General features: G+C 36.7%; 2 protein-coding genes and 1 long non-coding RNA gene across 4 annotated transcripts; 1 reads left to right on the top strand and 2 right to left on the bottom strand.

Annotated features, from left to right (window-relative positions):
- Positions 1 to 8738: 8738 nt before the first annotated feature.
- LOC147478310 (uncharacterized) lies at positions 8739 to 11780 on the bottom strand. The gene is made up of 3 exons (XM_086584152.1): positions 11406 to 11780; positions 11124 to 11324; positions 8739 to 9248 (listed from the first exon to the last, which is right to left on the bottom strand). Exons 1-3 carry the CDS (start codon positions 11664 to 11666, stop codon positions 9180 to 9182), a joined length of 531 nt encoding a protein of 176 aa, XP_086440278.1. The 5' UTR covers positions 11667 to 11780; the 3' UTR covers positions 8739 to 9179.
- A 16052-nt stretch (positions 11781 to 27832) lies between these two features.
- On the top strand, positions 27833 to 30154 carry LOC147478309 (uncharacterized). Its single transcript, XR_015208448.1, has 3 exons — positions 27833 to 28097; positions 28173 to 28236; positions 29885 to 30154. It is a non-coding gene; the product is annotated as an uncharacterized LOC147478309 (long non-coding RNA).
- An 11620-nt stretch (positions 30155 to 41774) lies between these two features.
- LOC147478308 (uncharacterized) lies at positions 41775 to 46110 on the bottom strand. Of its 2 annotated transcripts, XM_086582217.1 has the most exons (4): positions 45898 to 46110; positions 45200 to 45691; positions 42314 to 44854; positions 41775 to 42202 (listed from the first exon to the last, which is right to left on the bottom strand). In XM_086582217.1, the coding sequence occupies exon 3, from the start codon at positions 44337 to 44339 to the stop codon at positions 42360 to 42362; it is 1980 nt and encodes a 659-aa protein (XP_086438343.1). In that variant the 5' UTR covers positions 44340 to 44854; positions 45200 to 45691; positions 45898 to 46110; the 3' UTR covers positions 41775 to 42202; positions 42314 to 42359. The 2 variants fall into 2 exon arrangements, with proteins under 2 accessions (XP_086438343.1, XP_086438342.1); XM_086582216.1 differs by lacking the exon at positions 45898 to 46110 and having other exon boundaries at positions 45200 to 45891.
- Positions 46111 to 60948: the final 14838 nt, after the last annotated feature.

The following is a 60948-nucleotide window of genomic DNA, read 5'->3' as shown; positions in this document are numbered from 1 at the left end:
TAGAATGCAATTTTATCATAATACGAGCAGATTTTGTGGCAGCTCTAAAAGACAGCATGATCTTAGTGATCAATACTGGAAGGGGCGCAAAGCTCTTTCTACTCCTTTAATCACATTTAAAATCAACTCAAGGATGCAGAAATTATACCTCTTCGTCTGCAAAATCCAGAGAACGTGTAGACATGTCAGGCCGATGTCGCTGACTTTGTCCTTCCTGAGGACATTCTTACCAATCCACTGAGCTACAGCCAGTTGGTTGGTTCTCAGAGTCGACTGTCGAGCGCAATGAGAATTCGGATTGTACTTACCCTCCACGACAGTGTCTTTCATCAATGCAGGAACTCCAGTATACTGGGATTCCTGTATGGGGGTTTCTAGGTGGCGTTCAGGTGTAATGCCTAAAATCTCAGCCAACAACTCTCTCGATACTTCTCTCCTCGTCCCAGCCACCTTAACAAAAACTCGATTCCCATCCAACTCTCTCTTTTTATAGAACTGTTCCACCAAATCAGAGTGATAAAAATCATCTATCGAGTACCACAAGTTATTCCAATCCCTCCTAATCATCTCGTCACCATAAAACGACGCGAAACGGTCGGCCGTAAACACTTGTTCTGGTAAAATCCTTCGTCTTTGAGCCATTGAGATTTTGGAACGATTTGGGGGTTTAAATAGAATGTGGGGATGGAGTTTGAGACTCCCTCACTAACAAAACAATGGTGGTGGTGCGGCAGTTCAAATTTCTTGGATTTTTTGTGGTTTTCGATGGTTTAAATTGTTTGAAATTGGTGTGGGAGAGGTTTGGAGAAGATTTAGGGTGGGCTTGTATTGTGGGTGTGGGTGTGGGTGTGGGTGTGGGTGTGGGTGTGGGTGTGGGTGTAGTTAGGTTTTTCTTTATTTTTTATTTTTTATTTTTTTGTTAGGTTTTTAAGCTTTGTTAATGGCGGAATGAAACAAACTCGCGACTGTTGGTTTGAAGATGGAGACGCACGTGCGTGGCACGAGCGAGCAAGATTGGGCCCAAGCCCAATTTGATTTTTCGAATTTTTTTGATTTTTTGCACAACTTCAAACTAAAATTGCCGCTTCGTTACCGGTCTGAATTTTGCGAATGAGATATGGAAATAATCATGAGAGAATTTCCAATCCAATGATCTATAAAACACTCTATTCTGACCGTGGGTGATATATAAGAAAATGGAAAATGCCTCAAAGTGCGTGCATGACGTAAATTATGCGAACGAATGAAATCTAAATTTATAGATAATGTCAATCCAAATCGAAATACGATTAAACGGCCTAAACAACACAAATGGAAAGTTGAACAATCCAGGATGGAAAAATGAACACCCCACCCCCAAACAAATTTTAGACAACAAAGTTTAGAAAATTTGTTTTTAAAAGTGGGTCTTTTAAAGTCAGATTCCCTAGACTTCCTAAATTACTATGTTTGTGATTTTAACAATTTTTTATTTTTTATGAATAAGATTTAATATAAGAAAGACAAGAAAGCAATAAATGCATAATTCACACCATGGAGGAACATGACTCAAAAACCGAGAAAACATGCAAGAGTGAAAAACGTGAATTATGTTAAACATGGACTTAGGATCCGGTACTTACAGCCACACACTCCATAGGGAGGGCCCGGTTACCTAAATGGTGCACTTACCAATATATGGAAATAAAAGGAAGTACACCAATGAAAAGGTCAGCCCTCATAGACAGGGTCCTGTAAAAGGACTTCCTCTACATCAGGGGGACAATAGCTCGTGAAAATGTTTCAACCGTTGGCCATTGACTTGAAAGGTACTATTGTCCTTGGGATTTACCAAGGTGATTGCCCCGTGAGGGGTGACTTCAGTAACCAGAAAAGAACCAAACCAACGGGTTTTTAATTTCCCTAGAAAAATATGTTGGCGAGAGTTGTAAAGCAAGACCTTTTGACCTACCGCAAACTTTTTGTGCAAGATATGAACACGTTTCATGTTAGCTTTATAATCCTTCGCGAGATCATAAGAATCGCTACGGATTTCTTCAAGCTCATTCAATTATAACTTGCGCTTGACACCCGCCTCATCAAAATTGAAGTTAAGGCTTTTTATAGCCCACATAGCACGGTGCTCCAATTTAACGGGCAAATGACAATGTTTCCCAAATACAAGTCTAAAGATAGACATACCTATAGGAGTTTTGAAAGCAGTCCTATATGCCCATAAGGCATCAGATAGACGCTTCGACGAGTCTTTCCTATCAGGATTTACAGTTGTTTCTAAGATCTTTTTGATTTCACTATTAGAAACTTCTACTTGTCCGCTAGTTTGTGGATGATACGGAGTTGCTACCTTATGTGTAACTCCATACTTTTTCACGAGAGATGCAACAACTCTGTTGCAAAAATATGTTCCACCATCACTAATGATGGCTTTGGGAATGCCAAATCGACAGAAAATATACTCTTTAACAAAAAACACAACTGTCTTATAGTCATTGCTACGGCAAGCCATGACCTCTATCCATTTAGACACGTAGTCCACGACAACTAGAATATATATAAAACTGTGGGAAACTGGAAAAGGACCCATGAAATCAATGCCCCATACGTCAAAAATTTCTACCACCATGATTGGATTTAATGGCATCATATTACGCTTCGTGATTCTCCCAAGTTGTTGGCAACGAACACACGTCTTGCATTGCACTTGGGCATCTTTAAAGAAAGTAGGCCAATAAAACCCACATTGAAGAATTTTAGCAACGATTTTCATACCACTAAAATGGCCACCATACTCTTTGTCATGGCAGAATGAGAGAACCTCATTATATTCCCATTGGGAAATACAACGACGAATAATTTGATCCGCACAATACTTAAAAAGGTAGGGCTCATCCCAGTAGTATAACTTAACTCTGGCCAAGAACTTCTTACGTTCATTTCTTGACCAATCATAAGGAATAACATCAGACGCTAAATAATTCACAATGTCAGCATACCATGGTGCAGAAAAAATAACATACAGATGCTCATCAAGAAAAGAGTCCGGTATGGACTCAGAATCACTATCATCGTCGTTTGTCAGTCTAGATAAGTGGTCAGCAACTACGTTTTCGACCCCTCTTTTGTCATTTATTTCTAATGTGAACTCTTGCAGGAGAAGAATTCATTGGATTAATCTTTGCTTAGCATCCTTTTTTGCGAGAAGGTACCTAAGGGCTGCATGGTCCGTGTAAACTAGAGTCTTAGAACCAACCAAATAAGGACGAAACTTATCTAAAGTATAAACGACAGCTAAGAATTATTTTTCAGTAGTTGTATAATTCCTTTGAGCATCATTTAAAGTTTTACTAGCATAATAAATAACGGTGGACTTATTATCTAGTTTCTGTCCCAAGACAGCACCAACTACATAATCACTAGCATCACACATGAGTTCGAAAGGTTTAGACCATTTGGGAGGTTGTATAATGGGTGCAGAAGTTAAGGCGGCTTTTAAAGTTTCAAAAGCCTGTTTACAGTTAAAATTAAAATCAAAGATGGCCTCCTTTAAAAGCAGATTAGTTAGAGGCCTAGCTATTTTTGAAAAATCTTTGATAAAACGCCTATAAAAACCTGCATGGCATAGAAAGGCTCTAATATCACGGACAGTCCGTGGTATAGGTAGAGTCACTATCTTATCTAGTTTGGCCTTATCTACTTCGATGCCATCACTAGATACAATGTGACCTAGTATTATGCCCTTTTTTACCATGAAATGACATTTTTCCCAATTTAAAACCAGACTCTTCTCTTCACACCGTGTCAAAACCTTAGATAGGTTAGACAGGCAATCAGTGAAAGAGTCTCCATAGATAGAAAAATCATCCATGAATACTTCCATGAAGCGTTCTACCATGTCACTAAATATATGAAGCATACACTGCTGGAAGGTACTAGGAGCATTACAAAGGCCAAAAGACATTCGTTTATAGGCGTATGTTCCAAAATGACATATGAAGGTAGTCTTTTCTTGGTCATCAATATCAATAATAATTTGGAAATAGCCAGAGTAGCCATCTAAAAAACAGTAAAAAACATGACCAGCTAGACGTTCTAGCATCTGATTTACAAAGGGTCAAGGAAAATGATCCTTTCGTGTCATGACATTTAAACGTCTGTAATCAATACAGATCCTCCATTTTATAGGGCCATGCGTTGCAACATATTCACCCTTGGCATTACGTACCATGGTAATCCCTGATTTTTTTGGAACTACATGAAAGGGACTTACCCATTTGCTATCAGAGATTGGGTATATGGTACCCGCATCGAGTAACCGTAAGACTTTTTTCCTGACCATCTCTTTCATGGCAGGGTTCAAGCGACGTTGAGGTTCGTGAGAAGTCTTTGCGTTATCCTCCAAATGGATACGATGAGTGCACACATTAGGGTCAATTCCCTTAATGTCGGCTAGGGACCAACCAATCGCAGAACGATGTTCCCTAATCACCCTAATCAAACGTGTCTCTTCCTCCTTAGATAACAGAAAAGATATAATTACCAGATGACTACCATCCAGATCAAGTTGAATATATTTTAACTCAGGAGGAAAATATTTAAGTACCGGGGTGGAAGGAATGTCGATAAATGCTTCTGGAGGGTCCTCATCTTGAGTAATGAATGCTTGCTTAGGCAGTAGGTCTTCAAACTCAGTAGATGGAGCAACAAAAGGGTCTATGATAGGTGTAGACTCAAAGATGGTGTTGATTTTCTCTAAGTAGGAGTCATCGACAAAATCTGAACTTCCAAAAGAAATGAATTTATGCATATAGTTTTCTGGAAACGTGTTATTAAAATAATCTTGAGCTAAGCTCTCGATCATGCTAACCTCCCCATCTATAGATGAATCCGGTAACTGTTTCATCATTTTAAAAACATTTACCTCAACAGAAAGATGGCTAAAAGACAAAGACATCGAACCATTGCGGCAATTTATAAGTACGTTGGCAGTTGCCAAGAATGGACGCCCTAAGATGATCGGAACAGAGTCATTAACAACTTTCGTATCGAGGATAACAAAATCAGCAGGATAGTAGAAATCCTGGACCTTAACTAGCACGTTTTCAACCACACCCTTAGGATACTTAATAGACCTACCGCTAATTGCAACGTCATTTGAGTAGGTTGCATCTCTTGTAAACCTATTTGTTTGTATAAATAATATGGGAGTAAGTTAACACTTGCCCCCAGATCTAATAAAGCAGTGGTCATGTGAGAATCTCCTAATGTGCATTGTACAGTAGGACGATCAGGGTCCTTGTACTTAACTATTCCATTATGTTCTGATAAAGTTGGAAACTGTTCAGTTAGAAAGGCGTCTTTAGGAATATTTGTCCTACGCCTAGTAGTGCATAACTTCTTAAGAAACTTTGCGTGGTGAGGTAATTTTTTAATTGCTTCGAGAAAGGGTAGGTTTATCGTTAGATTTTTGAAAACTTCCCTAATCTCATCAAAGTTTGTACTTCTGTTTAACATAGCTAATTTTTGGGAAAACGGTGGTTTCTCTCTATATTTAGCGTATGGATCAATTGGATGTCTAACCTTTTCTTTCTGTTCCTTAGGTTGTGGTTTAACTGGTACCTCTACAGTGGTAGGCTCTTCAGTTTCTATTTCGGTATCTAGTTCAATATCCGGTGTAGGGGCTACTTGTGGGGTAACTATAGGCATAGTTACATTGTTATCAACCACTCTGCCAGAACAGAGAGTGGTGATGGCATTTAGCTCACCTAGGTTTATATTTTCCGTACTAGTATTACTGTTCACCTCACAGGCTGTGTTTGTTGTTTTAGGATTAGTTATTGCTTGACCTAGAAACACACATTTGGGTTGTACTTTCTCTTGTGCTAACTGCTGTAAGAAAAGTTGGATGGCTTGTAAAATCTATTGTTGGGATTGCATAAATGTATCAAAATGATCTGGTTATGGAGTGGTATTTATTACAGGTTGTATGACAGGAACTATGTCACGTTGATTATTAATGGGTGGGTTGTGATTATTATTATTAACCGGAACGATACCTCTATTAGAATTAGAATTATTATTGTTATAATTATTATAATTTCCCTGACCTTGTCCTTGACCTTGTCCTTGTCGTGGTGGAGCTTGGTTATAATTGTCTGCTTGCCTAACGTTTTGATTATTAAACCCTGGAGGTGTTACTTGTTGATTATTTCTCCAACTGAAGTTGGGGTGTTGACTCCAAGGGGCGTTAGGAATATTATAACTATTAATTGAGCAAATGTTATCTTGTTGTGATGTTTGTTGTTCATAAGCTAGAGGACAATAGGAGTTGAGATGTTCAGGACTCAAACAGAAATTACATGGATTAGAGTTGACATTCATGACGGGGATAGGTTTTTGTTGAACAGAAATAGCTTATACCTTTTTAGTGAGAGATTCGATTAAATTTTTTAGTTCAGGATCGGGTTTCATCTCAAACATATCGGCAGCCTTAATTGTTGTAGAAGAACTAGTGGAACGGGAGATATCGTCACTACCCCCCCAGTTATTATTACGCTTAGTTTGATCTTCTAAAAATTTATAAGCCTCTGAGGCTCCTTTACTTAGAAAACTACCCCCATTCATTATGTCAAGGACTTCTTTATGGTGGTGTAGAAGTATTTTGAAAAAGGCACGAACTAACCTGTCTTTCGTGAGGTTATGGTGTGGACACTCTATAAGAAGATCGGTGAAACGATTCCAAGCCTCTGAAAATGATTCATGAGGATTCTGTTGAAAGAAATGAATCTTGGAAAGTATTTCATCTGTCTTCAGGGGTGGGTAAAAATGTTCCATAAATAGTTGAACAAGATTGGCCCACGAGTCCACAGAATTAGGCGCTTGGGCAGTTAACCAAGACACCGCCTTATCGGCTAAAGTGAAGGGAAATACCCTCAGTTTAATTTGTTCAGCACCAACCGTAGGATGATGGAATATTGTAAGGACTTGTTCAATCCTACGCATGTGTTGATAAGGTTTTTCATGGTCTAAACCATGAAAAATGGGTAACAAATTAAATATATTTGGGGGGATCCGAAAATCTCCCACTGGGTCTGCTAGAACGATGCAAGATTTTGGGCTATCGTTCAAGGCTTTGTAAAAGTCAGAGAGAGGAGACTCTCTTTCTTCAGCCATTATCTCTGGTGATATGTGTAGTATATTAGGTAGAGGTGTAGTGGGTGGTATACTAGAAAGGCGTGTTTGTTGACGTTGCCGGTTGATTACGTTAGGTATTTTTATTCGACCTGACCTTAATCTCATGCAAGGCTAAGACCAATCTTAACTAAACACGACAACATTCCAAACAATCATGATATGCTAGTATAAACCTCTAACTGAAGATGCGAGGAATGGAAGAAAAGAGTACCTGAATGCCTCCTTGCTTCGCTTATAAATAGCGTCTTATTTACACGTGGTCAGTGTGTATAACAAGTTAGAACATTGAAAAACTTGAAGAAATGGTAGTTTGAAACAAACCTGTGGAAATCGGGAAATTTCAGCTTAGGCGCGGGTTGCGCTCAGGTCAAATCCGAGGTACAGGCGTTTCAGCGCGTGGCGCGCTCATATTCCTCCTTGGGTGGGCACGGGGCGCGCTCTAGAGAAATTGGAGTTCCAGGAGTTTGGGCGTGGGTCGCGCTCCAATTTAGCCTGCCTAGGGCGCGGGTCGCGTCCGTGTAATTCCGCGAGGAAAATTTTCAGTGCTGAAATGGACAACTACAGTTAGAATCAAACAAGGGTGGGTGGATTTAATGGGACTTTAGAAATACTAATTATACTATGAAAATGATTCTAAAGGTACTAAGATGGCAGCGGCGCCATTTGATAAAAGTAAAATCGATAGTTTTACCTACGCATAAATGGTGAAACTTACACGCAAGTAAAACTAAAACTAAACAGGTGTGAAGGTTTTTATCAAAGATTTCTACTCTCGATACTATTGAAATAGAGTTGGAATAGAAGATTCGTTCCACTCCTAGTTCTTTAGCATTCGTGTTTTCTAGCTTATCAATCCTACTAAAGTCAATGAGAGTTTTACGATGGAATTATACTACGATGGCAATTCAAATACTAAAATACTAGCTATGATAATTCAACTACGGAAATACTAAATTGATACTATGATAAAAAATTAGGGGGGATTGATTCCACCTTAACTCAACTCAATCAACTAACTAACAAATGTTGTGATCCAAATCGAAATGCTTTCGCATAACAAATTGGTAATTCTAATCCCTAGTTGTTTATGGTGATCTCTACCAACTAACATCTAGCATGTGAAATAATCAAACCCATTCTCATGGTGAACTAATCGTTTTCTAGAATGGAATGGAAAATCACGACTATTTCTAAGCTAACAAAAATCAAGCTTCATCAAGGCTTCTTCAACCCCCTCTAATGGAGGTTTAGCCTTGATTCATTAAACTATCATTTCTATATGAATTTAAGCAAGACATGATAAAAAGATTCTAACTTTGCTTATTTAAATTCAAATGGAAGCTACTCATGCAAGATTTGATTGAAACCAATAATGACAAATAAGTAAATCTATTCAATTGAAATTAAGTAATTAATGGAAAATGAAACTAATTTATGAAGAACTAATTAACTTTATTGATCTAATGAATAGCAATGACAATTATTCAATACTGAATTTAAAACAAGAATGAAAACTAATTAATTAATGTAAAACTAGATCTAGATCTATCTCTAATGGCTACTTTCTACCTAAAAAACTAACTATCTTTTTTAGAGTTAAGTCTTGTCCTTTGTAAAGGAGGAGACCAGAACCACATTTTCGTGCATGGGCTGAGGAGCCATGTTCTGGGCCTGAAAATCGAGCCCAAAGCCCAATTTCTGCAGTCCACAGAGTCTTTTTCAGTTGGATTTGACTTCAACAGACTTTTCATCCACTTCTACTCCTCTGATTGGGTCAAGGCTTAGACCATTGGAAAGCTCTTTCCGAGCTGGTCGTTTTGACATAAGGTAGACCCAATTCCGAGGTCTAAGTCTAACAATACGGTCTTCGGAAGTTCTACTGACTTTTGTGCGCTGTTTCTGCTCGCGTTGACTTTGACTTTTCAACTTTGATCGGGCTTTAATAAGGCTTTTTCTCCTTGAATCTTGGCCTTTAATCATAGAACTTATTAGCAACCAACATTTGCTCCTTTATCTCGCCAAAGTGATACATTTATGCACATAATTGACTTCAATGCCTGAAATACATAAAAACACGTAATCAGCATTAACTCTTATTTATTACTCGCATAGTTGGTCTAAAAGTATTATTGTTTAAGGGTTAAAACTACAGTTTTGGGCTCTTATCATGACCCTGTTAAAATCTTAATCCAGAAAACTCTAGACTCAAGTATGACATTTGGCTACTTACTCTGGTAACGTTATTGAAAAGCTTGGAGTAGAGCAACCTAAGCAGAGGCCTCTCACTTCCTGGTTTTGCTTGTATTAGTGTGTAAATGTCTTGTTTAAGGTAGGATGAGCTCCTGCGAAGCTCCTTTTGTGTGTCACGCCATTGCTTTGATTCGATTAAATCTTTCACTTCTAAGAGTTCTCGTGCATGGTCTTTGATTGTACCCTCTGCTTCTTCGTGTGATCCGATCCGAACCGTCATTCTAAAATCGAATGCAGACGCTACATCCATGTTGAACATGGTTTCTCTTGCTAGCAAAATTGTGTTCACAATTGCTATTGTTGCTATTCTTCTAGTGATGTTATTGGAATGGGTAAGGTTCTTGGGAATATACTTCAATATTTTTGAGGGGTTGAGAAAGCAAGAGAAAGTTGGATGGCACGTTCTTGAGGGCTATTGTTGTTAGTGCCATCTTTTCCTAGGTGTGTGAAACGGCCAGCTGAATGGGATTGAGTGGTTTTAAACTCTCTTGGTTGTGATAATGTTCTAATAAATAGATTATCCGCAAAAAAAGGGGTTTTTTAGACTTGCCCCCAAACCTCGGACTCGCCAAAGGGTAGTTGGGACATTTTACAAGGAGATGGCGGTCAAACTGCATTGACTTAGACGGAGTCTGAGTTTTGGGGGGGCAAGTCTTATTCATCTTTGAAATGGGGAGGCAAGTTTAAAAAACCCTAATTTTTATTGAGAGCGTATTTAGGACTAGTGGGGCGGTGGCCCAACTTATTTGTAAGTAAAGGCCCGTAAAAGCCTTTGGTTGAACTTCCACCTAGCAACCTACCCATAACAATCAACACCTCAACAGTCAATACATAGTAAGAGCATAGGTGGAGGTATCACCTGCATATTTGCCTCCACCATTCGGAATTACGAGAAAACCTATCTCTAAATGGAGGCAAATATGGAGATATCACCTGTCTAACCGCATCCGTGGATGCAAATATGCTGATGCGGGGTGACAGTGGTAGTGTCGCGCGCCATTGCCAATGTCGCGTGGATTTTTTTTTTAATTTTTTCAATTTAGCACGATAGTGGGAATGTGATGTGGGTTGTTTTTTTTACATTTTTCAACTTGGGGCGACATTGGGAGTGTCGCGGGTGGGTGGTAGGTCCTACTCCAAATTTGCGGCGGTTATTTGCCTCCACCTAGAGTTGGTCAAAATTTGTGTATACTTCCTCAAATTTCAACCTCAAACATCCAGCTGATACTACAAATCAAAACGAAATAGTTTCCAGGCACCAGTGTGATAAACTTTGCACACAAGTTACTACAGTAAAGCTTCAGGAACACGTGTGGAGACATTATCAGAATGGTAGATTACTATGTTGTGACCTCAGAATTTACATAACTGGAGAACAAGTTAAAAATCTTACATCGGCAAAACTCAGCTGGGATTTCATAAAAGCCATAAACAGAACCTAACACCAAAGTGGCAGCTTCATAACGGAGGCAAATAAATGAAATAATGCTCTTCTTCACAACCTGATCGAAGTCTTTATAGAAATATTCCTCAGTGGGAATCTCAAATGATTTTTACTACAAACTAGGCTAGGGGCCTGAAATATCAAATAATGTCATAGTTTTCAAGGCATTATTGAGATGCAAAAGAAGAAGTTGCACAATTAGACTTTGAAAAATATAAAATTAGTCACAAACACTCACTTGATATTCTTCTGATTCCCTTTGTCTTAGAAAGATCTTCCATTGGTCAGGATTAATCTTATCAGGTTTGGCAGAAATTCTATCAGCTTCATTATCAAAAGAATCAATTAACGCATTTAATCTTGATTTTGAGGTGCGCCATAAGTAACCCAACTCCTTCATCACATACTTCCTTGATTTTTCTTCTATGATAAATTCTTTCTGCGAAAGGAAAGTCAAAAGGATCAAAATTGTTGTTCAAGAAAAGTTAGGAGGGAAAATGAACCCGTATTCATACTTCACCTTGACTGCTTCCCATAGCTCATCTTTTTTTTCCTTAGGAACCCTCCTCCAATCATTAATGGTTATGTAAACTTTCTCTCGTGCCAAAGAGCCCAATAAAGAGACCATTTTAACTGATTCTTCATTAATAGGTTGCCCTCTCTTATTGAAAGTAACCTCCAACCTATCAATGCTTTCAGTTGCACCAATTCTACAATCACTGCATTTAGCAGGTCCCCTCCTACGCTTCTTGTAAGAATCTTTGGTTGAGGAGCTCAGCATCTTTTTAGTTGAATGTGTATTTGGGAAGCTTTCATCATTAGTGGGATCATTGGATCTTCTTTCTGGTGAAGAATCTGTGTTGGGGAGGCTTTCATTGTAAGTGGTATCACTAGATTTATTAGAATACTAGAAATTAACCCATGGCTACGCCACTCGAGTCATAAAGTTATTTATTTTTTTATTAATTAAATTAAAAGCTGCAAAAGAAATACAAAAATCTAATAACTATTATTTACAAAATTAATATTGAGTGTTTATGGAGGGTGTATGCTACTTAGATTGTTTTGGATTAGGATGACCTTTGTTATATAAACATATGCATCAAATTCATTCATTTATCAAAAAATTTAAGAAGTCAGTACAATACAAAAATAACTCTACAGGTCCACTCTTGGCTGTCTAAGCAGCAAGTGTTTTTTAGCAAACATGTTACATGCTCTAAGGGTATGTCTAAAAGAAACGAAGTTCATTACAGAAAGATTTATAACAAAATATATTTGTAAGCACTGGTTTCCACCTCCATGGTGCATTGTCAGCTCCATCCCTACATGCGTCCATAACTTGCTTGGCATCCCCTTCATAAAAAGTACTGCTCCATTTTTTCTGGTGTGAAAATTCCCCTGCTGGCTTAGCATCTAGTAATTTTGCTTATGCAGACGTATTAGCCTTCTTTTTTCTTAAGCAAGCACCTTGAAAGCTTCCTTCATTGTCCCTTCCAACCACAGCTAGAGTATCATGATAACCATCACTTTTAAAAGCATCATAAAACTTAATCTTCACCACCAGTTCGTAAACTCAAGGATACAATGGAATCAAGACGTATTAAAAGATAAAAGATACAATTGTTTTTATCCTTTATAATAGCTTATTCCTCTTTAGTTTAGTTTAGAGAAAGTAGGACTCTTAAAATAAATTGATTTATGACAGTAGGATCATCCCAAAACTGCTTTCTCCCCGACCGTTGTTTATCCTTTATAATAGCTTATTCCTTTTTAGTTTGGTTTAGAGTAAGTATGACTCTTAAAATAAATTGATTTATGACCGTAGGATCATCCCAAAACTGTTTTCTCCCCGATCGCTCGATATAAACACATAAAAAGACCAAGCTGCTTCCCGACCGCTCGATATAAACACATAAAAAGACCAAGCTGTTTTATTATATAGATATATGTTAATCACTTCCATGTCCCTAAAACCCTTGCTTGGACGCCAACGTTGGCACTAATCTATCTACTTCTTCTGTGCGTGGAACTTTGGGCAAAACACTGTTGAAACTCGTAAATGCACCTGGCCTTTGAGGCTTTGAGGACAGAGGAATGCTTTGTTAATTGATGCATCCTCCATTTGCTTGGTTTTTTTTTTATGAGACCTATGTTTTTTTATGTTTCATTTTGTTTTGTTGTTGTTTTTTTCCCCCTCAGAAAGGAAAAAGGAAATAATGTGCTCAAAAAAATAGATGTTGAGAGTCAGGCTTCAATGCTTGCTTCAATGCTTCTAAAGCGTGAGAGCTTTATATAGCCTTGGATATATATCATATGAGATATATCATATGGCCCAGGTAAAAGCTTCTTCGGATATATATCATATGAGATATAATCAGGTAAAAGCTTCTTCGGATATATATCATATGAGATATAATCCTGTGGATATATATCCGAATGAAGATATGAGATATAATTTGAGATATAATTTAATATATATATATCTATATGAGGATTAATATAATTGTCATCAGTATTAACTGTTAGCAGTCCGATTAATATATATATATCTATGAGGATTAATATATCATTTAGCCGTCGGATGTACTGGATCAGATTAATCTGATAGTCAGTCCGATGTAGGCTTCACACAAAGAGCTTAAAGACCAAGCTGTTTTATTATATAGATGTCAGTATTATAATATGTCCAATATGGAAAGTCCCATGTTTCTATAAGTGTGGACATCCATATCTAGTAGTTTCTATTATCATGTTTTAGTTTAGTACAAGTATGTAACTCTGGGTAGAGAACAGACTCTCAACCTAAGGACTTTTTAACCCTAATCAATCTCTAGTCTTATTTGGTCTTCTTCTTGGTGTCTCTAATATATCAATATCACAACTCTCCTAGCATCACCACTAACACAGAATTCAACATGGTTATCAGAGCGAGATTCAGTGGTATGCTAGAAGAGAAACCCTCACTAAGAAAAGAAAAGAAAAAATCAAATTTCTTTAAGTTTTTTAGTATAGTATTCAAGTCAAGTTTCAAGAAGAAGAAGAATTTCTCACAAGAAGAAGTTCTTATATCTCAATTCAAGTTTCAATTTTTCTCTGGCGGGTTTACTGTTCACCGGTACTGTTTACATCAAGCATGTTTACCGTTACTATTCACCGGCACTGTTCATGGGTATTGTTCACCGGCACTGTTCACGATTACTATTCACCAACACTGTTCACGGTTACTATTCATCGACACTGTTAACGGTACTGCGCATCGTACTGTTCATCGTCATGTTAAAGTAAGTTTTCAAGATTCCGCTAGTGTTTAAAGTTTGTTTGAAGAATGATAAGAGAGAGATCCGAAGTTTCTCAGTATTAGTTTCTTAATATTGTTTCACTTCCGCAATCTACGTCTTTTGCAATCTCTCTGACTTAGTATTGATAAGAGGGGCACAACCTCTCTGTATCCCAGAGTCTTTGAAGTTAGTATTGGACAGGCGCGCACGCGCTCAGTCCGCACGCAAAAAGTTGTTTTAAGTATTGTTCCTATTGTATTCAGAGAAGAGGGCGCGAGGCGCGCTCCGGAATTGCCTGAGATGGGCGCGGGCGGTGCGCTCTTGCTTGACTCGACTTCTAGGCAGTTGGGTGCGGGGCGCACTCCAATATGCCTTGACGAAGGCGCGCCCGCGCTCAAGCTTCCACTCATTAGTTTTTGAGATTTTTGAAGTATCAAGCCTTTGGAAGGTAGTTTGCATTCTCATCCAGGATTGGAGGGGTAGTATTGTTTGTATGTCGTTATGGATGTTTGGGTTTCTAGCTTCCGCGCAGTTGGTATTGATACTGTCTTCTGTCTCAGTTTCTAGAACATGATCAAGTTGTTTGTTTGAAGTATTATAGGGGCACATGACTTCTATCTCACGAGGAATTATTCAAGCCATCTTCCACTGTTCCAGAAGTTCGCAATCATAAAAAGGCATGACCCACCCTCCACCTTCTATAGTGAGTATTGTTTGATGTATGTTCTATTATAATTTTTGAAGTATGAAGTATTATTTTTGAAGTATGAAGTATAGTTGGAGTATGAAGTATTGTTTTTTTTTTAAATGGGCATTGGTTGGTTGTATAAGTTGGTATTTAGTTTTCTCAGTTTCAAGTTCAAGTCGGAATAGACAAGCTTTTGTATTTTTCAACAGCCTTGTATATTCCAACTTGAGAGGGGGAATAAGGAGATATGAAGACATTCAGTAGTATGTGAGGGAAGGAGAATATGGAGACGTATGAGAAAGATTACTCATGTCTCCATATTCCAACAAGCCTTGACGAACTCTTCACGACAAGGCATATCCACTATTCAGGGCTTCATTTATGACATCTCCACTATTCGATCTTCAAGATTCGGGATAGTAGTCAAGCCTCAACTGCACGTATGTTTCAGGTAGCAGTCAAGCCTCAACTGCAAGTATGTTTCAACTAGCAGTCAAGCCTCAACTGCACGTATGTTTCAGGTAGCAGTCAAGCCTCAACTGCAAGTATGTTTCAGGTAGCAGTTAAGCCTCAACTACACGTGATATTTCGTGCTTGATCAAGCCTCAACTCAGACGTGATGTTTTTCAGAGTACCCATAATAGTATTTTGTTGACATTAACAATGATATTGATAGTAGCAGCCAAGAAGCACACATCAAATCAGTGTTATTGTTTTCAATTTATATTATGATAGCCATAACAGCGAATGAAGTGAGTAGTAGCCAAGCAGCGCGCCACTAAACCGGTGTTATGATTTCAGTTTGTGACTGAGGTACACTTTTAGTATTCAAGTTAGGTCATTGCCTACACCGACAGTTTCAGCTCCAGAACGTCTCAACAGTTGTTCGAGTTCTTCAACTAAAAACAGTTCTATACGAAAGGGGAGCAGTATTCTTATCTTTTGTTTTTTGTAATCCAAGTTGTAATTTGCATAGTTTGCGTAATTACAGCTTGAGGGGGAGTATTAGAATATGTCAGTATTATAATATGTCCAATATGAAAAGTCCCATGTTTCTATAAGTGTGGACATCCATATTTAGTAGTTTCTATTATCATGTTTTAGTTTAGTATAAGTATGTAACTCTGGGTAGAGAACAAACTCTCAACCTAAGGACTCTTTAACCCTAATCAATCTCTAGTCTTATTTGGTCTTCTTCTTGGTGTCTCTAATATATCAATATCACAACTCTCCTAGCATCACCACTAACATAGAATTCAACAAGATTCATTTTCTGGTGTGGAATAATATACAAGTGGGACACTTTCATCACAAACAGGTTCCAAACTTTGTCCTGCTGAATTATTATAAACTTCTTCTTCTTCATAGACTTCAAAATTCTCTCCAACAGCTTGTCGTCTTCTTCAGTCTATTATACCTGAGTGTAACATCTTGCATTAATTCAATATTTCATTAACAACAATGACAATGTTATTGATATATGTATACCTGGAATTTGATAGTCGCCCCGATGATCCAAAAACTGAGTCCCTGGGGATATCTCAGAATAATAGCAAAGATAAATAGCTTCTCTATCTTTCTTGGCTCTCTTTCCCCCTCTCTTTGAGCTCTGCATGAGCAGAAAGGAAATTGTAACGCCCGTATTTTTAAAATACGTAATTATTTATTAATTGATTAATTTAATTATTTATTTTCAAAACAAAAATTGGTTGGATTGGACTCGGGACATGTGGGCCTGGTTTCTAGGCCCGAGTCTGTGTTGGGCTTGGGTTGCGAACCCAAGTATATATTCGTATTGTTCTGGAGAATAGGGTTCTTAGAAAATAAAATATTAAAAATGGAGGCAGAGCTAGAAACTTGTTTGCTGGAAGGTGGAGCACGGCGATTCGGACTAGGAGGATTCGTGAAACTGTTGGAGAAGATGACCAGTAATCCGAATTGGGCTTGGGCCTTAGCTGTTTAGGTTGGGCCCGGGTGTGGGTTAAGTTATTTGGGCCAAAAACTAATTAGTTCCTTTGGGCCGGTTTAGATTCAGTTGTTGGGCCGAACCAAGTTTTGTTTTGGGCCCGGTTTTGTTTTATGTTGTGGACCAGTTTTGGTTTAGTTTGGGCCCAGTTTAGGTTAAGTTGTTTGGGCTAAAACTGATTGCTTTTCTTTGGACCAGTTTCAAGTTAGTTTTGGGGCCGTCCATATAACTTAAAATAGATCTAATTGGGTCTTTAAAAGTTCGGACTTTCTGCCCTAAGGTTTGGGGCTAGTTGGTCCGAACCATTACCTTAGTCACGAGCCCACGAGTCATGCACATCATTTTTTAGCCACCAACCATGGCTATGACCCTCGAACCCGCTTTTAACATGGAAACGACAGTTTGGCTTTGACAATGACGTGTTGACTTTGACCATGGCATGTTGACTTTGACTTTGACCATGATATGTTGACTTTGACTTTGACCATGACATGTTGACTTTGACCATGACATGTTGACTTTGACTTTGACCATGGCATGTTGACTTTTGACTTTGACAGTGGACCGTTGACTTTGACCTTTGACTGTTGACTTTGACTGTTGACCTTTGATTATGAAATGTTGACTTTTCCAGTTTTTCACACATTTGATTATATGGACAAATGTAGTAATAAAATATTGTCGTAAATTGTATAACTTGGTTGGTCATTATCTAATTTAGATTTGACGTGAGTAGTGTGTAAAGCATATATATATTGGGCTTTGATTGTAGACTGTGGACTGTCTTATTATGTTACGTTTTATGTTGTATATTATATGGACAAATGTAGTAATAAAATGCTGTGGAAGCTTGTATAAATTTGGCTGTCAGTATCTAGGAAAGATTTGACGTTGATGTTGTATATTTTTGACATGTGACGATATTGAGATGTTAAGAGACATTATATTCCTAATACGCTATAATAAAAATATATGCGATACGTTGAAGCATTGTGACATGATATAATATGTTGGGATATATATATTAATGCAATATCTTTGAGAATTTATATAAACGCTCTATTATTATATATGTGAGATGCTACTATGAGGTAGCATAGTACTGGTGAATATTTTCCCACGGGATTGTGGCTTAGTGCAATAATATATTGGCACGTGAAAGAATGAAAGTGGTTAGGAGATATAATTGAGATATTTCTAAATATTGTGGCTTAGTGCAATAAGGTAATTGACCTACACGTGATATAGTGGAATGATTATGAGTCATAAATGTATGACACTTGAATAAATTACGAATCGAAAAAATCCTAGAACCTAACTACCACAACTCATGTGATTTGCCCCGGCGCGGGCGCAGTGCATTTGATTGGCCCTTCCGGTTTCGCTGAATCTGAATGGCCTTCGGGCTTAAGTAATGTGATTGGCCCTTCCGGGCGCTTCAAGAAGTTGAATGGCCCTTCCGGCGCTTCAAGAAAGTTTGAATGGCCCTTTTCCGCGAAATTTAATAGTGGCTTGATTATTCCGTTCACAAAATAGAACAAGATGCGTAATATTTTATGCCGAATAGTGGCAGTACTTACATATATGGCTTCCGTGTGAGGGTTATCTGGTGTGCGGCATCTCACTCAGGGTAGTTACGCACGGAGTGGTTCATTATGTAAGGAGAGGCATGTGGATGTACATGTTCGGCGTTGGGTAGCGATTGTGGTAGCCAGGGAAACTAGGTAAGATATAGATACGACGTGATTTTAGGGACACGCAAAGAAAGCCTTAATTAATATAATTATGGTAATATGTGGGTTAATGATATACCTTTAAATATATGATTGCATATGGTTTTGCAGAAGGGTGGGTCAAACTAATTACTTGGGCAGAGACGACCCACTCTGTAATTGAGCATGAAATGCGGTACGTATATAATACGTTTGGTTGGTTATTTGTTTAGTTGAACCTAAGGCGCCTCGATGGAGGAACTACCTGCCTTATTTATTATGTGTATAGTTTGTTGTGTGGTTAGTGGGAAGTTAAGGCGCCTCAGTGGAGGAACTACCTGCCTTAATTATTGTACTTAAGGATGTTATATTAGTCGTTGAAAGTTAAGGCGCCTCGGTGGAGGAACTAACTGCCTTATGGATTGTGTATATATTTGTATAAGTATATGATGTATTTTTAGGGCTACTCACACCAGCAGTTTTATAATGTTGACCCGATTTGCATGTTTGCTTATCGGGTGTGTTCATTCAATGAACATAGTTGATAAGTTTTGACAGGTTTAGTGTTGAAGAAGGTTGGTTGTTGCTTGTGGTTTGCGTTAGCGTTGCATCTCAGGATATATTTTGTTTTCCCTGGAGGTGATATAGATTTTCAGTCTAGACAATGTTTTTGTATTTTCATTTGTAATTTTAAATAAAGAGTTATTGAAAAGAGATTTGTAACATAATCTTAATTGTGAATTTTTGTAATGAAGAGGACTTTTGTTTAAGTTAAAATTTTTATTGGTTTTAATTATCCGCATATTTAAACTGTTTATGGGTTTTTGGAAGTGGAGAGTGCGTCACACCTCGGAGATCGAAGAGTCGGGAACAAATATATGTTTTTCCGAATTCTGTCGAAATTCGGGGCGTGACAGAAACATTATGACCTACTACTACCATCAAATACCTACTTGAAGTCAGACAACTTCATTCCTACCTCTACCCTATCAGAATCAGCCATTCTGTGTGTCCTCAATATTCAAGCATGTAACTGTTCAGTAAAACACTATTCATCATTTCAACATTTATTTGTCACTTGGTCCAACAAAATGTCATGCTTTTTCATAACATAATTTCTTAGAAACTCTTTTGAAAGCTCTGAAACATATAACATATCAAAGGCGTAATCGAGAGAGAGAGATTACCACCCGGTGTTCGCGATAAAGGCGGAAGAAAGAGAGAAACGTTGTGGCGAATTAATTAAAAGAATGTCATCAATACATTTTAATAAGTAACATTATGATGTTTTGGTAACGTAAGGGAAAATGTACACGAATATATGATGTTTGTACATTATGACGTTTCGTTATCTTATTGAAACTAGTTAACTGGCACGTGTCTACGCTACGGGTGCGGTAAGCTGGTTTGGGCCGGGCAGCACAAAAAATAGAGTATTGTGATAAATCAGGAGAGAAATGTCTGAATTTCACTGTACAAATGGACGGTTTTACGCCTCCATCAACTATGTTATTACATAATACCATTTTGACCGTAATTGTAATAATTAAAACTATATAGGGGTATAATTGGAAAACGTCACTGTTTACCGAATCATTCTTTTTAAAATAGTAAGTATATAAATAAATATATACTAGCTTTCGAACCCGTCCTACGAACGGATGCCGTTATATTAAATTATTCTAAAAAATATTATCAACTATGCATAGCTATGAGATATGAAAATTATATTAATCACTTATTCAAATTTCTTGCACCACTCTCTATTAAAATTAAACACCAAACCTTGAAAAAACTCATTTTTTTTTTTTTTTTTTGTTAGGTTTAATAATAGAAGTTTGATTAAAGTTTTGTGAGAATGTCCAATGTGACAAAGATAATATTGGAGCTACTTGAATAGCAAGACATTTCTAATCATAATAAAAGAATTATGATAAACACTACTTTAAATGCAAAACTATATTTGTCGAGACATTTATTCCCCCTACATATAATACAAACATGTTTTAGGGTTATTAGTTCAATGCATTTGCATAAACTTTCTGATTTTCCATTAATTATTCTTTGAAGTTAGTTCAATGTAGTACGTTGCATCCAGTTTCTAATTTCTCTTTAATTATTCTTCGGGGTAAGTTCAATGCAGTTGCATCAAGTTTTCGATTTCCCGTTAATTATTATTTGAGGTTAGTTCAGTGCAATTGCATCCACTTTATAATTTCTCGTTAGTTATTCATTAAGGTTAATTCAGTACAATTGCATTCAGTTTTCGATGTTTCATTAATTAGTCTTTGAGATTAGTTCATTACATTTGCATCCAGGTTCCAATCTCCTATTAATTACTCTTTGAGGTTAGTTCAATACATCTACATCCAGTTTTTGATTTCCCGTTAATTATTTTTCTAGGTTAATTAGTTCAATAGTTTACAATTTCTAGTTATTTATGCTGTCACACCCCAAATTCCCAGACAATATTTAAAACAATGATATTCAATCATCTGGAAACCCAGGGTGAAACAAAACCCAATACCATGTTATCAAACACGATAAAAAAAAACCCCGAAATCAAAAGAAAACCAAAAGAACAACTTTTAATGTACGAATTCAAGAATTTCTAAACAACTCTATTACATCAATTTCAAATCAAGACTTTATACTTCATAAAACTTATACTAGTAAGACTCCAAGAGCGAATCCAAATCAAGCGTCTTCATCCACTGCATTCTACCATCTATGTTTCCAAGAACACACCCACGTTGCAAAAGAAAGAAAACATGGGTCAGCAAATTGAATTTGCTGGTATGAGTAGACTAACAACATAAAAACAATTTCATACTTTAATTATCCAAACAAACACTTTATATGTACCCATAACTTAACCATTCTCAGCTTGGAAAACAAGTAGTTCCGTCATTTCAACCGGCATAGTTTCTTCCCAAGCAAGACATACATTCTATTAACTCATTATAATAACTCATTTTAATAACTTAGTAATTTAATTAAATCTTACCGATATTCACTTCTGTATAAGGGTAGGACAGCGTCTCTGCATAAAAAGTAAATAAATCTTACCCTCCTGCAAAACAAAGTTAGATTTCCCAAATGTAATTATTTATAATAAATATTTATTTCACTCTCACTGCAACCATTATGGGTATATATAATTTGGCATAATATATCACCAATATTAACATTCATGTCACACCACCATATCCATTATATCATAATATATCATAAATATTAACTAACATTCATATCACACCACCATATCTATCATATCACAATATATCACCAATATTAACTAACATTCATATCACACCACCATATCCATCATATCCCATTAACCATATTCACATTCCTTCGTAAGAAATTATATGCGTCATATCATAATATATCACCAATCATGTCCAACAACTCGCTCATACTTAAAGCCAATATTTTTCTTAAAAACCACTCATCTACTTATGAGAACGAGGAAATATATCCCAACTAGGGAGTACATTCATCCCTTGTGAGTATTAACTCACACAAACCACGTATACATTTCTCATAAGAAATCATGTATACCATAATACATAAATATTCATATGCAATAACTCAGTCACACGTAAAATCAATATTTTACTTTGCTTATTATTTATCTCGTTGACTCATTTATTAAAAAACACAACCCAACCTTTAGTTCCTACTCCACGATTTGCACTTCACACATTTGCCAAATCACACATATCCGTGTGCCTCACTCACACCGAGTACCACTACAAGACATATGTTCCAAGCGGGGATATCGCCTCCAGGAAACATATTTTCATCTTGTAAACTCGTAACTTGTAAGTCACAGCCATCTCTAGGCTTTCCATACACATACACAAAGCTTCTTTTAGGCATAACAAAATATCAGGTCATTCATGGCACATTCAATGAATACCTTGGGTTATTCCTGCCATATTTAAGGAATACTCATCATAATACTAACAGGTCATTCATGGCACATTCAATGAATACCTTGGGTTATTCCTGCCACATTCAAGGAATACCCATCATAATACTAACAGGTCATTCATGGCACATTCAATGAATATTTTGGGTCATTCCCGCCACATTCAAGGAATACCCATTATAATACTAACAGGTCATTCATAGCACATTCAATAAATACCTTAGATCATTCCTACCACATTCAAGAAATTCAGACCTACATTCCGTCACATTTAAGGAATATAGCCCACCCGCAAGGCGAATGCCTTAGTTCCTCTCTAAGGCTGCTTTTCACATGACATCATTAGTCGTAAACATTTCTTTTCATCAAAGAAGCGTGAAAAGATCTAAAGATGTGGGCGACACATTAAATTTTCACTAGACACTTTTACACCAGATTTTAACACTCAAGAGTTATCATTTATTATAATATTTTTATTATAAAACAAACATCGTCTCAAACAATAATTCATTACTAAAGATTCCAAACACAATAACTAATCAACTCACCTCATTATTAATTATATAACTCTTAGATATCAAAAAGTTCAATCAGGAATAACGCATTAGTTAAATGTCTCGTGAATACATTTTAAACAACCACAATCACGTACACAATTAAGTACTAACATTGTTCACATATAGTTACCACAATAACTAATAACTAATAACTAATATAGTATAGTGTAGTGGCTGCACTTTTGCTCAAAGTTGCCTACGTATCCAAATCTTTCAAGATTGGAATCAAGCCTTCGTAGTTCTTATCAGCCACATAGTCAATGTTATAGTTTTTCTTATGTTCATCTAAATGACATGTAACTTAATTATTTAGAAACTAGGGAATATAAATATATATATATTTTTTCCATGTAGAACTCGAAGTCCCAACCTCAGCCCATCTAGAAGAAAACTTAGGTTAAACACGGTAAAACTTCTAATTTTCAACAAACTAGATTTCTGACGGACTATCTTCCGAAAACCACAACTCTTTCCACAAGTGCCCAAATGGTACAAGGCTTTTTGTATTGAAAAGAAGACTCTCAGAACTTACTCTTTCATGTTTTACGAAAATATGAACTCTCACTCTAACTATATGAAAACTGACTCGAACACAGTGTACCAAAACGAAATTCTGACGCACTGTTTTCTGTAAAACCAAACTTGACAAGTTTGATCACTTGGTCGCAGCCCTTACTATATCTTGTTTAAGACAGGTTTATCACTTGGTCGCTTTTAGTGTCATGTTTTAGGGTTATTCATGGAATTCGTGTGTTTGAACCTCATCTAGGCTTGAATATTCTTTTTGGCAGACTTGCACACCATTATGATAAATTAGTAAGTATACTAGGACAGGTCGTCAGACCTTTAATATTAGGTAGATAGTCAACTTTTGTCACATTATGATTCACTAGGCCTTCGCCTTTCAGAAACCTTATATATAGTTTACATTGAATCTAAGTAATTGTTTTGTTGTTATGCTTTGGTATTCACGAAAATATCTATTATGCTATTAATTTCAAGAAATCATGTCAATGTGCATAAATAATAGGACTCACCTTTCCCCTGAGTGTGACTGCAAGTCCAATTGGCTGACCTTCTCTAAGCTTAAATGTAGCAATAGACACCCTCGCCCATGTCTTCACTGGCCTTTGACCACAACTAATAGACAAATCTTTCGTTGCTGCATCTAAACCTTAATTTAGAATTCTGTGCAGCTTCTCCAATCCCACAGTTCACTACAATTTTCTCCACTTTAGGTAAGCAAACTCCTCCTTAAGCAAGGGGACAATTTTTTTTTCCAAGTAAGTAGTCTTGAGACGTTGAACCTTTTCTACTTCCCTTTTTCCACTAGAACGATATTTCCAGCTTTTACTGAGAAAAACCCCATTGGTTTTCTTGAACTTTTTCAAACAAAAAGAGAAGGTTCGGTTGTAACCAAACCCTCGTCTTTCTCTCCCACGTTTTTTATCTTATCATATTTTATCTTTATCTTTATCTTTTATTTTCTTTTTTCTTTATCTTTCTTTTTTTTTAAATATTATTATTACTTTTTTTAAACCCTAATAAATAGGGGAAAATATAAATAAAATAAACGGGGTGTTATATATGCTTTGAGGTCAATGCGATGCAGTTACATCCGGCTTCCGATTTCCAGTTAACTATTATTTGAGGTTATTTCAAAGCATTTGCATCCAATTTCTGATTTCCCATTAGTTAATATCTTATTTTAGTTTAATGCAGTTGCATCCAGTTTCTGATTTTCCGTTAATTATTCTTTGAGGTCAGTTCAATACAGTTGCATCCAATTTCCGATTTTATGTTAATTGTTCTTTGAGGTTAGTTCAATGCATTTGCATCAAATTTTCAATTTTCCGTTAATTATATTTTGAGGTTAGTTCAAGTTATATCAAATTTTTAATTTCCCGTTAATTATTCATTTAGGTTAGTTAAGTGCAGTTTCATCTATTTTTCAATGTTTTGTTAATTAGTCTTTGAGATTAATTTATTGCATTTGCATCCAGTTTCCGATTTCCCGTTAATAACTATTTAAGGTTAGTTCAATACATCCGCATCTAGTTTCTCATTATTTATGCTTTGAAGTAATTAGTTTGATGCAATTACATCCGGTTTCTGATTTCCCGTTAACTATTCTTTGAGGTTATTTCAATGCATTTGTATTTAGTTTCCGATTTCCACCAATTATTCTATGAGGTTAGTTCAATGCAGTTGCATTCGTTTTTTTTATTTTCTGTTAATTATTTTTTGAGTTTAGTTCAATGCAATTGCATCCAGTTTCCGGTTTCCCATTAATTATTATTTTATATTTGTTTGATGTATTTGCATACCATTTCCGATTTCCCATTAAATATTTTTCAAGGATTTGCATCTAATTTCTAATTTCCCGTTAGTTATTCTCTTACGTTAGTTTAATACAATTGCATCCAGTTTTCGATTTCTAATTAATTACTTTTTGAGTTTAGTTTATTGCATTTGTATAAAGTTTCTGATTTCCCGTTAATTACTCTTTGAGCTCAGTTATGTATTTGAATCCAGTTTCCGATTTCCTTTTAATTATCCAATGCGGCGTGTAATACCAACTTCTATTGATCCGTCTGTAGTGTCCTTACAAACATGACATAAAAAATAAATTGTGTTTGATTTACTATGTGGGATCATCGAAGATTATCTATTTCCCGATTTTCCGTTAATTATTCTTTAAATTATGCATGACTCACTATGTGGAATATTTAAAGATTATTTACGAACGAGTGTTGTTATATTAATTATTCTAAAAAATATTTGTAAATATGCAGACCTATTATATATTAATATTATATTGATCACTCATCCAAATTTCTTATAACGTGAAAACCTCACTCTCCATTAAAAAAAAAAAAAAAAAAAACTCACCTTTGATAAAACCCTTTAACTTCATTTTGTTGTTTAATAATAGAAGTTTGATTGAAGTTTTGTGAGATTGCCTAATAAAACGAAGTTCATATATATTGAAGCTACTTGACTACAAGGAGTTCCTAATCATATGGAAGTAGATAAGATAAACACCATTTTAAATGCAAAACTATACTTATCGAGACATTCCCACAACATATAACTCAACTATGTTTTAGGTTAGTTCAATGCATTTGCATCCAGTTTTTTATTTTCCGTTATTTATATTTTGAGATTAGTTCAATACAGTTGCATTCAATTTCCAATTCTCGTTATTTATTTTTTGAGGTTAGTTCAATGCAGTTGCATCTAGCTTCTGATTTCTCGTTAATTATTATTTGCGGTTAGTTCAATACATTTGCAGCCAATTTCCAATTTCCTGTTAATTGTTCTTTGAGGTCAGTTCAATGGATTTGCATCCAATTTCTGATTTTCTGTTAATTATTCAGTGAAATTAGTTTAATACATTTGCATCATCCAATTTCCGATTCCCGTTATTTATTTTTTGAGGTTAGTTCAATGCAGTTGCATCCAGTTTTCGATTTCTCGTTAATTATTATTTGCGGTTAGTTCAATATATTTGCATCCAATTTCCAATTTCATGTTAATTGTTCTTTGAGGTCAATTCGATCAATACATTTGCATCCAGTTTTTGATTTCCCATTAATTATTATGTGAAATTAGTTTAATGTATTTGCATCCAGTTTCCAATTTCTCGTTTATTATTTGATAAGGTTGCATTTGCATATAATTTTCGATTTCCTGTTAATTATTGTTTGAGGTCAGTTTAATGAATTTGCATCCAGTTTCTGATTTTCTATTAATTATTTCTTGATATTAGTGGTTCAATGCATTTGCATCCAGTTTATTTTTTGAGATTAGTTCAGTGTAGTTGCATCCAGTTTCCAATTTTCCGTTAATTATTCTTTAAGATTAATTTCACGCATTTGCATCATGTTTCCAATTTATAATTAATTTTTCTTTGAGGTTAGTTCAATGCAGTTGCATCTAGTTTCCGATTTTCTGTTAATTAAATCTTTTAGGGTTAGTTCAATGCATTTGTATCCAATTTCTGATTTCCCGACAATTATTTTTTTTTATGTTAGTTTGATGTATTTGCATCTAAGTTTTGATTTCCCATTAATTATTCTTTGAGGTTAGTTTAATGCAGTTGTATCCATATTCTAATTTTCTATTAATTACTTTTTAAGATTAGTTTACTACTTCCATTTGCATCCAGTTTCCGATTTCTCGACAATTATTTTTTGATGTTAGTTTGATGTATTTGCATCCAAGTTTTGATTTTCCGTTAATTATTTTTTGAGGTTAGTTTAATGCAGTTGTATTCATATTCTAATTTTCTATTAATTACTTTTTAAGATTAGTTTAATGTTTGCACTTGCATCTAGTTTCCGATTTTTCGTTAAATATTATTTGAGATTAGTTCGATGCATTTGCATCCAGTTTTTGGTTCCCTATTAATTGTTATTTGACACGTGTTAGCTTCATTCAGTATTATATATATATTAAAATATTTGTCATTATTGTTTTACCGTTATTTTATTTTATTTTTTATTTTCTATTATATATTTTGTGATGTTATTTTTTGTATAATTTAATTTTCCATATCTTATCTTATATCTTATATATAAAGCGGATACCAGATTTCCCAATTAGTTCCTGTATTCCCGGTTTTACACCAAAGTTTTTAATGGAAAGGGTACCGGAAAGTTAGACCGCCACTTTCTTTTTTCTTCTCGCTGAAAGGGTAAATCGGTAATGTAAAGCATTCCTGGGACTATAAAACTCAACATCAGAAACAGAGACACCATTTTTCCCAATTAAAAAAAAATAGTAAACCGTTCATTCTTCTTCTCCGTTCCTGAAACAATAACCCGACACACCGTTTCGCTAATGTTTTTCATGAATAAACGATAATTCACTTTCTTTTCGTCTCTCTTCGTCCATAACACTACCAGTGAAGAAACAAATACTCTATTCAAATTTTCAGATTTTAATTTGCAAGCAATCACAGAAAAAACATTTCTTTTTCGCGAAGAGGTTCTTTCCTCCCGTTTCTCTGTGTCTTCTTCACCACCTTCATCTTCTAAATGATTTTTTGTTGTTTGAGAAAAGCCTGGTAAGATTTAACTGCCTTAACATATAAGATTTCCTATTTTTGTTTTTTTGGGTCTAATGATTTTGTCAAACACAGGTTGGCAAAAGGAATAATGCTTCATTACAATGTCAATCGAATTGGGATTATGGGCTTCTTTAAGGTATGCTTAGAAGAACTCGCTTTGGCAGGTTTCGTTCCTTTATGCACTTTTGTTTGAGAGTACTCATGCTTTAGATTCCTGTGTTTCCACAGTTTACAACTTTGGTTTGGTACAATTTATTTCGCCTTTTTCCAAGGCTTATTTAAGTGCTTTTTACTTTTACAGTCTACACTTCGTTATATGTTGTCTTGCAATAGGGTGACTTTATAACTTAAACACGTTATAACTTAAACATTTCTTTGCTTATTGTTTTTTTCCTTTCATTCTTGACTCATCAGATGGTTACTAATAACTAATTAAGTTATTAAGTTATATAATAATGCATTCTTGCGTTGTTGATGGTACAAAGCCTAGATAAAGGAGGATGGAAAGAGTTATACTGATGTTGTATAACGTACTATATTATATTACTATTCCACCGCAGCTTTCACAAGGTCTACTAACTTAGGAAAATATGCCCTTTTACAGGTGTTTAGTAATTGTTAGGAATGTATTTATCATATTTGTTATTGTGGGGAATGTATTTATCATATTTGTACATATTACTGTACATAGGGTATAAATGAGTTATTCAATGAATCAAATATTTGTTTATCCTAACACTAGAAAATGCCCAGTTCTTTTCATCCCACAAGCGCTTTTAATAGATCTCATGAGTAGAACCATGTTTATATCCATGTGTTCCTGCAAGAGTTGTTTACATGTTTGTAGTAGTCAAGTTCCGTTTAGAGTTTAGGTGACTAACTTCATTTAACATATTGACTTTGAATGCCTCCAAACTAATGTTATGGCTGTGAATGGTCTGCGTTTGGGGTATGTATATATTCCAGAATAGAAACTCCATCTTTTTTGAGTCCCCTGTGATCTTATGCCATCAAAGAAACTTATTGAAAGGTCCAGGACCTGCTTATGACACGCATGTTACATTGGGCTTTTAATGCCTGACATAAATCTTATAAAAACCTATTGAATGAGAGAAAACTGGCTAATGATTTTTGAGAAAATCAATGGCAGAATCGCTGCCTTGCAGCAACCATTAGGATTCGTTCTTGCTTTAATCCTTTTCTGTTCCGCACAATAGCTCCTGAATCCTGATAGTGTCCCTTGCTACTCAAGTAAAGTCGTGAAGTGTGAGGAGCTACCTATTTTGTACTTACTATTTACTACTTAGAGATGTTTTTCAAATTACTTTAGCCTGGTGTTAGTTGGGCAATTTGTATGAAGGCTTGATACACTTTCCTTTGTTGTCAATTGTCATTTGATGTAGTATTTTGTTCGTTTTATCTCCAAAAAACTCACATGGTCTTTTCCACTGCATTGTTTTCATGCACTAGACTCCCAATGAAAAGCCTATATGGTTCAAGTCCTCAACTGTGATAAAAAAAAAAAAGGTGTTGACATTGAACTCGAGTAACATGTCTTTGGTAGAGCATTTTAGTAGCTCCCTAAGACAGTTATCTCTTAAGCGGGTCATGCCTCCTTCATAAATCAATGGAGCACTCATCCATGTTGTCGGACTTACCGTACGCTGAATTTTGAATGTTTTTTTGGTGTTATGGATAATCAATTAGCATCTTTTTAATAACAAAAAAATTATTGTTGTACTCTTATTGTAGTATAAAATAGTATAAAAGCTCCTCCATGTCAGGCACTAGATCTTTGTGCCTAGGAGGATTATATCTAGCGGAAGAGCTTTGGTGGAAATGATTGAAGTCGACAAAACAGTTAAATTAGGCAGAGCATTTCAATTGCAATTGCTTATGTGTTTTGCAAGCATGGACTTATGGATAAAGCCTCCAAGGTATTCAAGGAAGGGGACTACAATATCTGCAAACCGAATGCAATAACTCATTGTCATTTCACATGAAGCGGGGTGAATGGAAGAAACCTTGATGACATGGATCGGAAGGTGGGGATGGATCAGAATATTACAACCATTGTTAACATCTCAATAATTTCACTACGAAGAGGTTTCTTCAATTTTCCTCTTTCTAATTTCAGTATTTTATCTAAGTGATTACAGATAACATGACTTATTTTCAGTACATTTACTTTCTATTGGCCGGTTTGGTAGCATTCTATCGTTCTACTTATAAATTTCTTTATTTCTACATTGATAGCAATCATTGTACATTTGCGCGCCTTATCAATTACTAATAGTGTTCTCTTTACCAAGGTATGTATGACACAGTTCAAAATTTATGTTTAATTTCATTTTTAGTTTCTTCCTTTTGTTGTGAATGATTTTATTGCGCTAGCTCCATGAAATTTTTCGTCTCTGGGAATCTACCAGTCTTTTGTGGGTCTGTGTTTTGCGTACATGTTTCATGTTATCATAAGACATATCTTTCCATCTCCAAAAAAAAAAAAAAAAAAAAAAAATCCTCTTGCACTATGGATGCATTCCATTGAAGGGGTCAGATTAGTGTTCATACTATCAGATATTAGTGTTTAATTTACTTTTTCAGTTTAACCTATAGACAAATGGTGTTATGTAAATCTTACAAATTTTCAGATATCCAATTGTTGTTTCATTTCAATTAGCTTTAAGGTTTAATCCACTTTCACTCGCCCTCTTTTAGTTCTTTCCTACCATTCTTATGTGGGTTTGACCGTTTGACTAGGAACAAACTTAAAATTTATCAACTTCTGATCTCGGTTAAGTGTTTTCATTTCATGTATTGACTGCATTCTTTTTTGGTTTTGTCCGTTATGGTTCCGATTGCATATAATGCAATTCTAAGGATGACTTTTATTCTTCCCAGAACAATCGTTCCAATGTATTTTTTTAGTTAAAGTCACTGATTCTCTAGGTGTCAAGATGATGTAGAATGGACAAGAGGATCAGAGTTAATGTTATAATTCCCATCTGTTTATTGAGAATTTTAAGTTTTATTTACTCCTCAGTATGTGGTATTTTCCCAACATAAGTTACCATCTGAAATCTGAATGCATTCAAATTCATACCTGTCAAGATAATTTCTCAAGTTTTAAATGTATGCTATTCTCTTATTTCAGTTTTAAATGTATGCCATTCTCTCATCAATCATATCCTGCCGTTACACCGTTCTGTAAAGAGGTATCATTCTTTTCCCATCTACCTTTTTGCTTAATAGTTTCATTATTGCTTCCTAATCCCCAATGTACATCGCCTAGGTTACATTGACACGGGCACGCGTGTCGGTGTCCAACATGGATACGGGGTGTCGGATACGGCGAGCAGTTGAAGATCGACACGGGGACACGGATAGGAATAATTAATTAATTTTTTAATAGTTATAAATTTATTAAATTAGATGGTAAATCAGAAATTCGAGGTAAATTAAATACAATATGTGTCCGTGTGTGTCCGATACGGATACGGACACGTGGATACGTATCCGACACAGATTTTTTTCAAAATATGGCGTGTCCATGTAACCTAGTACATCGCCATTGAAATCAGCATTTTTGTGGACGTAAATTAGTTATAATATGGCTCTTCTTTTTAAAGGATTATTATAGGGTTTTTTTTTTTTTTTTTTTTTTTTTTTTTTCTAATATGCATTTTATGTTTAATGCATCATTATAGATGTAAACTAATCACCATGGATAGCCTTGGACAAAATGTAAACTTGGATAACATAAATTGATAGCACAGATATAAAATTAATGTTTGTCGTTGGCTTCAATACTTCTTCTGTAGAAAAAAATTAGTAGTGATCCATTTGATGTGACGTAAGGAAAGTATTTTTGGGGGTTCATAGTCACCTACTGAACCTGTATATAGAGACTAATAAGAAGTCTATATTGTAACTAAACAAGAAGTATAGTCCATAGTAAATAAAGTAACGTACTAATGTTTCCCACTCTTTTTGACCCTCATACGCAAGTTTAGTTTTCCTCCATTGCTTTCGTTTTAATATATGTACATCCTTGAGAGTAATATGTTGATTTTGTACTCTTATTTGTATTATGGTTATTGTTGACAGTATTATCATAATAATCTGTGTCGGCTTCCTTTCAAAGAACTTCACCAGACTCTTTACAGGTCACCTTGACAGGACCTTTAAGGCTTATTGTTGACAATGATAGTGCCAAAGTAATGATAGCCCTATATGAGATCGAACTCATTGGTTACCAACTGCTTTGAGGGTTAGAACAGATGTTGTATTATGTCCAACGGCCATGTTGTACGAAGTCTTAAGAAGCTTTGCATTGTTCAGGAGATATCTGCTAAGAAGGTTATAACTGGCAATGTTGCATTTGAACTCTGCGAAGGTTTCAATTGTGGCAAGTGTGGTGTTGCAATCTATGTGCAGAACAAGTCCCTCTAGATTTTAGGCTCTCAGAGCATCTCCGAGATGGAAAATGTTTGACAACTGATTCAACGTATGTCTAGATTGAATTGTATAATTGATTTACTTGGCATTAAAGACTGTTTTTGTTTCATTTGGTCAGGGGAAAAGGGAAATCCACTAACTCTGATAAGAGCATTTGCAATGCAGGTGATAGTTTCCCCCCCCCCCCTCTATCACCGCCACCTCATCACTTTTCACCCCCCTTTTCACCAACCCGGTGAAAAACAAGGTGAAGTTGTGCAATGCAGAGGTGATAAAAAATATTTCGGACGGGATGTTGGATTCCGTCTGAAGGTTTTTGATACGAGACGGAATGTAACATCCCGTCTGATGGCTCAATATCAACAGACGCGAACAGGCTCCATTTTCACTTCATTTCCAGCCAAAATTCCGATTTTGTAGCCTCCATTAACAACCTTTTAACACAAATTTCCATTCATAATGACTTCTCCACCCCCCAACCCATCCCCACCAACCTCACCACATGAAGAGCATTCCCGATGGTTTGGAAATGTTAAAATTTCCAAAAAAAAAGGGCAAAAAGGATCGTCGTCGAGAACGCGTAATGTGGGCGAGGAGGACGAAATTGAACTTGGGTTTAATTTTCCACCGCGTTGTGAAATCGATGAACACACACCATTAGCGTCAACATCGGTCCGACACGTAAAGCAAATCGAAAGTGGCGAGTCTCAAGTAAGTTTTTGATTTTTTATGTTAATTATTATTATTTATGTTAGTTTATATCAAGTTTGTTGTTGTGTAATTAGTTTGAATTTGTCGCATTATTTTAAAAAAAAATAGTTATAATTATATCGTATTGCGTGTTTGTTGAATGTAGGAAGTACACTTATGGAAAGTCGTTGTGCACTTTCAAATGTTGTGTCGTGGTGGCGTTGTATGAAATCAAAAAACGGATCCTAATTTTGTCACGGTTACCGATATTATATCCGCCACACCATTTGGGGAGTTTTTAATTCTAATTTGGGACAAAATGATCAGGCGTTGTTGTTTGGGATAGTTGAGCGGTGGTGGCAAACTACCCACACATTCCATTTCCCATGGGGTGAGCTTGGGATTACCCCTCTTGATTTCACAATGCTCACGGGTATCCCAATTGGTTATGGAGATGTCGTTCCTTTTGATGAAACTTTAGAGGTTTTACTACGGCGATGAGTTTCTTTGAAGGTTTTGATTTGGTTGAAGATGATGAGCAAGGCAAATTTTGAGATTATCGGCTGAAAGCGGTTTAAGGGAGGAGCTATAAATATGAGTTGGTTTACTTCGAGATATTTGAATAGACTCAAGAAGAAGCCGAAAGACTATCATATTGGTGAGGAGTCGATCCACGAGTATGTACGTGCCTTCCTCTTCTACTTTGTTGGTGCGGTATTATTTGGATATCTTTGATAGTTATTTACGTATCGGGTGGATGGCGGTCTCTCCGACGCGTAGAGAGGATGTGGGATTATGATCGGGGTCAATCCATCTTGGCATACCTTTACGCTGGCTAGACCTCGCATTTGAGACGAAAAGCCGCTAAAGGCAATTTGTGCGGCTTTTTGTTTGGATTATACGGTAAGTCTTATTTATTAAGTTATTGTTTCATTTCATTTATTTATCTAATTATTAATGTTGACATGTTTATATATATATTGATATTGTATTTTATCTATTGATGACAGATTGGTGGTACGAACATTTTCGGTGTGATGCATCATGTGTTGAAGAGGTTGGAAGAGGATGAGACTCATGACCTGATTCCACGATTCAAGCATGGGGGCTTCATCGTGGCGAGGGGTATGGGGACCTATCGCGATAATATTCATAACACTTCGTCGCCAGATTGAGCTTTTAGGAGCTAGTCGAATTGAGTGGCAACCTGGGCCGAGTCCTTCATCTTTCGGACCCTTATGCGGATATTCCAGATGTTCCAGAGAACACTGAGTACCGTAGACTATCATATATGTGTCATAGAGCAAGGTTTCTTTCTCAGCGGCGAATGATACTTATAGGGTCAGTCACTGCATGGTACCTTGGGGACAGATGTTGGCGGCAAGTATCTGGAGAGATTGTTATACCTTACCCACCACCTATAGATATGACAGCCTCTGATATTCTTCCTGCTGTTCTTTCACACTATAGAGCAAACCCAAATGAGTGGCCAGACGCATCAGCTTTCAGTTTTACGGGCGACTATGACTTATATTGGAAGAGGGTTGGTCGAGGTCTCTTGCTAGGTGCGTTATACCGGGGCACCAATTTTGAAGGGGTTACTTCTGGAGCATTGAGGCCCGACATTCATTTCCCAGGAGGAGTGGAGTTGCCACAGTCACAGCCCAGGGTGTTTCATGATATTCAGATGCCGCAAAGAACTCCACAGATATTTGATGATGATGACCTTTGGCACTGGAGCATGATTACTTCTCAGGGGCAAGATATGAGAATACCTATTCCACCAGTAGATGCCGCAGTGGTAGCAGATTTGTCGATCTGAAAGCGATTAGCGAGGTTAGTATGATTTGAATTTATTTATGATTTGTTATTATTAGTATTCACTATAACCCCTAACTTGCATTTGTTTTGTTAAACAGGATGAAGTAAGGTCAGAGCTCCTTAACTACAGCTCTCTCAGTTATGCCATGTGTGAGTCCTTCATGGAGTCCTCTCGTCGCAGTTTTGAGTACTTACAAGAAGAACGTGTCGAACTTTGCGGCCGTCGTGACGTGTGCAAGAGTTAGAGAATGCCGGAAGTGGAGTACCTCAAGCTCAAGCTCAACCGTGAGAGGCGGCAACGGCGTAGGGGGGGAGCTCTTTCGACCGAGCCTTCTCATAGGGGAGGAGGTCTCGATAGATATTTTTGTAGTTTGTAATAACCGTATTCCATTACTTGTCTTATGGCGTTTGGGATTGTTGTTTTTGTAATGAATTTTTGATTAGCGTGTTTTTCTTTGATGAGTTTTGGATATGAATATGTCATTAAACAAAGGAGGTTATGTCCAATTTTTTTAGAAATTATAAGTTAGTTTTTACCGAAGTTTACGTGTTAGACTTGGGTGTTGTTCATGATTGTTGTTTGTCTTATTTATTATTTTCAAAGTATATTAGCAGGTTTTTTATATGAATATGTCAATAAAACAAATGAGGTTATGGCCAAAAAAAATTAAAAATTTATAAGTTCGTATGTTTCCAAAAATGGAACATTCATTTCGCTCGTTTCACATTCGTTTCACTCGTTTCACATTTGTTTCACTCATTTCCTGTCTTTGTTGAAACAGAAAATTTTTAATTTGGAATATCACTCATTTTTGCAGGTGGTTTGGTTCTGACATGTTCTGACAGAAATAGTGTATGAGGATACCGAGACGGAATGTATGTTCCGTCTCAGAGACCGAGACGGAATGTAACATCCCGGCCCGGTTTTAAGCACTTCTCATCGCGACATTTTACTATTCCAAACAATGGAATTATGGATGGGGATGGTGGCCCATTTGGAATTATTGAGGGTACATTTGGATAGACATTTGGATACAATGTGTTGTCACTTGGAGAGTGAACAAAAATCTAATAAAATGTGTTGTCAATTGGTAAGTGGAGCAAAATCAAGTATCACATGTGACCTTATCATATGTGACCTTACCTTTCATATTTCGTTTTACTCTTCTTTCTTTTAGATCAAACAAACAACACACCATCTTCTTCCCCACAACCAAGCTAAAAATAGGAAAAATGTCTAGAGAAGAAAGAATTGCATATAACCAAAGGTTATGGGGAGGATCTAGTAGTAATAGTTAGCCTTCTACGGTTTCACCGGTCGCCTTTCCGGTACTTCTCAAGAAGATGACTACATGGAAAGAGTAAAGAGATGAGCATAATGATATGATGAGGCTAAGGAGGAGGAGGAGGTTGCAGTTATTATCTCATCACCGGCATTAATGACTCAAGCGACCATTGAAATTGAAGATGTGGATCTGAGACAAACGGTGGATCTGTGAAGGCGAGAGTACACGTTTAGAGATGGTGGTGATTTCAGTAAACAAAAGATAATGAGGGATTACTTCACAACACCTTGTAGGTGGCCTCCTCATAAGTTTAGACGAAGGTACAGGATGACAAGAGAGCTTTTTATGTATATGTTGCATACTGTTGCATCATTCGACGATTACTTTAAAGACAAGGTGGATGGATTGGGTCGGCAAGCAATTTCTGGGTTACAAAAGGGACTAGCTACTGATTGCACAATTAGCAACCTGGTTGTTCTTCTGATTCAACGGATGAGTATTTACAAATTGGAGATTCCACAGCAAATGTATCTATGAAGCGTTGGTGCAAGGCAATTATCACGGCGTTTGAGGAAGAGTACTTGAGACGACCAAGTGAGGCAGACACTGCTAGGATATTAGCTGAAAATGCGGCAAGGGGTTTTCCAGGAATGCTTGGATCAATCGACTGTATGCACTGGGTGTGGAAGAATTGCCCAAGTGGATGGGCTGGAACACATGTAGGGTACAAGAAGGAACCAACTTTGATACTTGAAGCCGTTGCAGACAAACATTGTTGGATCTGGCATTGCTTCTTCGGCCTACCAGGTTCGCATAATGACATTAACGTGCTTCATCGTTCTCATGTTTTTGAATCATTAGAGCAAGGTGAGGCTCCTGCTGTTGCATTTAATGTGAATGGTAATGACTATGATATGGGATATTATCTTGTTGATGGTATTTACCCAAAATGGGGTACATTTGTTCAAGCCATTAAGTTATCCAAGAAATAAGCATGAAAAGATCTTTACTCAACGCCAAGAAGCCGCAAGAAAGGATGTTGAAAGGGCGTTTGGAGTTTTGCGAGCCGCGATGGCATATTGTTAAGGCTTCTGGCGCGTTGTCATAGTGTTGTTGTTCTTGGAGATATAATGAAGGCATGCATTATAATGCATAATATGATTGTTGAGAATGAACGTGAAAGTGGAGTTTGGAATTGGAAAGGTCGAGGAGAAAGAAACAATACCTGCTCTTTTCGGAAGATGATGGTTTTCATTTTGTCTATCGATGATTGAAGCAAGAAATAAGATCAGAAATGAAGTTACACATACTAATCTTCAAAAGGACTTAGTTGAACATGTTTTTAATTGGACTGGCATTGAAGAAACAGCAGATCCGGTACCAATTTATGATCCAAATTGGTCGGATCCAGATGAGGGAGAAGGAGGCGAAAATTAAAATGGAAATGAAAATGTATTTCCTATGTATTTCCTAACGTGAACTATTAAGTTCCAACGTATTTCCTATGTATTTCCTAATGTATTTCCTATGTAGTTCCAACGTATTTAATGAACTATATTACAATGTATTTTAATTTTATTGGTAATTGTATTTCTATGAAAATAATTATATTGGACAGAACATACATAGTGCATTAATTAAAAAAAAAAAAAGTTAGATAAAAATACATAGTTCATTAATTAAAAATACAATGAAATTAAAATACATAGTGCATTAATTAAAAAAGACAGTTGAAATTAAAATACATAGTGCATTAATTAAAATACATAGTGCTTTAATGAAAATAAAATACTAGATAATTAAAATACATAAGCTTAGTTAGAGCTAGAACCACCTCTAGCCCTTCCCCATTCAAAGACGTATTTCAGCTTGTTGTTGCTCGATTATAAAAGCGGTATCGGGATGGAGGACACTTGTATCGGTCGCTAAAATCTTAGCTTCATATTGCATCTTTTGAAGCCGATTTTTTCCAATTGAACCTGATTTTTTTCTGCTTGAATCCGATTTTTTCTTCTCTTGCCATCACAGTTCTTTGACCATATGCAAGTTCCCTTTCCCTAAGTTCTAAGCATTTTGTGTGTTTCATTTGCATCCTGTGAAAATGTATCCTCTAAACGTGTAAAGTAACCCTCCAACATACCAATTGATTTTTCTTGGTTCCTTTTGGACTTGGCTTTCTTCGATCCAAGAGGGCGCTCCATTTCTTTTTGGACGGCTCTATTTCTTGAGAACCCTCCAATTCAACTCCACCAACACTTGGTGAATTAGAAGTTGAATCTTCACCATCATTTTTGCGACCTTTTCCTTTTGTGGGGCTTGACCTTTGCTCAAAAACGTTATCTCCACTTTGGATTATCCTTGAGTATAACGTAACAATGATCAAGTGAAAAAAAGCGATTTTTCTTGTAGTTGGTACGTCATCCTTGCCTCGGACAACTAAAAAAAAATGGTGGTAATTAGACTAAAATAATCACTAGGACTAAGATAATTAAACTGCAAATAATAAGTAGACTAAGATAATAATTAGACTAAGACTAAAATGGAAATAATAAATACACTAAGATAATTAGACTAAGACGGAAATAATTAGACTAAGACTAAGATAATCAATAAATTCCAAATTGACAACGTTGTAATTACCCGGCTTTGTATTGTTGTACCACTTGCATGTCGAGCCTCCACCGCATTCACAATTGCAACAAATTTGTTCATCATTTTTGAAATATATTTTCACCTACCGCTAATTGAATCAGGAGACCTATCCGACCCACGTGCTTGATTGAACTCGTTTGTTACACGATTCCAAAATCCTTTTGCATTTTGGAAAGCACCAACAATGGAGTCTTCACTAATTTTTATCCAAGCAAGACATAGAGCTTGATCATCGGACATGCTAAAGTGAGCTCTCTTTTTGCTTGAGTGCTACCACTTGCTTGAGATGCTTGAGTTGATGCCATTTGATATTTGGTTTTTTTAAGAACTGATTTTAAAGAAGAAGAAATATGATATATGATTGTTGGAAGTGTGAGTTGAAATGAAACAAATGTTGTATATATACCAAAGTTTTTTATTTTGACCGTTCTGACTTTTTGACCGTTGGTACACTAGGACTCCGGACGGGATGTTGGATTCCGTCTGGGTGAGTTTTATAATCCGGGCGAATCCAACATCCCGTCCCGGTTAACAAGTCGATTGATAAACTTCGGGTGGAAGGTTTCACCTTGTTTTGAACTCGGGAAAACCATCACCGAGTTTATCACCTAGCATTGCACAGCACTTTTGGAGGAAAGTAGGTGATAGTTATCACTTCCCCCCCTCTATCACCTGCATTGCAAATGCTCTAACAAGTACCTTCTGTGAATATGCAAGACTTAATTTCATATTACAATATGGAAAGAACAAGTTTACAATTACACATTTACACATATTTCTCCCATATTTCTTTGCTGTTTTTGTATAATTGTAAATTATGCTACATTTATTTAGGAACTATTAATTAGTAAAAGCTTTGATTTATGCTCTTACCGTTAGCATTAAAAGTCTCCAACACCTTTGAAATATTGTGGATCCTGTGATTCCTGGCATGGGGTTCAGTGGTAAATTGACAATAAAACTAGGAAGATCATTGTCGTGCATGGTTGTTATTGATGCCAGGTATTGATTAATGGTTAGATTGAAGAGGCATTACTTCTAACTAGCAATTGTCTTCGTTCATATCCATAGTAGTTTAATTGTTTGCAATCTAAGAGTGATGCGGAGATTGTGAAGAAAATTTATCTTTCCAAGCTGTAGCAAACGAGGGTATGTCAGATCATGTAGCCTTCATAGAGCTCATGTCAAGGCCAAAACTATTACTCAGGAACTCCCGAGGAAAATGCTTCTTGGAGCAGTCTACTCATTTGTTGGGACATACATTCTCATGAAACTAGCTAGCAGAGTAGTTACATGTAATCAAGTTACCTGCTCGTGATAGAGAAAACGCCTAACAATAAGGCATGAAAATTGAAGATTAGTTACATGTAATTTGTTGCACATTGTCAGCATTATATTTATGTTGTTAATATATTATTACTTTTACATGTCATGAATCCTATGTCTATTTATTTTCTTCTCTTACAAACCATGTTACTCAATGCGATTAAACCTGTACCAGATTTAGCATATAGCAAAGTTATGTACCTTAAATATTTTTGAAACTAGAACAAGTAACTAAAAAGTTATCAACTAACAAAAAAACTTGAAAAATGAATAGTACGATATTTTAGGAAAATGATAGGACAATTCAATTTTCATCAGAAGAACTTTAATCAAATCAAACTGCTATCACGTGCATCGCACGTGCCCGTTTGCTAGTGTAATTTAATACAGACAATGTACTATAATTTGAACGGATTGCTTCCTCATATCTTCTATTGATGGCCATCGCACGAACCAGATCAGAGTCGGATTCAGGGTCATCAGGTGTCAATGTACCAATAATGTCATGAGGAGGCAAAAAACTGAAGTCACTCCTATCGGCCACAGTTCTTTTGCATATGATGCTTTATCCTTATTCATCGCACTCTTTGATTGTGTTGTTTGCTCAATAAAATAAATGATTCTTTGGCTTCCCAGAATGCTTGTAGTAAAGGTTCAAGAAGGTTACTTGTTGGGTAATTTTCACAAGGAATGCGATTGAAAGAGAACATACCTTCTCGACGAGGATAAGATTGATCTCTAGCTTCCATGGCACACAAATGCTGAGAGGGGGATTTATGAAAAAGGAATTACAATAGATGATTGGGGGATTGACTAATGCAAACGTCTCGAAATTTAACTATGTCCTCCCAACTTTTTCGAACTAAATACTCACCAGCCGCAAGCACACCTTCATGAGGGAGATCCTGGAAATAATCAAGTTTATCTAGTTTGTACCCACGAACAAGGTAGTGCACTAGCACGGCCAAGACCAACAAAGGAGCTACCGATAGAGTTCTCGTGATTGTAGATGCAAAGCACTTGTATAACCTAGGCAATATTGACCTCTTTTTCAAGGTCCGATTCCTTTGAATCACACCATCATATATCATTCAAGAGTGATACAACTACCGTTTCGAATTTCATGCGGCTAAAAACAAGGCTAGCTATCTAAAAACAATTGTGAAAGTTCCTACTATGACTGTGAGAATCTGGCTGACACAATTGTTTGCATTGACCATTCGTTCGTAATCAGAATTTCCTGAACAAAATTGCAGCTGCTTTAGAATAAGAGATCTTACTGAAGCTTGTATTAGGACGACTGAACACAATGGGGTGATTACGCGACAGCTGCATACTTCGGGTTTATGAAAATTGTGTATCATTGCAGTAAACGTACTGGTAACACAACTCCAATTGATCGAACATGGTGCTGCTCCCTTTTGCAATTAGATCATTGAAATGACTAGGGATAATACTCTTGTATTCTTTAGTAGACGGATAAATCTGCCAGAACATTAGGAGCAATAGCGCACCAGCAGGCACAAAACAATAATATGTTCTGTGTTGAACAGAACGATCACTCCTGTAAATATTTGTATACAAATGTCTAACTGACATTTTAATTACTATTTAAGTGCCAAACAAAAATGAAGAGAAGAGCTTTTAGCTTTTAGAATGCAGGGTAGTTCTGTACAAACAATCGTCGCCAAAATGCCACTCGAAATACATCTCTTGGCTACAAAAGAAAAATGCGAAGGCCAGAAGAAAAAATTAAAAACTTAGAACAATCAGAGACTATTTTCAATCAAAACATCGAGGAACCGTTTCCAGCTTAGAAATGCAGCATACGACACCAGATTACTCCATTAGACCACGTGAATGTAGATTCTTCAAAATGAACAAAAACAAAAATATACAATTCCAAACAAATGAAATCGAATAGTTAATTAAACTTTAGCTTTTACACTTCAGATAAAAAATTAAAAATTAAAAAAATACCTTATTTTGGCGGCTGTGTCTACAGCTTATGTCTCGTTTCCACCCCTTAAACTCCCCTTTCCCCTGCAGGCCTCCGAACAATCTCATTGAGCCGTGCCAGTGGACCTCTAAACACTGTCGAAGCAGTAGCTTCATCTGTTAGAAACTCTGAGATACCAGATCCTCCGGGAAGTGACCATTCAATATGATCGTCCAAAGATTCAATTTGAAAGAGGAATTTCATGGCAAGTCGTACTCTTTTTTCGAACTCCTCAGTTGGGCTCTCACTCAAGCATTTGAATATAGCAATCGGTAGTTTTCTGAAAACCCAATGCAACATCTCAACAAACACTTTCTCTATAGATGTATATAGATCTTCAAGCGTTGAGGGGGTTTCAGCAAGGATGCGACCAATAATGGCATGAAGAAGAATTCCATCCATATTGTGGAGATTCGGTGATTCCTTCAATTTAAAAAGGATCTGACGAGCACGATTCAGATCCAGATGCAAACCGGATTGACGTTGGGGACGATACTCCTCAGGGAGCAGACCACTAAAGTCGCCATCTCTGCACAAATCTTTTGCATATGAAAAGAATTCTTTTGCGACCGGTGGCATTAGTGTTTGGTCAATGAATAGAATGATTTCTTGGCCTTGTCTGAATGCGTGTACTAGAGATCCAACAAGATTACCTGGTAAGAAAACTTGTGCAATTTTCACGAGGGCTACCATTGGAAGAGTCATGGGAGTATATTCCATTCCAAAATCCATTCCAAAATTCATTCGAAACTCCGTTCTAAGATCAAAATCAGAACGGTATGGGTATTTTCGAAAGAGTTGGAGTAGATTAGTAAGTGGCTCACTACAGCAAACCTCCCTTAATCTGATTATATCATCCACACTTTTTCGCACAATATACTCACTAGCCCAAATTATAACTTCATCACTCTCACGCCTATGGAGATAATAGAGCTGTGTATCCTCTTTGTTCGGAACAATACATAAGTAACCCACTAGCACTATTGGGAACACCATCAACAACGACACTATCCAGACTATTCTATTGAATAAACATGCACACAACTTGTATAATCTATAGACAGTCACCCCTTTTTTCAAGGTTTGATAATGAGGTGAATTCCAATAAATTTGGATATTATGAACATTCGATTTGAATTCCATGCGACTAAACAATGCTAGCCATCTAAAGACAACTGGGAATGTTCCAACTATGACAGTCAGAATCTGAGTGACAACTATTATTGGCATCGACCAGTCATAATCAGACATCCCAGAACAAAACTTCACCCGCTTCAAAATGAGAGATCTTATTAAAGCTTGTATTAAGATGACTAAACACAGCAGGCAGATTGTGCCAACACCGGCAGACACCAGATTTTTGCTTATTGTAAATTGTGGATCATAGCAATAAGCACACAGGTAACATCCCCTCAATCGACCAAGCATGCTACTGCTCCCTTTTCTAAGAACCTTATTATAGCTCCCAGTGGTGAAGCTATTATCTTTTTTAATGGATGGATAAATCTGCCAGAACATTGATAGTAATAGCACCATAAAGCACAAGACTATGATATGTTCTACGATGAACAGAACAATAACTCCAGTGTGTATTTGTATACAGATGTTTACGACTGTAGATATGACGAAAATGCTCAAGGACATCAAATTTGAAAAAATATCAGCATCTCTATTATTTCCAAAAGAAGGCATGAGAAAACTCATACAGACACATATAAAGGTAGTCCCACATAGTTTAGAAAACTGATCCTGGGCACTCGGCATTGAGGTTGTCAGATCGACGGGGAGTTTAGTTGCTATGGAAAGAAGAGTTAGAGAAACAGAATTGAGTGTGAATAGCTTACAGGGTAGCCATCGCTTTTTAGCACAAATTCCAGCTACCATATCACAAAGCATCAATAGCATGCACACCAAAGAAGCTGCAGCTATGTATAAACCAATAACAGGCACAGGCGAAGGGAACTTAGAACCATCTACAGTTCCATTGATGCAACCATGGTTTGCCATTGTTTCTCTGTTATCTCAAAGTTTGAAGGAGTGAAACATGGACCTAGCTCTCCTTTAATAATAGCTCTCCTTTAATAATAGCAATCGGAACAAGTTTTTTTTTTCTTTTTCCTTTTTTTTAGATAAACATTACTTTTATTGATGTGCTTTTTCTTTTTCCTTTTTTTAGATAAGCATTACTTTTATTGAATTGATGTAAGAAGCAAGGTATAACATAGTGCACACTGCACATATGAGGGAGATTCTCATACGAAGGATACATAAGCCTAACTTTTATTGATTTATGAAGCAAGGTATAACATATCCTCATACTGTCCCTAGTATCCTAATTAAATCCCATTACTACTTATTCTTATCATCATTTCAAACAAATAATTCTTTCTTGCGGAGAACCTTGAGAACCAACACCACAACAAAGCTTTAACATCAAGCAAGACTATCTATTCTTGCATTTCGGCTTTCTGAATATCTCGTCATTTCTAGCTAGCTTATGAAGTCATTGCAGTCCAAGGGCCCTTCAAATTTTAAAACCCAACAAAATGGTAGTGGTAAAGGCACTGACTTGCCGTTGTGAAAGAGAGGAAACAAACTAACAACTAAAATCCCATTTCATTGGCACTTTGGCTTCAGTCCCCATCCGCAAGATTAGAAATTAAAAATTATTAGAGATAACGAAAAAACAACTAATCTTGTTAATCATTCAGAATAATTATTTCTCTATAATTTCCTTTTATAATATCCTACATATAAAAATCACGGTTGTTAGTAAGCATAGTCTACTTCTCCACTGCACCTGAGAGAAGATATGACAAAACATCGTTCAAAAGAAATTTATCAAAACCACTATGCTCGAATGATACCTTGGCTGAGATACTCTTCCATTTTTTTTCCATTGAGAAGAAAATGTCTTGGTGCATAGATCTCCATCAGAGCTAACATTTTGTTGTTCATTCTTCTTGGAGTTACCCATGCTCTTGCTCTTAGAAATGCCTACTTATTTATAGTTTTATACCAAGGGAATGTACCTCTGCTTTAAGTAGCAATAACAGGACAATAACTTACCCTTCAAGAGAAAAAACCCCGCGTCTGTTTCCTTCTTGGTGCATGTTCTAAACCTTTGGTGAGTTCCCGCTACAGTACAGTGATTTACCCAAGTTCTATTGACTGATGCAGCTGATCTATCAGAACCTTAATTCCCACAAATTCTGCCGTTGTTTACTCCTCATTTGTCACAAACTCTCAACTTACAGCAACCTTTTAAAACTCACAGTTGCACACTTGCACTCTCCAACAAATGCTACTCGATGTACCCTTTTGAATTTTTGAGTTTAGCCTTTTATCCAAGGGTGTTTCTGGAAAATAGAGGTGTTATCTTGTGCCAGCATCAAACTACCAATATTGGAGTTGGTGTTGAAATGAAAGAAGTGATAGTTTGAGATTGTGGCAATGAAGATTACAGAGTAAATTGACTAGGTATGATGGTCAGATGGTGCACCAATTTTGGTCAGTTTAAGATAGGCATTCTCAGTATAAAACACTTTAAATACCGTGTGGTTACCTGAGCAATAATGTAAGTGTCAGTTGGACTTGAAGTGAAAGTGAGAGACTCTGCAGCAGAGTTGTCAATGGCCTCAAATTTACACCACAAACACATATCCCAATGGAAAAAAACAATACACTGCTCGTCGCACATCGGCACAGAACTACTTCATGGACAAATTTTCATTTTGTTAAGAGAAAGCTGATCATACATTTTTTCCCCCCTCTTTGGCCCATTCTTTAGTATAAACTTATAAAGCAAGAAAACATAACATTAGCGGCTCTTCAGGGAAATTTTCCGTGATACTTCCATAGGAGTTTCAGAGAAGGGGGGACCCATAATTTTTAATTTCTACCGTACAAAATTATTGAAAAGAAAATTTTCTCCTAACAGCATTGGTTCCAATGCAAGTGAATTTTTTTTCCCCTCTTATCACTTCCATGTAGGCAGTTTTTCCCTCTCTTATCACCGTTTTGGTGAAAAATAAGGTGAAACTGGGCAATGCAAAAGTGAAAAATAATCTCAGACGGGATGTTAGATTCGGTCTGGACGTAAAAATTGAAAAAACGCTCCAGACGGAATGAAACATCCCGTCTGAAATTTAAAAAAAAACCGAAAAAAAATTGAAAAATCATGCGAGATGGAATAAAACATTCCGTCCGAAAAAAAACCCATTTTTTAAGAAAAAAAACACACGAGACGGAATCCAACATCCTATCCGAAGTTCACAAATCAGTCACTATTTCGGTTGAAAGTTTCACTATGGGAATGACTTGGAAAAATAGTCGCCATCTTTTTTACTTACACACTGGGGCACTGGTTTTGCACTAAAAAGAAGTGAAAATTTTCACATCCCCCTCTTTTTCACCTGCATTAGAAATGCTCTAATAAAAAAAAGAAGACACTCACACAAAATCCGAATGATCCTTGATGAGTTTTACCTATGGCACAGGCAGTGAGAGTGAGACTCTTTTCTTTGCAAAAAAAAACTAAAAAGAATTCTACAGCGAGTCTGAGTCTTGTCTCTCACTTCATTCTTGTGACACAAAATATAGTTCAGTACTCCAATGACCACTAAAATTAAGAAACTGCACAATCACTTTAACCAATACAGTTGAAATAATCAATTATATACTTGAGTTTCCTTTTCATTCTAATGACAATTACATAGTAGAATTACTTACAATGTACTTCCATATCTGTTTTTCGCTTATTAGATACAGTGATACACACTTGGAAGATTTCATACTACCTTCTTGTAACAAGTAGAGATCTCAGAGGCTTCCACGTTTCCATCGCCCAAAGCCAAGCAGAGAGCCCTTAAACCACAATTTCCATCGTCGACGGGGTCTTCAAAACCAACAATAAACTGTAGTAATGCACGCGGAAAACACATTTTATATCTAGATTGAGCAATGGAGCAACTGACATCAAAACTTAGTTTCTTCTTCCCTTTTAAAACATATGGTTTGGCCTTGGGCTTCGTTATAGATTGTGGAGTCATAGGTGGAGCATCTGGAGGATGCGAAATTTCATTAATGGAGCAACCAACATCAACATTTTGTTTCTTCCTCTTTGAAACATATGGTTTGGCCTTGGGCTTCGTTATAGATTGTGGCGTCACGGGTGGAGCATCTGGAGGATGTTCAATTTCATTAATGGAGCAACCAACATCAAAATTTGGTTTCTTCCTTTTTGGAACAAATGGTTTGGCCTTGGTCTTCGTTATGGATTGTAAAGTCACGGGTGAAGCATCTGGAGGGTACTCAAACCATGACGAATCTCGGGTAGTTGACCACTCTTCTTTTGCTGGCCTCTTCTTAGTATTGCCCTTAGGACGGCCTTTTGGTGTAGCATCCTCCTTTGGTGGCTCCAATGATGAACTTTTAGGCGTTGCAAGTTCCATGAGCATCTTTATCATAGATCTCTGTTGGTCTTCATAAGTCGATCCTAGTCATTGAATAAATAAATCCATAGCTGGTTTGTAATCAACATCAATGGGATCATTGGCTCTCGGTTCAATAGACAACTTTTTCCAAAATTCATCAATTTCAGAAAGAGGTATTCTGCACCCTTTTTGTTTGAGTATCACTAGCTCATGCGCACACGGCAAACCGTGTGAAGTACACATAAAGTGTGGTCGCAAACACTATCATCTACCCCAATGACATCTATCGTCTCATCTTTTCCAAAATCAAATCTAAAGCTCTCTTTGAAATAAATCCTCGAGCTCACTAAAAACTTCGTCATTGTGCTCGTCTTTGAAATCTAATTAAACTCCTCTCAAAAAGAGGCTCTAATTTCACTCATCTAAATATTGATAACTGGATGGATCAATTTCCACATTCCAAGAAAATCATGTTTGCATGTTCCGCTTCAAGCTCGACTTGGTCGAGCATGCAATCCTTCCACCCTATTAAATGCGTAGTTGTTTTCATAGTGTTTTGTTGGTCTATCCAAGAAGCAACAAATGCTTCTTTGTAAGGCAACCATGTTCTACGCAAATATTGGATGAGCACAGGATAGTCTTTAAAAGCTAATTCTATAGAAGCAAACTTTCTCAAAAAACCCTCCTGTGTCTTTTGACTTTACCACATTAGTCCACATGGCACAAAAGTTTATTTATGTTTTGCTTTCGTCCATCGAGAATATTTTTTCCGTTTTCAAGACACATTGGGAAATATGCCATCGACACAAGTGCTTCTTTGCATTTGGAAAGACTACATCGACCGCATTCTTCAAAGCTAGCTCCCTATCAGTCACAATCAACACTGGAACTTCAGGCATGAGTATCTCTCAAAACCTTTCCAATGCCCAAGTGTACTCATACTCTTTTTTCCTTTTCCATCAACACATGACATGCAATGAAAGTCATATTGGTCGATGTCACTCCCGCAATCTCTAACAACTTGAAATGATACTTGTTTGTCCTATATGTGCAATCCATGAGAAAATTTTGGTTAAAAGTCTTAGCCATTTGGATCGAACCGGATGGGCCCAAAACAATTCATAAACCTCATTGCTACCTTCTCGACGCATCTTGTACTCCACATATCCATTTTCCGTTAACAATCTACCCAACTCTTGCAATCGTGTTATATTTTCCATTTCATCAAGTCTAATTCTATGTCTTATGTTATACATTTGTCTCATGGAGGACGAAGTTTAATATATCTCTTGAATTGACAAAGATTCATGACCTCTTTTGGTTTGACTCCAACTCTACTCATCTCGGATACAAAAATCATTTCCATCTTATTAAACCTTCTCATATAAGAGTGACCTTCCATAATTTTTGCCATCCCATGATTATGATTTTACCACAATCAACTCTTAGTGTCCATCTATCTAAACTACCACGTTCAAAACACGCTTTTAATTTAAAAGGACAATTCATCTTTTTGTTCCAGTCTTTCTCACTTTTGCCTTCTCGTTTGCTTCTACCTTTTTATGAGATCGAAATTTACCACCACCTCACATATCAAAAATAAGCCTAGGAACCTTCCTACCAATTGCATTTTGAGATTTCCCATGCTGATAATAATAGCTCCCACTTCACTTCCTTTATGTTGTGTCCAATCAATTAAATCTTGACGACTATCAAATACCTATAAATCAATTTAAGTATTCATTAATCCATAGGTAAGAAGGTATTAAATCAAAGAAGTAAGTTTCAAAATGTATATTCATCCACGATACCATGTTGGTGTTAAAATGTTCTCGCTTTGATCTATGTAGTGCTCCTCCTAAGATGCATTTGAATTTTGTGAAGTCCTAAGTGCATCAATTGGTACCTCATTGTGACTGTATAGAGGATCTTATAACATTTACAGTGAATTATAATGTTAGCTAAAAATTTGTCACAAGAAAAATATCTATTAAAGTAACTAAAAGACGGCCAAAGTAGACTGTCTAATGCTTCATAAGTCGCTCCAGTTGGGGCGCCAGAGTCTTAGAAAGTTAATTGGCCTGGGACATCTCGAACGTAAGACTATTCCCATTTCTCAACACTCACTATTAAAATCAACCATTAAACGGAAGAGATCGTCCTCATAGATTGAGTTTGCATAAATACTTTGTAATTACAAGTCGTCCTCATAATGATTTCATAATAAATTGATATTGGAATCATTATGAACAATAGTTGTGTATGGAGTTACCTCGTCTTGGTCGCTGTCTTGGTCACTTGATTGAAATTTCTCTTCATTAAATAGTTCATTTTCCACATTAAAAACATTATATGCCCATTCCATTTCACTCAATGTCATAAAAAAAACAAAAAAATTGAAAAACAAAAAGATGGGTTGTAAATAGAAATAGAACAAAAGAATTTGAAAAAGAAGATGAATATGTGTAGAGAAAGAAAATATGTGTGGGTTAAGTTTATTTGGATTGGAAAATGAGAGGAGTGGAAAAAAAAATGTAGGTTTAAAGAAAGTTTCTTGAGAGAGTAAAAAGACAAAACTTGAGTAAAAAGACAAAAGTTGAAATTTATGTGTTTTCACTTTTTAAGTGGAGTCTGCCCTAAGAGATTATTTGGGGACATATCCGGTATTAATTTTTTTTTAAATGGGGTCTGCCTTGAGATATATGAGGTATGTATATAACAATTCCCTAAAAGAACGTCATCAATACGTTTTAATAAGTAACATTATGACGTTTTGTTAACGTAAGGGGAGAATGTACGCGAATATAACAATAAACGCTATCAAATTGCTGGTATTATGTGATATTTTGGTATTTCTTATTGAAACTAGTTCACTGGCACAGGTGCGGTTAGTTGGTTTGGGCCGAGCAGCACAAAAATCCAACTTTTGGTCAGTAATAATCTCGCAATTGTTTGTAAAATAGAAAGTATTGTGATAAATTAGGAGAGAAATGTCCTAATTTCAATTTGCATAAAATGGATGGTTTTACCTCTCCATCAACTATGTTATTATATAATACCATTTTGACCATGATTGTAATAATTAAAACCATATAGGGTATAATTGGAAAACGCCACTGTTCACCAAATCATCTAAAATAGTAAATATATAAATAAGTGTATATAGGGGTGTAATTGGAAAACGTCATTGTTCACCGAATCATTCTCTTTGAATAGTTTGAAGTAGGGGTGTAAAAAAGGCTTTTAGCCCGGCCCGGCCTGGCCATCACGTTTTGAGGGGAGGGTAAAGGCCTAGATATGAAAGTATGAGGGCGGCCCTCAGCCCGAGCCTCAAAGGCCCGTATTAAAGTCCTCACAACTTTTCTATGTAATTTTATTTATATTTTGTTAAAAAATACGTAATTGTATAAATAGCAAAATGAAAAAAGTATGTTTTATATAAGTTACTACTTTGTGTAGGCTCTTCCAACGTTACATGAAAAATATAGTTCAAAATAACAAATTATTCCATTATCAGGACTAGTAAATGGGCACGTGCGTTGCACGTGCTAGGAATGAAGAATTATGTATAATGTAAAATATTACATATTAAATTTGTCTGAATGAAACTTTAATTAAGGGGAAAAAAAACATTTGAATATTTTAGTTTTATTTTTTTGTTTGATAATGATTTTTGTCAAGCCTGCCATGCCGCTAATAAATATATTTGAAGATGTATTTAACCTTTGTAATTTAGTTAGTATGTAATTAGTATTGTATATGCCACAAACTTATTTACCTTAAAAATAGATATTATGTTGAGGAAATTCACCTTTGTGCTGCTAGTTGTGTAATTCTCTTGTCGAGCATTTATATGTGATGGAGGAACATTGTTGGATTCATATGAGTGTACTACCTATAAGATATAAGAATACTACATCATGTTGTGCAACATAATGCGTATTCTTAACTGAAGATTAAAATATCTAAAGAAAAATGCAAGAAGAAAAACCTTTTTCTTATTATTGTCTTCAAAATGATCTAGCGAATCCATTAGCAATTGTTTTTTTGTCTTTGAATATTTTGGTCTGATTAAATAAGTAAGTAAGTTGGATGAGAAAAGAAAATGTTGCTAGCTAAAAAAAACCATTTTTTTAAATTTAGAAACATTTACATTTAAGTCGGATATAATCTGTAGACTGAATTGAATGTATAAATAATAGCTTTCGATAAGATGGCTATGTGGCAAGATTGAATGATTCAAATGATGGAGGGTTGAATTTTTTCAATCCATTTGTATGGAGGTGCACAGAAGTACGAAATTATGGATTCTAGCTACATCGTTGAATTACATCTAGGGGAAGCGGCATATCACTGGGACTGATTCCAAATATTTCAAGTTAGTACTCAATATCTGTATCAGCAGCATGGGTTTCAAAATAAACTTTAGCAGAACTGCCACGCTGGAACCTGTTGTCGACTGCCATTTGGTGGTGACGTTGTGACTTGGTTGGCGACATGGATTTGTACTTGGTAGTGGTGGCTTGGTTTTCCAAGGAGCATTGTGTATTGATTGCATTAGATGAATGGTTGTTTTATGCAGCATTGATTTCAGATATTGAGTACTAACTAACCTACGAACAATCTCTTGACATGGGCTGACGGTAGCCTGGACAATGGCAATGATGCATAGAATTATATAAATATTGAGCCAAATGGTAGTCTCGTTGAACATTTTTGTCTAGAGAATGGAGGCAAAATATTAACTTTTCCATTAACAATACCATTGCGGTGTTCCCTATTTGGTAATCGTTTGGTTTCATGCCATTTATGAGTATCTAATCCTTCATTCCTGAATCTTTTTAATTATTCTTATCCATTTTGCTTTGATCTACCAAAGCATGACACACCCAACAAAAGCTTGAACTGCAAGTTGATTATGAATCAGGTTAAACTATATGATTCCTCACATATGGAAAAACTGCAATATGCATTTTTTTTTTTTTTTGTTTTATGTAATATATATGTTTCCCTAGGGGAAATGGGAAAAATTTATTCATAACTGTCAATATTTCATAGACGCCAGGATAAAAAATTCATAGCGCTCCTCACGACTGGTGAACCTTCATATTCATTCAGACAAAGCAGGAGCATCCAATCCACACACGTGGTATAGTCCATATATGCACTGGAGGAAAAGTGGGAATACTGTGATAGTGGGTGGACATTTGATATTGGCACTGTGTTGCTCTCCTCGTACTACATGGGATGATGGGAAATGGAGTTTGAATCTTGATGGCATGATGATGATTACGTTTATAACGACCTGAGGAGACACCAATGATTGGACACTAACTACGCAATTCGATAGTCACTTCCCAAGTTCTAATTAAAAGGTCGAGAACATGCTATAAGGGCATAAGTTAAAACAGATTTATTGCTGATTATGTGTGCCAGAAAGCAGCTATTCAGAGAGGAAACACTCATACCTGCGCAGAGATAGACTGCATGATAATAAAATGAAAGAATAAAAAACATGATATTAACTCAAACAATGATTTTGAACAAAATTTTCAGCTGTCTGCAGTCAAAGAATCTAGATAGAAACGAGCTTTAATGCAAAGTGAAGGGACTAATTTCCCCAATATTATCTAAGTTAAAGGATTTGGCCAAAGGGAGCATCTAAAGCACAAATGAAGAAGTGCATCATCGTGATAAGCAACAATGGTTATACTACATGGTAGGAGTGCAATCGAATCATGAGGGGGCCTCAAAGAAAGTGTTTGTTTACCAATATCATAACAAACACTATTACATGGCAGAACAAATCTAGTTGTTTGATAGAACAACTATTTATGTAAATCCTATCACATTACTATTACATGGCAGAGCAAATCTAGTAGACATTAGTAACATCACTGTTGCATTACAGATTAAATTCCAAGAACAAAATATCTAATAACCATAAATAATAAAACAATAGTAAGTTTAGGACAATAATAATAACGACATGGTCAATTCCATCTCAAGCATTCAGTCCTATTACCGTTTACATGCCCCAATCTCAAACCACAACATCAGCAGCATAAAGTGCATTGAAAATTGGCGATAACAGGTGTTTTACCTTAGAAAGTTTAACCACACCAACTGACCCCTGGATAAAATTTTCATCGGAGAAATGTTTTTCTGGTAACGCAGATTTAGCATCCATAATCTTGAAAAGCAAAGAGCCCGAGCTCTATAGAAACAGATATACTCAGAGAATTGTGCATTTGAAATGAACCTTCCTGATGAGAAATCGCCTCTTCTCATGTAGACAGAGGATCAGGAATCAAACTTGAAGACTGGACCAACCACTAAAGAGGGCATAACAGATGAAGTGACTTGTGTTGTAGCTACTCCCAGAGGATTCAATGTGAGGATAACGGAGAAGACATCAGATGTGATGGAAGACGAAGACCAAGCTATCAAGCCCACTCGTAGGTTAGCCTCAAGAATAAGCACTCAAAACAGGAAGGCTGTTGTTGTCCCTTGTGCTAACAATGGATTGCAAAGCTGTGAATTATCTGATATTTGCAACATTTATACATGTTCAGGCAATAGCATGGCCGAGTATAGAGAAAGTCTACCCAGGTCAATTGAAGAGGAAGTCAAGAAGAACTCAGACTCCTATTTTCATCCAGTGTCATGGTTTGATAAAGCTGATATCGATTCTCTTCGTGAATGTAGTGGAAATAAAACTAATTCTACTAATGAAGTTAATGTTCAAAAGACTTACGCAGAAGATGAACCAGTAGTAGATAAGTTAGAATTATCAAGAACAACATCTTAATCAAAGGGGCCTGCTGGGAGGACGCGGAGCTCGTCAAGCAACTGACAGCTAGAACCAACAGCCTCAAGCCCTTTGTCTTCCAGTGTATATTACCTCGCTTTCAAAAATAGGTAAAAAATGCATCTTTACGCTATATAAATGACTTCATTGAACCAGTCCGTTGTTAATCAGTGAAGCACTTTGACTAAAACCACAAATTATTGTATATGACAATAGTGTATGGTGTATTTTGTTCCTACGATATGTGTTGAAACTCAACTTATTTTTCCTTTTTGTTTGAGAAGACCTTGTGACTTTGTAGAACAGTGCCATCTGAAGAACAGCAGAAACATGTTTTATAACAGCAGAAACGGTTAGTTGGGTCTGAGACAGCAATCAATTATCAAATAAGAGTATAACAATATACCACCGCTGATATGTTATGGCAGTAAATTCTTAAGATGTCTATTCTCAATGGAAGATGAAAAGGAAATAAAAATGGGGTAAATGTACAATAGAAAGGAGCGTACCTGTTTATGAAGAAGGATTGCCTGCAAATTGGAAACAAAGACTAAAAAATTAGGAATTCAGTGAATTAGCGAAATCACTGAATGCACCTAAAAATAGCTTATGAGCAAAAAACAAATATACTGCTCTTCTGTTTTCAGGCTCGGATTATAGATTCTTGAAGTGATTAATAGGAGCTAACGTCAGATGTTAAACATCTGCTGAAATCAGTGAACATCTATAATGAGTAAGCTCCCCCTGGAGCTTAGTCGGGCCGTCCTGCAACGAACCAAGTGGCGCGACTATTTGACCAACCATGAACAAAACGCTTAGGGTATTTGGAGATTAACTTCAGTGGTGTCCATATTTGTTCCTTTTTTAAACTTACTTCCATTCTATCATTATCGCATTGATAATATTTTGGAGCAGGGACGTCAACAGGGCAAAAATCTTGGTTTTTCTTGTGATTAAGCATGATTTTATATGCGAAATGTGCTTCAGTGAAAACAGATTTACCTGCAGCCGTTGAGGATGTGTCCATTTCATAGACTTCAAAGTCTCTTGGCGAGTCATAATCAAAGTCCTTGGAAGAGTTGAACGCTGTTCCATTTCCACAGACAACTTTCCATCTCTCTGGCACTGATGTCAATACTCTGTCATTGAAATTCGCAGACTCCTTAAAGAGCTAGGCAAAGTGAGGCGTGCAGTTAGAACTACCTACATTAAGGAATTCTGCATAAAATTCAGATAAGGGCCAATTGTTAAATAACCAGAACATGTTAACAGAAATGGCTTGAGAATAATAAAAGTGTATCTGTGCATGCAAGGTTAGATAAATGTATATATATAATTTTAAATTTAATTTCTGTTTTCGCTGTACCACCGAGGAATTTCTTTTCTTCAGGTGGTTCCTAAAGAGATGCAGGGCATGTCAGAGAAATCAATAAATAAACTTCAATATAGTCGATTAGCATAATAAAAATGTACAACTCTTTTGTTTTGAGGCCTGTATTGTAGATCCTTGCAGTGATTAATAGGAGTCGATGTAAGATCCCATCTAAAATGAAACCGAATCAGAACCAGGCTAAACATCTGCTGAAATCAGTGGACTTCAAGAATGAGAAAGCTCCCACTGTCGCCTTGATCTGGCTGTCCTGCGACAAACCATTTGGCGCGACCATCTGACCAGACATGAACAGAACACTTCGGGTACTAAGAAGCTCAGATAGAGCAGCACGAAGATATTGCAACATGTCTTGTCTAAGAATTCGGTAACAGCTGGGTTGCCTCCATAATATCTCCTACCACCTTTTCTTGCAAGTGGGGAAGTGTCCACATTCTGTACATGAGGCATGACATAGTGGAAGCATTTGTGTCCCTTCTAGCATGTAAGAAATTGGAACACTTGTCCGCCAAGTATCTTGGATTTTTATCACTTAAATCTAGAGCTGGAATTCAGGGTGAAGCTGCAGTTATTTTTAATCACATCATACCGTGAACTTGTAGTTCCTGCTACTGCCATGGTGTCCGTGAACTCGGATAGTTGAGATGGTGTTAGAATATTGGAACTGCCATGGATCCATAGAGATATGTATGAAAGCGTCGCAATGGTAGACTGTTCCTTGCATTTTGTTCAGTCTGAAAGCACAATCCATATCCCATACTCTGCGACACAAATGATTCTATTGGACTTGGCAGAGTCGCAATCCATTGTTAAGGGAAAAAAAGTCAAGCGGACTGACCTGTTTATTTTGAACAAACTGCGCAAAGTTGAAAAGGAAGAGGTTAAGACGTGGAGAATATCAGGAAAGTTGGTCAGATGATGTGCCAATAGAACTATACTAATTTGGACTCCAAAAGAGGTCAGTCCACATTTCGCAGGGAATCTGCATAGATCAATTAAAAAAAAAAGTCTTGTACAGAGTTAAATTCTTAATTAAAATTTGATCAGATGGTAAAGGGTTTAGTAAATTCTGTTGTACCAAGGTGAATGATTGTCACATTCAATCATATTGAATACAATCAAGTGTAATATTCATAAGCAGCAAAAGTTATGGCTTAAAAGCGCACAACGTGCGTGCCATGAGAATTTGACGGCTATTGGAATGCATTTTGCACAACATAAACAATAACCTATTAAGTGGATACATAAGGAGGGCTCAGACGTTATAATAAGCAAAGTCAATGATTTGGTCTAGAATCGCCTTATGCAAACTACTTACATATTATGGATTTGGAGACCCCAACATATTAATTTATCTTTCCTCTTCTGTGAACCAAAACTGGTTAAATTGACTAAAGAAGATTCTATATTTTATTATGCATTCTGTGCTAAAACATTTCAAGAAAACCTAGGATTCCCACGGTGATGCTTGCATTTATATCTGTTGGAAATGCTTGCACAAAGCACACAGAGTGGCAGAATAATATGTTCCAATTGAGATTGTTGCATGGATTCATATAAGATATAACCAAGACGAAATAATATTGTGAGAATTTATTCATTGAAAGAAGAGGGGGAGAATAATAAGTGCATCAAGCTCTACATAAACTTGTGTGACTTCTTCACGAATAGTATTCAGTATCACTGCTGAAGCTAGTGTACATCCATCAGCCAAACTAATTTTAAGTGGTTCATTATTTGGCAAAGATATTTAACCATTTTTTGTTTAGGTTCTCCCCACAGAAAAGAAATATGATGCATTTAATTGACGCATAATAACTAAAAAATAAATTGTAAGTGATTTAAGATGCCACAAAACCCAGCTAATACAAACTTAGGGGCAGTTGGTACAAAAATGGGCGTATCCAGCACGTGGCACCAATCTCTAAATGGCTATGCTATAGCTACTCGATGCCGAGCTAAATAGTCGGGGCAAGTGAATCTAGTTAGACTTTAAATGTTAATGCCTGTAGTAAAGACCGAAAGAGTGCAATCTGACAACTTAATATTGTTCTTTTCCCTCCTAATTAATAATTTTCTTTGTAGTATACTATTATGTTGTCTGCTGATACAATAACCTTATTTAAAGACAGCGCCTCCTAATGCTCTTCAATTTCTTGATGTGAATAGTTCATGTACTCAAAATATATTAATGGGGCCTATGTTATGTCTTTCAAAAGTCTTGAGCAATTATTTAGCAATCAACCTAAAATATTGTACAGTATTTTCCAATTATCACTCAGCAGCCAAAGAATGATCAAAGTGAATAACCTGAGTAAAACAGCCATTAAAAAGGTGAAGACAGGAATAGTATTTGCAGTCACTGCGGCCAACGTTTTGGATGTGTAAAGCAGTGCAATGCCATACACGTTCAAGCAAATGGTAATCCTAAATTTAGAAGCACCGAAGTTCGATAGAGTTAAAAGTTTTTCTGCTTCATATTGGCTGAATACATTAAAGTTAGCAGAAAAGTATAAACTGACCCAAATAAAGAAAGCATGAACATATTGCTGAAGGCTATAAAAGACAGTGGTGGAGCTTTATCTGTACTGGACATTTAAAAAGAGAAAATACAATTGAAACAGTTTTACGTTTACACTAATCAAAGAGAAGTTAGAATATCAATTAAGGAGTTGCCAAGTAACTTAATTACATACCTTTAGAACATGGTCGAGAAGCCAAGTAGGCAAAAAGAAGATGTAGGTGGTAGAGTGAACGAACAAATTTCTGCACATCCATAAAAATACAAATATAAGTAAGATATAAGTCTATCTATAAATACATGGATGCAGAAACGTAAGCGGCAAACTTTGATTGTATTTTTTTGAAATGTAGTCTTTGCTTGTTATGTTATCCGTTCGAGGAGAACAAATTCTTAAACCTTAATTTTTATTTAATGTAGTTACTGAATCCATACAGATAATGTGCCAGCCAGTATCCACAGAGCATCAGCTAGATCGGTTGTACATAGAATAACTTTTCCAGTGTAAAATATTGTAAAGGAGCGTTTTGGTCTTCTCCTAATTACAACTAGGAAGAACGGGAAGGGTTAGGATTTTGGATGTGACCGAGGTCGCTTGTGGAGCGAATCCCTCCACGATATCTTCTCGTTTTCCTTTTTCTAGGAGAGAAGAATCGTCCGACGTAGTTCCGTGAGGTGGTATTTATAGAGTTTTGAGAGAGGAGATCCTTCCGACACGGTATTCTTTTGTACAAATGTAGGGTGGAGATCGCGGATGAGTGTTGAATTGGATCCGTTATGATTGGGGGTAGATCACGGTAGTCCCTATTTCCGGTGTTGAGATTACCACTAAGATCTTGGCAATCATTACACCTGGTGGGGTGTGTTTCTATCCGCGTTCAGATCCGGCAAAGTGTTCAGATGAGATATCTTCGTTAAGCACCACCTACTCGAGCATTTCGCAGGTCGGTCTTGGAGGTCGCCTTGGATTCATCTATCTTTGCGACATGCAGTATGCTAGATTTGTTCTCAGAGTCTGCCTTGGAGGTCGATATCTTCGGTTAAACTTATGCTCCTCGCGAGTCGCGATGCCCTATGAGGATATCGGCTCCCCTACCATAATGACCCCTCCGGTAGAGGCGTTGGTGTAAAAAACCTTGTGAGAAAGAGTCGGACGGCGTAGTGGAGGCGTGGCTTAACAAAACGATAGGAATGAACCGACGTGGTGGGCGCCACTTTTGAATGATGTGGCCTGGGTGAATTGGCCGGGAAAAATGTAGTTTTATCTTACGTGCACGTGACAGAATCGTAGCAGTTGAAGCAGAAACGTGTCGCCGCGTTATGCGGAACTGCTGAAAGGACAGTGCCTTGGAACACGTGTGCGGGCTATAGCGTAGGCTGTAATGATTACTCCTTGGTAACTGAACGGGCGGTTTATTCAAAATCAGATTTGGAATACGAAAAAGTTATTTCGTGTTTTCTTCTTCTTCCGCAAAACGCCGACTAAGGGTTTCCCGGTGAGTGCTCTGCTTCTTTGTTATCTTTCCCATTTCCATTTGCTTTCCTCTCTGTCCGGCTCGTTATTTTAAGTAAGTAGGTTATTGTAAGGCTATAGGGTTTAGAACTGAATATTTGATAGAAAAGGGTTGTTATAATGTCTGATTCTGATGATACTCGGTCGGAGGAGGTCCGAGAGATATCTTTGAGTTGTGGAGAGTATGAGGATGAAGAATCAGTAAGTATCGGCGTGGGGGTTGAGTTAGAAGAAGAAGATAGGATAGGCGGGGGTAATGCCCGATCTCGGTCAGGAGATGACGTGGCGATCACGTCCGTCGAGGGAGAGGTCGGCATCAAGCGATGTGCCCCTAGAAGTGTGAACCGTCGTCTTTTGCTAACTCTTTCCCCGAAATTGCGGCGTATGGGATTAATGTCCCGACACGGAGATATCTGAGCCACGGATCGAAAGAAAATGTTAAGTAGTGAGGAGTATAACCCGCCGAATCGGTGGAGTTATAATCTGTGAGGGCGGTGAGGCGCCAGATGCACATACCGTTCTCGAACGGTATCGACTTCTTGGCGCTTTGTTGGAAGTCTCCCCTCGGTTAAATTAGGTAACACCTGGCGATTATTTAAGGTGTTCGACCTCTTTGAACGCGAGTGGGAATATGATATAGGGGTATCGGATATAGTGGAGCACTATGTGATCGTCGATCGGGAACATGAACTTTAGCTTGCAAACCATGACGGCCTTGTTACTGCCGTGGATCGATGGAGTAAGCAATGAGGCCTGGACTAAGAGACCGTTGTTGCTAGTTGGCAATTCTTGTGGCCGGGTGTATCTTGCGAACTAGGATTTAACAACATATCCGGTGGGTAGGAACACTTTTCGTTGTTATTTTTCGGAACGTTTGATAGCCGCTTCTAACAGTCTTTGTTTTGCTTTGGGCTGCGAGTTTTTTCGTGAAGCGGCCGAACCGATC

Source organism: Coptis chinensis, chromosome 9, assembly GCF_015680905.1.
Source record: "Coptis chinensis isolate HL-2020 chromosome 9, ASM1568090v1, whole genome shotgun sequence".
Taxonomy (NCBI): domain Eukaryota; kingdom Viridiplantae; phylum Streptophyta; class Magnoliopsida; order Ranunculales; family Ranunculaceae; genus Coptis; species Coptis chinensis.
The sequence above is the reverse complement of the archived record's forward strand: the minus strand, read 5'-3'. Positions and strand labels throughout refer to the sequence as shown.

What these genes read in the sequence shown, in the direction of transcription:
- LOC147478310 (XM_086584152.1), bottom strand. Translation starts at nt 11,666, where the DNA reads ATGCTGAGCTCCTCAACCAAAGATTCTTACAAGAAGCGTAGGAGGGGA. An exon ending in AGCTATGGGAAGCAGTCAAG is followed by an intron (nt 11,325 to 11,405) that starts GTGAAGTATGAA and finishes TTCCTTTCGCAG; the next exon opens with AAAGAATTTATCATAGAAGA. An exon ending in GGGAATCAGAAGAATATCAA is followed by an intron (nt 9,249 to 11,123) that starts GTGAGTGTTTGT and finishes TATGTATTTCAG; the next exon opens with GCATTGAAGTCAATTATGTG.
- LOC147478308 (XM_086582217.1), bottom strand. Translation starts at nt 44,339, where the DNA reads ATGGCAAACCATGGTTGCATCAATGGAACTGTAGATGGTTCTAAGTTC.